This window comes from Lissotriton helveticus, chromosome 4_1, assembly GCF_964261635.1.
Source record: "Lissotriton helveticus chromosome 4_1, aLisHel1.1, whole genome shotgun sequence".
NCBI lineage: Eukaryota > Metazoa > Chordata > Amphibia > Caudata > Salamandridae > Lissotriton > Lissotriton helveticus.
In genome coordinates this window covers 764,506,313-764,578,401 of record NC_136063.1, presented here as the reverse complement: position 1 = coordinate 764,578,401, position 72,089 = coordinate 764,506,313, and positions in this window count along the sequence as shown.

Sequence of the window (72,089 nt, the reverse complement as noted above, 5' to 3'; positions counted from 1 at the left end):
ATGACATATGGTTATGTACAATTGACGTGGTTGCACAATACACCTTAATCCCTCACATGGAAGGTAATAAAGCTATAGAGTGGCCATTATTGCGCAATGAGGAACCCAGCGTAAATAAGATTTTTTTTGTTGGAACTTCTGCATTTTTGTTTATTTCACAGTTATTTTAAGTAGAAAGAGCGTTTTATCTTCAATCCAATGGCACCACTATGGGCTTTTCGGGAGCCCCCAGCTACGCAAATATCTTCATGTCCAAATTCGAAACAGAATTTATATTGTCTAACACCGAATGGCAGATCAACCTAATCATATATCGTAGTTATATTGATGATATTCTCATTATATGACACGGCAAACGTCTAGATTTGGAAGCCATGATTAGGGAATTGAATAACAAAAACTCTAGAATCCAATTCACTTCCACCATAGACTCTCAGAAAATTCCATATCTAGATGTTCTTATAGAATTGAATGGACCCTCAATCACCACTACAGTATTCAAAAAGAATACAGATAGGAATAATGCACTATTGTATCAGAGTTCCTATCCCTGGCCCCTGAAACGTCATCTTCTTTATTCACAATTTACTAGAATAAGACGAATTACCTCCAATCCTGATTCAAGCCTTCAAACTTTACAGGAATACAAGAATTTTTTTATGGCCAGGGGATACCCTCGAGACATCATAGACAAAACTGAGACTAAGGCCTTACAAAAAACTAGAAGTGATCTTCTCAAGAAGACAACTCATCAACATACAGAACCTAGAGAGGTGTTTGTTTCCACGTTCTCATCACAATCAAGCCAAATCAAAAAGATGGTGTTAAAATGCTGGGAATTACTTCAGACTGAATCTGACTTTCAAGGGTTATTTAAGAACCCACCATTGTTTGCATACACACGGTCATGCAATTTAAAAGAATTATTAACATCTTCATTATCGTCTACATTGGATTATCACAGAGGCATGACGAAATGCCAAAATTGCTCCCACTGTAACAATGTGTTAATTGGCCAATTGATAACCCACCCTAGATCGGGCAGAACCAACAAACGGCACTTTACGGCTAATTGTAATAGCACCCAAGTGATATATGCCATCAAATGCCCATGTGGCTTATACTACGTGGGTAAAACAGAGAGGACATTAAGAACCCGCATAACTGAACATAAAAGTAGGATACGCACAAAAACTCTGAACTCTTCACTGGCTAAACATTGGGTAGACTATCATCATACAATAGCCCAACTTAAATTTAGTGTACTAGAAGTCATTAACACACAGCAAGGGAGAGACCGTGGCAAATTGCTCTTACAGCGTGAGACACACTGGATCTGGTTTCTCGAGACCCTTCATCCAAAAGGTCTAAATGATAAATATGAACTGTCCTGTTTTTTGTGAATAACGCCCGCAGCACCACTCTTATTATATCTAGTCCTGCAGTTTTGTATAGGCAGTCTCGCCACTAGTTTTGTATAGGTAGGTCCTCTTGAATCCAGTACTTATTTGAGATACACCCTCGCTTAGATATTCTATTTATTATTTATATAATTGTTTTCATAGTATAAAAGTGCATCATCGTTTATGTTATTTACTTGTTCTGTATACGTAATATTGAAATAATAGTATTTATTTTTTCCTGTAACAATATACCAGAGCTTGTAGCGTAATAGACAGCACCTGATTGTTCAACACGAAACTCACGCATTTTCTGGTGCCCTTTTTCGGGTTTTCATTTCGTCTTTGTTTTTCACTTATTATCCCCACTACTAGCGCACAACGGGCACCTCTTTCACTAGTCCGGTTTCTATCTCTATTAAAAAGACATTGAGCACGCACACAGATTACTCCACGGATCTCTGACATTCAAGGAGTGCTTTCTTGTTTGATTTCATGGTTGGCAGACGGCGTAGGCGTTATCGGGTAAGCCTAACACTAACTAATACTTTTGCAAAGCCAAAACTAGTTCACGCATAGTCGTGGAACGAAGAGTTCACCTTCGTTTACTTTTTCCCCACACAGTCTTGATCCTCCATTTATACTGTCCTACGGACATCCGTCATCGACCTCGAGGTAACTACTGCATTTCATCAGAGACTGGCTCTAGCTTTTGGAACACTCTGAAGTATTTCAGAAGCCTTACATTATTATTTTTCAGCCGCCCGCAGTTTGGGTAGCCAATTCTCGGTTAGCTGTACAATGACTTAATCTCGACTGTATACGGCACGCACTCGTTTTACACACCTTGTATTTTATAATCCCACTTATTTACATTTTGAGCACGTGAGACTCCCGGTACAACACTACCACTGTTTTCTGTTTTCTTTTCTCTTTCTTTTTTCTTTTAACGGCATCTTCGCACGTGGGAAGTTGGACAAAACTTCATGTGTACACCTAAGTCTCTTGTCACCACTTTTTGGTTGCTTAAAAGTTCCTATCATTAACCTATGAGCAACATTTAAAGCACTGTTTGCTTATCAGTATGAGCACAACATTAAGCAGTATGTTGCTTATAGTTGAATTGAGTATTTTGAAGATGTTTATTGTCATTATTAATGTTGTTTTTTCCCCTAAAGAAGGGCAGTTTTTCACCCGAAATGCATTGAAAATTGGAAATACCATGGTTACCTGTTTTATAATGCTGAGAAATGCATCACATCTTGAAAGAAGAAACTCTGCTATGGATTGAATAAAAGCAGATACTGAGCATCATCTATGGTTGCAATGTTTCAGTGATGGACTGAGTACCTGTGTTCATGGAGCTGATTCTTGGATTACTGGTTTTAAGAAAGTCATTAACTACTAAAGCAATTTGGATTCTTTGTTAGTACACTTTGAATAAAGTGACACCCTAGTAGTGTACCCTGAGTTCTCGGACACGCTTCCGGGCAGACCTCATTTACTCTAACTTTCTAAAAGTGGCATTTTCAAAATGGAGACATAAAATTCGACTTTACTAATAAAGCGAGTTTTAAATTGCAATTCTTTAGACAACAAACTTGACATTCCCACCTGCTCCCAATTGAAAGTTATCACTTGTTAAATGTAATAAGTTAACCAAATGTTATCCTATGGGTAAGGTAGGCCTTGCAGTAGTGAAAAACGAATTTAAGAGTTTTCACTACCATGACATGTAAAAGTTAAAAGTGTATGTCCAACTTTTCAAATACACTGTCCCTGCCCTGTGGGCTGTTTAGGGCCTTCCCTAGGGGTGATGTATGTATTAAAAAGGAAGGTTTAGGCCTGACAAAAGGATTCCTTTGCCAGCTCGAAATGGCAGTTTAAAACTACAAACACAGGCTTCAATGGCAGGCCTGAGACAGGTTTAAAAAGGCTACTTAAGTGGATAGCACAATTAGTGCTGCAGACCCACTAGAAGCATTTCATTTACAGGCCCTGGGTACATGTAGTATCACTTTACTATGGACTTACAAGTAAATTAAATGTACCAATTGGATGTAAGCCAATGTTGCCATGTTTAAAGGAGAGAGCACATGCACTTTAGCAGTAGTAAAGTGCAAAGAGTCCTAAGGCCAACAAAAAAAGATCAGCAAAAAACAGACAATATTTTATTTTGTCTTTTTTGCACATGTTTTGAGAAAAGGTTCCTCCTCACGAGTAACAGCTAACACTCAATCAAAGCAATAAGCAACTAAAATTTGACCTGAGAGAGGCCGTCCTACTGCGCACCAACACATGCTGCTGTGTTTATAGTAACTTTTGGCCCATCTGAGTTAGAAGGAAAAGCAATGATGTATTATGTGGCAAATGCTGCAAATCCATAGTTATGCACATAATGCTGTGGCCGCAGAATTGCATAATTCCAGTAGTCCTGATAGATCAGTGGGGCAGGCCACTTCAGCCACCTGCTCTCTTCACTGCAAGGGCATTTCTCTTGTGCACATGCGCACATCCACATAAAAAGTAGTCCACTTCAGTTTGAATGCTAGTTAACCAACCTCTGCATTTCTTTCTGCTTTTTAAAATGTTTTTCCTACATGCACAGCATTTGTGTCAAAATCCAGAAGAAAGCATTTACAAGTATGGCTACAACAAAAGGATTTCTCTATGCCATAGCAGCACATAGCACACTGTCTCTCACTTGTCTTTCTTTTTTTTCTTTTACAGATTTGACATTAGTAACTTGCAGCAGCCCATGTCCTAGCAGCACCCATTGCACGGCTGACAGACAGCTCTTTTATTTTTCAGTGTAACCACTTTTATGCCAAACACCATGGACTTAGACGTAGGACTGCAACATCAGGCTTTCTCTGTACTTTAACCAGTGCTTAATTTGTAAAAGAATTTGTGCCAAGGCCCAAAGTTTTGTTTAGAAGCCCACAGCGGTGATTTTGGATGTCGTAGGGTTAAATACCAATACCAAGTAGTTGTGATTCCACTTCATGCCTCTTCAATCCAGCACCTGGCATTCCCTGCCTCTGTATCTCACTCTTGCAGATTCTTTTTCATCCCTGCTTTCTCTCTTTGTCATGTTTGTCCCTCTTATCCTCCTCTTTCTTTCCCTCTTTTGAGTTCTTCTCTTTCTTGTCCTTGGTGATAGTCTGATGAAGAAAAACAAGTGCTGATCCTCAAATACCAGTGGGACCCTTCTGCAACCACTGGCTAAAATAAAGTACTTCCTAAACCTAAGAAAGCCAGGCGGCACTAAACACAATGGGGCAATAATGCACACTCCCATAGTGAAATCAGATGTGCGTTTCATCCCTGCACCCAATGGCAGGCACAAGGTGCAGGGATCAACAGGGAGGCCCCATAGGTGCCCCCTTGGACTCCAACCAGAGGCTATGCACCAAAGGGGGCCCTGCTGGGGGCCCCCAAACACGCTTTCCAACATGGTTTCCATGTCGGACAGACCGGCATGGAAACCACAGCGGAAACTGTGATTGTAATCTGAAGGGCGAAAGACCAGCCCTTGAGATTACGGACTGGCTTCCGACTGGGAGACGGGCTCTCTGAGCACGTTGGAAGTCGGAAGCCAGCCGGAATGACTGGCTGGTTTCCTTTCTGACAGCCTCCAACTTATTGAGGAGGTCTTAAAGGAAACCGAGCAACCCATTACAATGCAGCCCTAAATGGTCGGAGCCTTTACGGGCTGTATCGTTATCGGCCACTAAGTCTCTAGCATCCTATTATTTCAAATACATTGCAACTTCCCCTTTATTGCCCTATAGTAATCTATGAGAAAATTGTCAGCCAGAGCTCCCAAATATACACCCAGGTGCCATCCACTGCGTCGGATCAACATCGTGTGATGCTGGGCATATCACTTCATCTACCCATTCCTAAAAAATTAACCTGACATAGTGTAATGTAACTAGTGCTCATATAAATCGCCCTTGCAAAAATAACATATAGTCACTGCTATTTGTTTAGGTTGGGTGTGGCTTAGTCCTTTTTTGTTTGCTTTTAATTCACTGTTACTGTACAACATGGCAGGAGAGGTATCTGAAGTAAGAGATGGTTTATGAGTGAAAACGTTTAAGTACTGAGTATAAGAATGTATCAACTATAACACACAGAGATACACTGGCTTGCTTTTAAATGCTCATCATGACATTGATTGTGGGAGAACTCTTCAGTTTTTAAAAACATTTTGTTTGGCCCATTGAATATGCTCAGTTCCACTGCCGGACTCTCTTGTTTACAATAAATTCATAACTAAGCCCTTTCAAAGCACCGTACCGATGCTACATCAGCCTCATACCTGCAGCGCAGCAGGTTAGGAGAATCCTAACCCTGGATCCGCGTGCACCTTTCCCTTCACCGTCTGCAGTGTCGTCATAAACAAAAGTGTTTGATTGCTGTCTGTGAGCCAGGCACCTTGAGAGCACCCTGATATGACCGTACAATTTATAACTAATCTGCCCAGTGTCTGGGACCAAGGATGCAACAAGTAGTGTCTAAACATTAAGTACCCTATAAGTGTACATGCAGAATGTAAAATCCCTGACCCAATGAGGCTGATGTCTCACCTCCTTGAGAGAAACAGTGAGATAAACGCAAATATTTTATGCTTGGTCATCTATTGGAGAACTTCACCAATGATCTACCCTTTCTAATGCGCCTCAGGATGCTGACACAATATTCATGCACTAGTATTTTACCATTTTCAGCACACTCCTCCTGTAGAAGTGTTGATGCATTTTGGCTCTGTTGCCTTTGTGCCTCGTCAGCACAAAGGAAAACATAGAAAGGCTTGGGCTGTAATCCAAACACAGTGGGCCTCTTTGGATGTCGGTCAGATTGCCTATGACTGACATCGCCGCAGATATGGAAACGACCAACCTCAGGTTGGCGGTTCCAACATCGCAATTTCTCAATGGGAGCTAGTGCGGCGGGCCTCAACCAAGGGCCAAGGGGGAAGGGAGCCCTTCTAGGAGCCCCCAAAGACATTTTCCGACAGCAGTTCCATGTCAGAAAGGCCGATATGGAACAACTCACAGAAAGTGCCATCATAATCCTGACGGCAGAAACGCCGTCCATTAGGGATTATGAGGTCCTTCCAACTGGCCAATTAAACTTTTTAAGCTAGTCTCAATGGTGGCGATCAAGGACGGGCCATAAGTTTATATTGTGCAAATCGCTGAAATGTCCATTTATACTATCCGAAAGAGCAAAATCTGGCATAGGCGGACTGGGCAATTTTTTTTTCTTTTGCACTGCCGATGATGATTTTAAATTGCCTAGTTAGGGTTTCACTAAACCTTTCCTTTGTTTAGCTACAGGGCCAGAGCCAGGTGAAGACATTGCAGGCGCAGCACTATTGAGCCTTCCCCTCCCATCGGACCATCTCCAATACTGGTATCATCACCAGCCCATTTAACGTGGGTTGGCACACTAGAGTGGCCATCAACCAGAGTGTCACTGAGTGAGTCAGCCGGGGGATATAGCGTGGATAGTGAGTACTTATTTCAAGATCCGTAAATGGTTTACAATGTCTTTTAGACTCCTTTTACAGTTTTGGGGTGGGGCTCAATTTATGAAGCAATGTAAAACCTCAAACGTTCCATCTGTGTGGTACGGAAATTCAAAAGGTCAAGACTTTTAATTATTTAGGCATCCCACTTGAACAAAATTTAACTTAGCGCAGTCTCTTTGCCAATAGAGACATCCAGTCCCAAAGAGTGGTGGAGGCAATTTTCACCTTTGCGCGCCGGCCAGAGCAAAAACGGATATGTGAGATGATGAGCATTTACAATAGTAAGTGAACTTCCGTAGCTTCGTATGGAGCCTGAGTGTGGGGGTATAAAGGTGCTGGTCCTCTTGAGAAGGTTGTGAACAGGCTCCTAAGAAGATTTCTTGTTGTTCTGCAAGCCATCCCCTCTTTTATCTTCCACTCCAAGGTGGGTCTGTACCCCCTCAAGGACAGGATTAAGTTGGCCCCTCTGTTACTCTGAGTTAGAATTTGGGGTAAAAAGGGGGCTTCTTTGTCAAAAGATGCTCTGGAAGATTGTCTCTCCCTAGATCATGCTTTTGTAATCCCTAGGATTAATTATCTTGAAGGGAAGTTTACGGACCTGGGTTTTGCAGAGCTTAATTCCAACCCAAGAGGTATAAAGCCAACTATGATGTCCTTAGTGAAAGAAGCATTCAGGGAAAGACAGTGTAGCCTTCACTAGGCAAACTATGACAAACTAAAACAAGCATTTGCAATGCAATAGGTCTCGCATTAGGAAAGTTAGAGGTATTAGTATTGTAAATGACAATTTTTTTATTTATGTGTTGGTTTTGAAAATAGCGAAATTAATAGCTTTGTCATTTACAATGCCAATAGTTTGAACTTTTGCAAACGTGACACCTATAGCATTTGTAATGCAATATGCGTTGTATTTACATGACTTAGATGTATTAATATTACAAATAACAATGGGTTTTATTTTTTATAATACTTAATACTTAAATAAAATGTATTGTAATTTATAATAGCAATAGATTAAACTTTTGTAAATAACATTTGGGAAGATTATGTTCAGTGTATTTTATTGTGATGAAAATCCAAGAACAGAAGTGAAATATTAACATCTTTTTGTGACATTTGTAATAAAGTTTGAAACATTGAGAGAACATATTAGAACCAGTTGTTGAATGGTTGCACAGAGTGATGCTGTGGCCTTCAGTGGTGCTGAGTGATGCTGTGGGCTTCAGTGGTGCTGAGTGATGCTGTGGCATTCAGTGGTGCTGAGGTGTTGAGTGGTGCTGTGGTGTTGAGTGGTGCTGTGGTGTTGAGTGGTGCTGTGGCATTGAGTGGTGCTGTGGCGTTGAGTGGTGCTGTGGTGTTGTGGGGTGCTGTGGCATTCAGTGGTGCTGAGTGATTCTGTGGCGCTGAGTGATTCTGCGGTGCTGAGTGGTGCTGTGGCGTTGAGTGGTGCTGTGGCGTTGAGTGGTGCTGTGGTGTTGAGGGGTGTTGTAGTATTGAGGGGTGCTGTGGTGTTGAGCAGTGCTGTGGTGTTGAGGGGTGCTGTGGTGTCGAGTGGTGCTGTGGTGTTGAGTGGTGCTGTGGCGTTGAGTGGTGCTGTGGCGTTGAGGCGTGCTGTTGTGTTGAGGGGTGCTGTGGCATTGAGTGGTGCTGTTGCGTTGAGTGGTGCTGTGGCGTTAAGTGGTGCTGTGGCATTGAGTGGTGCTGTGGCATTGAGTGGTGCTGTGGCATTGAGTGGTGCTGTGGCATTGTGGGGTGCTGTGACATTCAGTGGCGCTGAGTGATTCTGTGGCACTGAGTGGTGCTGTGGCGTTGAGTGTTGCTGTGGTGTTGAATGGTGCTGTGGTGTTGAATGGTGCTGTGGTGTTGAGTGGTGCTGTGGTGTTGAGTGGTGCTGTGGTGTTGAGTGGTGCTGTGGTGTTGAGTGGTGCTGTTTTGTTGAGCGGTGCTGTTTTGTTGAGCGGTGCTGAAGTGTTGAGGGGTGCTGTGGTGTTGAGTGGTGCTGTGGTGTTGAGTGGTGCTGTAGTGTTGAGCGGTGCTGTAGTGTTGAGTGGTGCTGTGGTGTTGAGTGGTGCTGTGGTGTTGAGTGGTGCTGTGGTGTTGAGTGGTGCTGTTTTGTTGAGCGGTGCTGTTTTGTTGAGCGGTGCTGAAGTGTTGAGGGGTGCTGTGGTGTTGAGGGGTGCTGTGGTGTTGAGTGGTGCTGTGGTGTTGAGTGGTGCTGTGGTGTTGAGTGGTGCTGTGGTGTTGAGTGGTCCTGTGGTGTTGAGTGGTGCTGTGGTGTTGAGTGGTGCTGTGGTGTTGAGTGGTGCTGTGGTATTGAGGGGTGCTGTGGTGTTGAGTGGTGCTGTGGTGTTGAGGGGTGCTGTGGTGTTGAGTGGTGCTGTGGTGTGAGGAAAGGTAATACGGGGGCAAAATGGAAGGCTTTGGGAGTAAATGGAAAGGGAGAGTGGCGAGTAGAGGAGATGTTTCAATAAAAGACACATATCCTTGCAATACACTCGAAAACGTGTTACTCAGAAAGAAGCAGCACCACTGCATGCCCTTGAAGAGTGTAGGTGATACTTGTTGCTAGATTTTCACATTTAGTTGGAGAAATCATAAGATCGTTGAGTCAATGTTGATAAGAAATGCATGCCATATTAATGTGTGTGCAATGTGCTCAACCACAAAGCCTCTCCAGTATCATAGCAATAATTGATTCCCCATTATGTGAAATCCCAAAGTAATATATAATGTAATATCTGTGCAAAGAAATCACAAACTGTTCATTGTTTGAAGGGATTCACTCTTGCAGTGGTAATGATGGTGCATTGGAAATGCCGTTGCAGTTTCATGTTAACTGGTATTTATGTCAAACTAAAACCGCATAAAACAAGAACAGAGGTGAAATATTAACATTTTTTTGTGACATTTTTAAATAAAGCTGTGGCATTAATTGCTTGTGCATATTACTAAAGCATTCGCCAGGCCCCTACAGTATGAGAGGAGAGATGGGGGATACATTTTGCTTCTGTTTAGCTCTTGGTTTTCTCGTTACTGGGTATTAGTGTGAAGTTTACGTGCTCAGATTATGCTGAAAAATGCTTGAACTGAAGAACGCGGCGATTTAATTAACACTGAATCCCGGCGCGCACGAATCAACCAAACAGTGTGATCCTCTGCAAAATGCCGTAACTCTCTGTAGGCCCCCTTGTTTGCCAAAATATTGAGTACTTAGAAACGAGCTAACCATATTGCAGCTGTGAGACACACTGGACGCTTACGTTTTTTAAAAATTTTGAGAGAAGTCCCAGTTTTAATGTTAACCACTTTTTAAAACAAACCGATATCAATTCAATATTTACCATGTAAAACCTTCTCTTTAAAAAATAAATGGATCTGTAACCTAACGTGAAAAGCAGCAGGTATCATCCGAGTGATGACATCCAAGGGGGCAAAGAACTGGTACGATAAGGTGATGAAAAGAACTAATGCGGTCATCAGTGAAAAAGAGAAAATATAAAGGCATGTAAATAGGATAAAAGCAAACCGTCAGCTCCGAGAAGGAAAGACAAGTGGGGGCATTCCAGTATAACATTTTATTAGTAAACACAGTTTGGCGTTCTTGTGATCCATTGTTATTAATGCTGAAGTGATTGTTAACTGCGGGGGAGCACGTATGGGATCGTCTCTGCAGCAGCTGATATGAGGGACACCGCCTGCGGCCAGGTGACAGTGGATGGTCCACAGCGCGAGATAGTCTGCAGTGGCCCCTCCAGCAGCAAGCAGCACAGGGAAATCTGCAGGCGACGGCCCCAATGTAAGAGAAGGAGGGGGAAGCCTGCTGCCGGCAGCTGCTTTGCCTGAAGGTGGGAAGTGCAGGGTTGGTCGAGGTCGCACAAGCATGGGATCAGTAATGAAAGAGAGGCTGCCCCCAGGGCAGAGCAGGACTTCGGCAGCGGCCCAGCTGGGAGGAGGCTATGTGTTTTACGCAACAGGTTGCAAGCAGGCTACATCTCAAATTTAAGCTACAGGGGAAGAGCCATAGTTTCAACTATGTGTGGAATTAAAATACAAGAAAAACAAGTCATGCAGTTGTGTTACCTCGTGGCTTTGCATATGACATCATTCACAAAGGAAAATAATACGCACAACAAACATGCTGTTGTTACACTACATTGTTTTCTTGTTGGTGTGCTCAGCGTTCGTGTTTGAACGACTCATATAGGTGCGAGAAAAACGCATGGGCAATTGCACGCAACTTTCATAGGGCGAAAAGCTACGTTTTTGCCACGTACAATCAACAAAACAAAAATATGTACCCATAACAAAAAACAGCGCATTATATAACCGCATGCGAATTTCAAGTGCTCATGTTTTAGATAAAAAGTATAACACGTCTCAAATATTACTTTACATCCTCGGCCTATGAAATGTGGAAAAATAACTATGTATACGTCATTTCCGTATGTAGTGTACTAGCCGAGTCTATGTCTGTCTCATGTTTCTACACGTAATTTAAGAAATGTACAGCAGCCGCAAACATTCCTGGCCGGGTTGTAAAATAAATCACACGCCAAACAAGAAACTAAGGGAAGACAATAAGGTAATAAAAGTGCCATATATAGTTTAAAGGGCACGCCTGAAACTTGAATAGCTAAGATAGTAAACAAAGGAACAATGTGGAGAGATTGTGGCCTTACGGCTAGGGCGGCTGACCTAGGAGCTGGGGAACTGGGTTCGAGTCTCGGCAGGGATGCCCAAGCTTGCGTGATTTTGGGAAAATCCCTTAATATCCCCTGTGCCTACCAAAAATGAATGCGTGTGTATGTAACGTAACTAGTGCTGGTGTAAAGCGCTCTGATACATTGGAGTCTAGTTAGCGCTATATAAAACGCCACACATAATGTGATAGTAAAGTGGAAAGGCTAACAGACGTTGATGTGGGAAGTTGCCTTTATTAGTAAAATAAACGTGAGTGCTGATTGTGTTACGTTTTAACATACATTAACTTACAGACAACAAGCTACAAGGAACTGCAGATGGCTGGGCTTTTCCAACTGTATTAAAGGAATGGATCTCATGGCCTGCCGGCCGTGAAGTGTGAAGCAGTGGGCGGGGAAGCTTTGAAGCTTTGAAGCTCTCGGAGGCCGGAGCGCACTGGGGAAGCCTGTGGGAGGGTGACTGAGGCTTTGATGTGGGCAAATGCGCGTGCTTGTGGTCACGTGATTTCACGTGAACTCTTAGAAAACCGCGAAATCCGCCCGAGGGTTTGAGCTCTTGGTTTCACCCCAATAGGGCTAGCCTATTATATCCCTGCGGGATATTAATAGGCGAGCCCTAAAAAGTAGTGGCAAATATAACTCTAGTAAATAATCGCTAAATTGGGAATTTTTTTATTTCAACCTTTGATGCAAAAGTATGTTTTTGCTCACCAGATTTCATTTTAATCTTCTTTATTTATTTGTGGCCTTTCTCAAGGATGTTAATTGACAGACAACCATGCCAAACTGGCCTTATGATGATTCATCAATACAAAGCGCCAGACACTTTACTCTATTTTGTCATTTATTTTCTCTTTTTTTAAATTTTTTATTTTTTTTATTTGGTAATGTACAGTTGCAGATACAGACAGAGAGTAGAACAATGTTTAAAAAAAAGAATTCAGTAAATATCATAAACAGTATAAAGAAGCAAAAAATACTATGGATATAACATAAAAAGACAGAAAACTATGACAGTTTGGTCCTGATAACACTCATTTATCCACATTCTCTATTGTCATTTCTCCAATTTTCAATTGGTTTCCAGATCTCAATACCACGTGCTCTAGACTTTGTCCCTTTACAGGCAAAAATCGCCTTTTCTTGATTGTACATACCTAACAGCCGGGACAGCCAAATCTGAAAGTTAGGGGGATCAGCATCCTTCCAGCGGGCTGTTAATGTTATTCTATATATTGCTGTACCCAGGAAAAGTGATACTTCTTCATTTATTTTCTCAACCCCAGATTAGATCTTATAGAGAAGCATTGCTTTATTTACAAAAGCTGTGTGAGTTGGATCTCTGTGTAGCATTGTTAAACTTTATTTGTTGTGCTATTAGGATTAGAAACCTTTATGGGGCCGTGTGATGACTGTTTCTGTGGAACATGAATTGTAATAATGATTCCCTGGTTCTAAATGGCAAGAGGATCCCCATACTCCATTTAGCTGATGACTCACTTTTTATATATAAGTTTGTAGAATTCTCAGAAGCCAGGGGTTTAGGACTGAATGCAACCAAAATGAGATATACGATTTTTTTGGAAAGGTAGAGCCAGAAATAGTACTGTGAAGCTTGCTAGTGTATCACTAGAAAGAGTTTTTAGCTTTGACTATTTGGGAATTAAATTATCGGATAAGCTAACATGGGAACCTCAACTCGAAAAAAACTCACTGTTAATAGTGCAAAGATCAAAAGATATACTTCGACTACATAAGCAAGCCCACTCCCATTCAATATCTCCAGCCTTTGAGGTTTACTGTGCCAATGCTCAAGGTTCTGCTCTCTTTGGAGCCGAAGTTTGGAATTATGTTGATAGCCAGAAGCTGATGGTAGCCAGGAATAATTTTGTTAGATCTTTCATCTCAGTACCAGCCAGCACTCCCATTACCCCGCTGTTCTTTGAGCTAGACACCAATGATATTGCAGATGTGGCACAATTAAAACCCCAGATGTACTGGATTCATAGCTGGTCTACACCAGAGTTATCCGAGTACAGGGACCCACTGGGGGATTTGATAAAGAAGAACAGTGCAATGAGAACTCCTTGGATGAAGTTCGTTCCTACCTGGTGCAGGAAGTTAGGGTTACCTAAACTATGGAATGAATCTGGGAGTAGCCACAGGGCAAAGGCTGCCATTCTGAAATCAAGGTATTGGGCATTTGTGCATGACAAGTTTACTATGAAAGAAACCCATGGGTATCTGACAAATCAATTTCTTGATTTTAAGCCAAGCCCATTTTTAGATATGATTACACCATCCCTGGCAAAATGTTTATATCTGCAGTTCTGCCAGGGCAGTTTACCCCTGAGAACATTCTGGAGGAAATGGTCAAAATATCTAGCCACTGATAAATGCCTGGCTTGTGGCTTGGCGCCCTGAGATGGAAGAGCATATTCTGTTCTTTTGCCTGGAGTACAATGGTTCCTGCAGAAAGTGGATTCGCTCAGTGTGTCTGAAACTGGGGGTTACTCATTATTTAGCAGCGCTCAGGAATCATAAAAATGGACACTTCTGGACAGTTGTATAACAAAAACACATATGCCATTACAAAGCATGTCTTAACATGGTCATTACAACAACTGCATGTTTACAACACATGCCTTCACAATGAACGTCTTTACCACACATATGCCTTTACCATGCATGCCTTAACAACAACAAAGTAAGTTTTAGCAAGTAAGTGTAAAGCCTTTATATATATTGTGAGTTGGTGTAAATCTGTTGAGTAGTTTTGAAATAATAAAAAAACACAAATTTGTATATCTAGGGATATGGATCCTCCGCAAATCCCTCATGATGCTTCGGGATCCATGCGCTAAGGGCACTGCTGTGATTGTCTGATGACAACCTGAGTAGAGAGGTGCGGCTGCCATTGTATAAATACGAGAACAGTCCCCGGCAGAAAAACTTGACATTACATTTACTGGAAGGGGGCAGGGTACCGGGGGCAATATAGGGTTTGTTGATGGACCTCTGATGTAATAGTAAATGTCCGGAAATTGTTTTTTTGCACGTGTGAGGATTCGCGAACCCAGAGTGACGTTCAGTGCAGTCCCATGTAACTTCGCAACACATTTGCAAATTCTGTCAAAGTAAAAAATACTCAGACAGTCATTCAGACACTCATGCAGTAGCTCACAGACCTACTCAGTGACTTAGGCACCCACTCACAGACCCACTCACACATTCATATACCCACTCACATCCCAGGTAAATTCTCACATACCTAGTTACAGACCCACTTAGACACTTATGCACCCACTTACAGACCCACTGAAAGATGTATGCATTCACTCATAAACCCATTCAGACACTCATGCACCTACTCACAGACCTACTCAGACACTTACCCACCCACTCAGAACCCCATTCAGACACTCACTCACCCACTCACAGTCCCTCTCACACGTATGCATCCATTCACAAACCCACTCACACATCCCTTCAGAGACCCACTCTTACATCTACTTACACACCCACTGAGACACTCTCACACCCACTCACAGCCCCAGTCAGACACTCATGCACCCACTCACAGAAATACTCAGACACTCATGCACCCACTCAGATACTTACTCATGCTACTCACTGACCTACGACCCACTCAGGGACTCATGCACTGACTCAGAGATCCAATCAGACAGTCATACACCCACTCGCAGACCAAGTCAGACACTCAGCTATCCCCTCACAGACCCACTCAGACACTTATGCACCTGCTCACAGACCCATTATGACACTAACACACCCACTCGCAGACCTACTCATACCCTTATGTACCCACTCACAGACCCATCATACACTCATTTACCCACTCACAGACTCGTTGAGATGCTGAGGCACCCACTCACACACCCACTCAGATACTCACACACCCACACACAGACCCACTCTGACAGTCATGTACCCACTCACACGGCCATTGAAATATGCAGAGAGTCAATCACATAGTCATAAATATCAAATTTGTCGTTGCGTATTAAATGTGTGTTTTTGCTTGGTGGATTTGAGATGTATTCGCGAAGGAAACACTTGTCACTGTATATTGAATATGTGTTTTTGCTTTGTGGATTCGAGAAGGATTCGCCATCTTCCATGATAACAACGTACAACCATCTCCCTCAAAGGAGAGGCAAGGGCAGGAGGTGACGGTATTCTCAGTAGGTGAACTACTGGAGGGAATAAGTAACCTCTCCGACAAAAAGGCCCCAGGCCCAGACGGTATCCCCCCAGACCTTTATAGATCAGATCCTACATTTTGGCCCCAATCCTTACAGCTGTGGGAAACGCTGCAGCAGAAGAGGCTTGTCCAGCTTCATGGGGTCTCTCAACAATAGTTCCCGTATTTAAAAAGGGAGACCGAAACAGCACACTAAATTATAGGCCTATCTCCCTGATAGACTCCATTGTAAAAGTCCTAAGGGGTGTTATCCTGAAGAGGCTGTCCACCTGGGCAGAAGAGAACAAGATCATTTCCGACATACAGTACGGGTTCCACGTAGGGCATTCCACCATGGCTCAGTGCCTCAACCTCTACCTACTCCTGGGTAAATACACCATCGCACGAGCAGGAACAGTTTACATGGCCTTCATGGACCTTTCCTCGGCCTTTGACTGTGTCAACCGGGAAAGTTGTGGCAGTCCATGGAGGCCATGGGGGTAGAGCAACATCTGGTGAATTTCTTAGTGGACCTACGTAGCGACACAAAGGCTAATGTCAGATATACCAGGGATCTCAAGGTCACACGAAGTTTTAGTACCAGGGGGGAAGGCAAGGGTGCATATTGGCCCCCTTTCTTTTTAACTTATACATTAATGACCTAGAAGAACACTTGGTTAAGACAGGGGCGAACTATCCGTATGTGGGATGCCGAGGTCTGCCAGTCCTACTGTATGTGGACGACGCTGTCCTTCTAGCCCGCACCCCCAAAGGGCTACAAACACTATTGGACGCCTTTTACGGATTTATGTTAACACGAGATCTGCACATAAACAACACTAAATCCTATGTGCTTCAGGTAGGGAAGGCAGCCAGAAAACAGCACTTATTCAGGGTCAATGGAATTAGGGTGCCCATATGTACTTCCTTTTCTTACCTAGGGGTACTCCTAGACCAACAGTTGAACTGGGTCGCATGTATGAACAGGAAAAGGGGAGAAGTAGTCAGGGCTAATGCGGCGCTCTTTGATTTTGCAGCTAGAATGGGCAATAGACCGGTGGCGGCCATGCTGAAAGTCTACCGCTCTAAGAGTATTGCGATAGCTACCTATGGGAGTGAACTCTGGGGTTACAGTAACCTTGAGTGTTTACAGATTGCTGAAAACAAATTTTTAAAACAACTCTTGTGTGTCCCACAGGGAACCCCGAATTTATCAGTGCATGAAGAAACTGGCATGCCATTTATCTGCGATACACTGTCACTGCGCCCCCTAATGTTCTGGATGCAATGTTGGCTCAACAAATACCTGGTGCTAACACATAGCTTGTTAAAAGAAATCTTGCGCCTAGACAATATGTCCAAAATACCTTGGCTGAGATATCTTAAAGACACTTTTCGCAAAGAGGGGCGACCAGATTTATTTTTAAACCCAGCAGGAATAACGAGTAATGGTCTTACATTTATAAAACAGTCATTTATCACTCGCAAAAAATTGGACAGAGAGTATAGGGAGGGATTTATTGAAGCCTAATGTGCGCCTCCACTTATTGTTAAAAACTTCACCCGCCGAGGAGCAATACTTACTCTGGCCCTTACCAGCCTATGAGCGTTTTCTTTTAATCAGGTTCAGGTTTAATTTGTTTCATCTTTTATTGGCAGTCCCTAGAGGGTGCCACAAGGGGATGGTGTTAGCACCCTGTGGCTGCGACAACCAGTCTCCACAGGACCTGCTTCACTTTATGTTTTTTTGTAAATATTATGAATTCCCCAGGATTTTTTATCTAAAACCCATTTTAAAAAGGATGAACTTTGTACAAGCCCGGCCTGCGTTATTTTATTTACAAATGCTGAACCCAGAAAGTATACCATATGTGGCGGGTTTTTTAAAATGTACCATGAAGTATAGGAAATGTCTGGATATGTAAGAACCGTTAAGAGTAAACCTTTTTACATTCTGTCTCCCCATGACTGTGCAATAGCTGAACAACCAATGTCATGAATAGCCGTTTTTTTATAAACTGTATCTTGTTATGTATAATTTTTTACTGACATCTTGGAATGCTATTTTTATTGTAATATGAACTTTTATGGTTTTGTATAAAAGAAAACCGAATAAAGTATCTTTGAAATTGATTCGCGAATCCAATTTTTTAATTAAAAAAAGGTATTTTAACAGAAAACTAAACAGTGTTTGGAAAAAAAGGGTGGCTCTGAGAAGAGCCTTTGTGTTTATGGTGCGTAAATGTTAACTACATATCAAAAAAGAAGCAGTCTTTCAAGTTATTAAGAAACAGCTGCTGCCTTTCTCTGTGAAATGAACTCTGTCACTTCTGCATACATCCTCCATGTCAAAGCGTAAATTGTTGTTGTGGATGGAGCCCATGTTGTGGTCTCTAAGGAATGCAGAAAACATTTTATCGATATGTTTCCTGGCTTTGGCTATCTGTGGACAGAATTCATTTGATCACTTCCATTTCTGACTTTGGCAAATGTTAGAGATCACCATGGCAGTGTGAATGAAAAGTGTCATTAATTGAGCAAAGCTAGCCTTCATTAAGATGTACAGTCCTACCCCAGTAAATGTGCATAGGTCATTGCCACCACAGTGCACAACATGAGGTTAGGATGTTGTCAAGTTGCAATGCTTCAAACCAAAGGCAGCAAATGATGCCACTTTAACCATCTATGACCAACACACGTAATGTTGGCATTAGGTAAACCCAATTCCCTGTCAGTGTTACTCTTTCTAGCACACTCTCTGGCCCAAAATACACTGTTATGGCCCACGATCCACACTCTAACCATTTTGAACGCAAGGAGGAGTAACACTGAGGAGAAGGCTGGAGCTGAATGAGACAGTTTTCAAAAGGATAAGGCAGTTAAAATGGAGGAAAAATCTGTTAAAAAATATTTAATTGAATGTTGCAAATATGTAGATAGCTAAAATTAGGTAAACATTTTGAGCAAAAAGTAAATTGATATGTGATTGGCTCTGATAAAGTTGGAAACATGTACTACAGTTTTCAATGTGCTTAAATTTGCAAACTGTCAACCACAACTCCTACAGTTCGAACTAGAAACTAGTATGCTACTTATATGTTTCAAAGGTTTGCTATGAAAACTGAGCTAAAACAGACTGGGGGAAGGGTTGTAGAGTTTAAAGGATAGTGGTTTAGACAGTTGGCGATGCACAAAAACATATGTATCTAAACCACTACTGCTTGTAGAAGTGGAATATAAATAGAAAGGGATAATAGAAGAATGTTAAATGGTATAAAGGACTCCCGTTGAGGTTTCCGAATCAGTCGCGAAGTTACACGGGGCCATGCTGAGTGTCGCAACAGATTCGCAAATCCGACCACAAACACCACCAGATTGGACTTCTTCACAGGAGAATAAGAATGGGTTAAAAAGAACTAACTGCTCAGCAGTGGAATAAAATAAAAAATGAAAGGAAGAATATGATTTGCTGAGTGTATCAGAATCATTGCAAAAAGAGTGGGAAAGATTGTCATTACTGGTTCTTTAGAACTGTGAGTGGTATACCATTCTTATACTTTAGATCTGACACTTTGCATCAGAAAAGATTTTACATGATACCGATTTAATGTTTGAAGAACAGCAGAGAGTTTTCACAGGTATGTCAATAATTGTGTACTTTTGAAAAGAATATTTAATGAGTGAGTTATGACTGTATGTAAAGTGAAAGACAGTGTCAAAGTTACTTACATATCCATTGACATTCCCAAGGAGGCACTGATATACTCAGTTACATATATTGTAAAGTACTGACGCAAATAGTCGTCCATTTGTATATTAACTGGTATAAGCATGTATACAGTCAGGAATACATCCATTTGGACAATGAAAAAGTAAGTAAAAAATCTAGTTAGATACCAAAACAGTCAGGAGATTGAAGAGTTTATTAGAGGGACACATGCTATGTTTGCAGTTTATACTATTATGTGAAAATGCCATTCATAACAACCTTCAAAAAGTTACGGTTTACTATAATTACAGATAAATCACTTCTAAGGTAAGCTCTAGGTGCCCAATAAGGCAGGGTGATATGTGTTTAAAAAGTAAAACCGGTAGTTTGAACCCAGTTGCACACCCAGTCAGCTACCGCTGCAGCAACTGACATGCCACATTACAAAAACCATAGAGTAAGTCACACACCAGTGAGAAAGTGACAGAGGCACTTCCACTTTTAGTCAGATGCCCACAGAACACCTACGTATCCAGCAGTTGCAGATCCAGTTACACTAAAAGTTACAATTAAGAGCCAGTATGCAATCAATAGACTCACATACATACTAATATAGATATTTATACACTTAGTTAGAAAGGTAAACATAGAGTCACAAACTAACTTAGACATTCAGTAAAACACTCTTATAGTGTGACTCATATACGGATTTACTAAAGGATAGATCCACTCACAGACCAAGTGAGACAGTATCAAAGACACTTTCACATTCAGTCTCACTATCTCACACCACTTATGTATCCTGCAGAAGTAGAGCAAGCAGCACTCAGTTTTGTATACCCCAAAACTTACTAATACAACCAGTAACTAATCCATGGAGCCACTTACATACACATTTACTGACCTATATAGTTGATGAGACAGGTAGTGATATACCACATAGTTACTAATGCATCCAGTGATACACCCATAGAGGAACTCATACACTTACACACATATGAACTCAAGTACTGACACTATTAGTCACCCATGCATATAAGTAGTCTTTTACATGGTAGTGTAGCATGTGCTTAAAAGGTAAGATATGTACTTTGAATTTTCTCTGTTACATGTACACTTACAAACCTATATGCCCAGTTATACATCTAGTCTCCTACCCATACTTTGACTCTCATACCTAAGTGCAAAAGCATAGAGCCACTCACACACAGTTAGAGAGCAACATATGGAGTTACAGATTCACTCACACAAATACACAGTAGGTATGTGTGCATCAGTAACAGAACCAGCTGCAAACACAGTTACATACCACAAAATTCACTAACACAGACAGTACGCTATCCATACAGCACTTGCATTCAATTTTACAGGCTTATAAAGTGACTAAGAGACTCAGTGAAATAGCGATATAGTTACTTAGACATACAGTCACACAGCCACACTGATACACTCACTCACGTATGTACTAAAGTGCTGACACAACCAAGTCATGCATCCAGACATGTAGCACATTAAACATGTCTTTTCACTGATACTACAGAGTCTGTGTGTGCATTTTTACTGCCAGATCGAGTTCACATTTAAAACACCTTTGCAAGCCTTAAAATCCCCTTTTTCTAAGTGTAAGTCACCTCTAAAATAGGCCGTAGATAGGTTATAGGTCCGGTTGGTATGAGCGTAAAAGGAAAGACATTTACCTTAAGGTTTCAGTGAGTTACATGTGCACTTACACACCTATACGCCAACTTAAACATCCAGTCTGCCACCCATACTATGACTCACATGCCTATTTAGAAAAGCACAGTCATTCACACAGCCAGTAGAGGTACTTAAACATTCACTCACACAGCACTTATGTATACAGCAGTAAGGGAGCCAGTTGTGCACACAGGTACATATCCCCACACTCAGTAACACAGCCTGTGATCTATGCATACAGTGACATGCATACAGATTTACATACCCGTAGAGTTAGTAAGAGAGTCACTCTTAGAAATATGTTGTTAGTTACACATACAGTAACACCCCAAAGAGGGAATGAAGCATTCAGTGAAAAATGTCCTACGTAACTTTCCATGCAGTAGTCTGAAACAAAAAATTGTCATGTTGCCAAGATTAGAACCATGCAAAGTAAAAAAGTATACTAATTTACAGCGACATTCACTGGCATGTCTATTGAAGTAGGTGGGCAAAAGCATATTTCATCACTTCAGAATGTTAGTTGTTCATTACTCTAAAATGCACAATTTAGTTAGGAGGCTTTACTATGTGAAAACTCCTGCCTTATGTTTAAGAGAAATGAATATAGCTGTATTGCATGGCACAGTAGCAGAGGTAGAAAAAGTTTGTGAAGATGTTCAGATTTGTTACCTTGGTCCTGAAGAGGAGTCTAGGGAAAATGAAGAGTTGGTTAATGGAGGTGTAGAGGAACAGGACACAGCTATTAGTGCTGATAACTTTGCATAAGAGAGTGGAAAGCTTAACACAGTATCTTCGGAGAAACCAAACTGTGTTTGTATTTGTTGTCGACGCACTCACAACAAAAGCCAAACTCATAATATAGTTGTATTCTCAAAAACTAAACAGGAGAACAGAGATAAACGGCAAGAATTTGCTGTATGTGTATTTGTAGAGGAACGCTTTGATTTGGCAACCTGACAAAATACATGTAAGTATTGCTATGATAAGTAAAGGATAACAAAATGGCAGCCAGAGTAATACATAACAAGTTAGAATTGGTATCAATTCGTAAAGAATTACGAGAATTAAATGTTCGAATCAATTCTCATACAATATATACATCGATTTCAGGTAAAATTTCGTATGGAAACAAAGACAGGGAAACTGCCACCAACTGATGTACTGATAGGCCTCAAAGGAAGAGTGGTATACTTACCTTTAGACCTAAAATGAATATTGAAACTGTTGGTGTAGTTAGGGATGTTGATGAACCACTTGTCATTCTTGGGAATGTTGTCCGTTCCAAAAACTAAAAAATAAGGCAAGAGTTAGTGGTTGCTAATAAAATGAAAATAGCTACATTATACCTCAAACTAAATAATACTTATTATAACACTGTTGACGTCATTGAAGATATTAAGGCATATAGAAAATGAAACATCACCGTCAAGTAGAAAGATTGAAAAAGTGGATAGGTCCAAATCAGAAGAAATATATGAACATTTATTATGCATTATGCATCCATTGCCTTCCAAAGAAGTTATTGGTGATGCTGTTAACCTCTTTCAAATGAAAGAGGATCTCCAATGAGTGTGTAGGAGAAACGTTTAGAGGCTTGTTGTTTTCCACAGCTATTTCTTACTAGAGCAGATGGCCGCTATGATGACCACCCTGTACAAATACCAGCACCTGATTACCAGTCAACCAGATTATACTCAGAGGATCCTAGATTTCACCAGTGTATTCCATACATATTTCATCTTCTATTTGAGAGTGACTTGTCTAGACTATCAAATGCTGTAAACCACATACTGAAGACAGAAGTAAACTTACAAAATCTCTCTGCAAAGGAATATGTTGACAAAGTTCATGGGAAGGACGAAAACTTGGAGCACAACTTGATAGATTTGATGGTGTTCCAATGCGAGACCAATGAGTATTGGTATCGTCGTCTTGGAGAAGGGAAATGTATGTTGAGAAACCGAAGTACACCTACTTGGTTTGTGACACTGTATTGTGTAGAATACGAGTGGGATGAAATGCTGGAATTTTGTATACACTCTTAAATTCATGAACCATCCTTTCTTCACTGTTTTCTAACCTGACAGTTCCAATTTCATTAAATAATTTACACACTTATCCAACCAGAGGTATTTTTTCTTATTCTTGCTGCCATCTATCTTCAACCTCTCCATTCTCCATTACACCTGATCCACATGCTGCCACCCTCCTCATATGCTATACACGCCCATCACTGAGTCTAGCGGAAGTAAGAAAATGTTATTTAACCTTTAGTGTAGCAGAAAACATAGTAACCCTTTTTTATCATTCCTGTTTTTTTACATGTACCATTTCTCCATCTAAGTAAATTCTTTTAGCTCCATGTGTTTTGTCATTAGATTGTTTTTAAATCTTTTGTGCTTTCTTAATGATAATCCTCACAGCAGTGGGTGAGCATTCTCTCAACCCTGAACCAAACAACTATCTCATGTTGTGCTTGGTAAATGGATCTCTACTCCTCATAATAGTAAAAGGGCTCTATATTGTTACAGTAGGTAGAATTTTGTACATCCAAGCTATTTCTCTCTATTTCTAATTCCCATTAGTGCCGTACTTCTTGTCATTTGTAAAATTCCTGTAAGAAGCCCGTTAATTTTCTCAACTTTACCATTACTTTCTGGGAGATACACAGAAATGAACTTGTGTTCAAAAACATTACACTGTAAACACTTCACTATTTCTTCTGCTTTAAATTGAAAGCCATTGCCTGTCTGTAAGTATTTTATGTGCAAACCCTTTTCTAGAAAAAATACTGCCAGAAATCCAACCACTGTGCAAGCTTCAACCCGTTCCGCAAATCATATTTCCAGCGACTTAGAAAAAAATCTATAAAACAAGAATATACATATATCTACTATCTTCATTCACAATTAGTCCCATAAAGTCCATACCAATTACTACCCATGCCATGCTTTGCATAGATAATAGAAATAAAGGAGATATAAGTGTAAAACATGATTTGTCATGATTAGCATATTGCATGCACTCCTTCATAACTTGCTCAATTTCAACATCAATTCCTCTCCACCAGTACAAATGTTTTACTCTTTTCTTGCTCTTGACAATGCCCAGATGACCCTCATAACACACATTTATTATCCTGTTCTTCAACCCTACAGATTTCCCTTGGCAAAGAATGCATCATACATTTCCCCGACATTATGACAGATAGCATTGAAGGAATTTTGAATGGGCCAACCACTCACCTTCACTGTCTTTAGATTCTCATCAACTCCATCATTCATCCTCAGTGATCGCTCAATGATCCAAGTGGTGGGGAAAACTGCAATGGAGGATATTATTTGAGCATTTAAGAAACGTTTGAAGAATACAACAGCATCTTGAATACATATCATGCAATTTAAATAATGTAATCACCCTTCATTGTATACTAATTAGTGTAAGCACATCTAGTAATGGCCAATCGCACTTCATCCTTCATTTGTTTCAAAAACATATGTGGTACCTACTCAAGGGCAGGGGTTCTGCAGTATTACTTCTGTACATAAAATATCTATGGAGGCATATTTTGTACTAGTCCTTGATATGTGGTATTACTTCTACATGTAAACATGTAGAAGTAATACATGTAAAATAACTTGCCAGCTGTCCTACAGCCTTTTCTTCTTTCTACGAAATTTACAAAGACATATTGTAACAGTCAGAGGCGCCGTGCGACCACTAGAACTGGTCAACGGTACTATACCATCTCGTCTTTATTTAATTTTTCAAAGATGTCTGCTGATTTTCATTTCATGAGCACGGTCGACAAATGCTATCTTACTGGACCGTGTCGAACAAGCCGGCATCCGGAGTTCAGCATATAGTTGAATCAGGTCCTTCCTTAGTGACCGCACTCAAGCGGTCCGCCTGGCTTCCTTTTCTGCTCCTAAACTCCCGACTACCTGTGGGGTTCCTCAGGGTTCTTCGTTGTCCCCTCTTTTGTTTAACCTGTACCTTGTCCCTCTGAATCAGTCCCTGGGAAAGTTCAAGGCCGTCACATTTAACTATGCAGACGACTTTCAACTCATTTTCACAATAGACAGCTCTCCCGATTCTATAAGGGAATTCAAAGGCACCATGCTACATATCCATTATTGGATGGACTCTAATCATTTAAAACTGAACCCTGGCAAGACAGAAATAATTCTTAATGGCAGAAGCCAAATATTTTGGGGTCCACACTATTGGCCCCCTGAATTAGGTCTCCCGCCCACTCCCTCCACATCGGTGAAGAGTCTGGGAGTAGTCATCGACAGGGATCTTTCACTGAAAACCCAGGTGGGCACGGTGGTATCCTCCTGCTTCTACAGCTCCGCAGGATAAAGAAAATGAGTCGGATGCTAACCCAGTCGGCTTTGATCCAGGTGGTGATAGCTTTAGTACTATCACACCTGGATTATGCCAATTCAATCTATCTGGGCCTCCCGCTTTATCTTGGCAAACGTCTCCAACTGGTCCAGAATCAAGCTGCCAGACTGATCCACCAGCAGCCCCGTTGACAGTCAGCCAGGCCCCTGCTAAAACAACTCCACTGGCTCCCTTTCCCTCAACGTGTAGAATTTAAAACAGCATGTATTGTTTTCAAATCTCTCCATGCTCGCAGTCCCCAATTTATCAATACCCTTCTGCCTAGGTACACACCTTCCCGTAATCTTCGATCTGCTAATCTTCATCTTCTGGTTACGCCGACATTCAAACTGCAACGTCAGGGCTGACGTAGGTTTGCGACCCTTGCTTCCAGACTCTGGAATTCCCTCCCACTGGGAATCCGCTCCTGCACCGACCTTTTAGTGTTTAGGAAGCAGCTTAAGACCTGGCTCTTCTCTCTGGCCTGGGCATAACCCTTTTGTCCACCTGGGTTCCTGCTAGTCAGCGCCATGAAACCCCTGGGTGTACGCACGCTATATAAAAGGCTATTAACATAACATAACGTTATGTCCATAAAAACACATATTAACTATCTGTAAGCTGCTGTCTTTCTTATCTGCTTTATATTTTGCAAAAACATTTGTTTTGAAGGGGATTATTTTAGGTCAAGAAAATAAATCTGGTAGTAAATACATTATCCCCCTCGTCCGATGTGATGTCGCTAGTGATGTTTTTAATGATGGTACTTAGGTCTTTATGTCTGAAGTAAGCCTCAAAAATGACGGTGCATGGTATCTGACTGGGCTACAGACACTGTGCTGTCAGTCAAACTGTAAGCATAATGCAGGCCTGTCATTGACATACATCAGTCTGGAGAGATGTGAGCTGCAATTTTATCTCTAGATCCCTAATAGAACTAATGCACCCAAGCTGCAAATAGCACAATCTTTATATATCTGGGATTTTTCTTGTCATTCCAAGTAAGGGTTTTGAGCTGCATAGCTACAGATTATTTGGAGTGACAGGTTCAAATGGAGGTGGGGCACCACCTGAACGCCCACGTAGGTGAGCCACCCCTGCATTCATGACAGTGTAATGTGGAAATAACCTTCCTAAGTGTTGACAGATTTTTCCAGGGAGGCCTGTTATTAAACTTCTGAATCTTGTGTATAACAATGACTACAGTTTCAAAATAAGCATTTGTAATGCAATCGGTCTCGTCTTTGGAACCTTATATGTAGTTAGCTATGCAGCACATTAGCCTGGGTGCTAAAACATCTACTGTTCTTTACCATGGAAGGACAGTAAGCACCAAACTGCGTGACATGCCAGGTATGGGAACACATGAAGAGAAATATTGCCTTTCAGCGGGAAATGGTATAGTTCAAAGCTCTGTTTCTAATATAAAATCAGGGCCTTCAGTGGTCATATCACTGAAAATACAAATTGTGAAAAAAATATTATTGTCTACAGCTGCTTGTGGAAGACAGTTTCTATGGACTGGAATCTAGAGATTGCTAAAGTGATTATGGTATATTACTGACCTCTGCTGATCATTTTCTATCAAGAAAGTTGAATAGAAGCAGTTGCCAGAAAAATTAAAAAATGAAAGTCCCTCAGTACATAGCAATTCTGGTATTTTGCTGACCTCTCTTGGTCGTTTTCTTTCAAGACAGTTAAATAGAGGCAGTTGAACAGAAAAAGTCCCTAAGCGGAAGCAGACAAGTCCTAGGGCTGTTCTCCAGAGCCCACAAAGTACATACACATATGAGTATATAGTAAAGCATTTACAAGAGGTCTTGAATGCTCGACCTAATGAATACTTTTGAATGCACATTCGGCAAATGTTTTGAAATCATTACCTCTTTGAATATGTGAGTGCTGCATCACAACTCTGCCTGATTTTGGCACGTTTTCATACCTTTTGCTGCCTTCAACAATATTACCTCCTACTGGCAAACATTTCTTGTTTCCAACAAATACTATCAGTTGATTTATCCTGTTCCATGGCAATATATTGCGAACAAATGCCTTGATAAAAGTGCACTTTGGTATGGCTTTGACGTAAAATAGGGCTGAACCCTGCAATTTTGACAGAATGGTCCAAATAATGTACACCTTAACCAGCTGGCAGCTATTACTTTTATGTCTTGTTGTTACCTTTGACAAGTTGGAATGCATGTCATTTGAGTGGCACTAAGGTGGAAAGGGTATTAATGGGCATAGAGCAAGCTTATTTTCTCTCGCAGTATGGTGGTAAATTTTGCTCCTTACAACTGACACAAGGTACCTGATTTCATTGGATTCTACTCATCCACATCTCATCTTCTCCTTTTCTCGGTTTTGCTTTTCTTGCAATTTTTTACATGGTTTGGCGCCAACTTTGTCATGAAGAATTTGGGGGCATATTATCAAGGAACGGCGTTAAAATTATCGCCGCTTTAGCAGCAGGAAACTGCAGCGAAAACGGCGATAATGGGCTTGATACTATGCCGTGGAGAATTCCAATAGAAGCCCATGTTAACACCAGTAGTATAGAAAACAAAGTGGTCCTAGACACAATTTATATAATACATTTCAAGGCAATATTCATGCCTGCATATAGGTAGTCTTTAGAGGATTCAATCCTAAAAAAATGGAAAAAACAACAGAAAGCCAAATGTGTATGCAGTCTCAGCGCAAAATTTTTCATAACTACCCAAAAGGAATTATTAACACACTGAGTTTTTGTATGACAAAATAAATTCACATTTTATTTCATATTAATATATACATATTTATAAACGACAGGAATAGGGAAGTTCTGCCAGTGAAGTAGAAAGTGCAAGAAGGTGTGCTCAGGAGAGACAGGAAAAATAAGGAAAGGAAATTCAAATGGTTTTAGAACAAAAGATAAGGTTCTACTCTCTTAGTGCTGAGACTGCCCCTCGTTCATATGGTTCCGTTATAGTATTTCACATGGCGGGGTGAAAAGGGTGCAGGTCTCAGAAGGGGTGGGGATCGTCGACGTTTCGACCCTCGCGCTGTTGGGGGAGGATCAACGCCTCAGCTACGGGTCTTCCTCAGGACGGACAGAGGGAAGGGATGGGGCGAACCTAGACTGCAGAGACAGCATCCCAAAAGGAATGGGGGTAGCTGCCTCCAACCTTAGAGCTCAATACTACAGAATTATATTTAACCTATATTACACACCATCAAAACTGTTCTCTTGGGGCTTGCGAGTTGATGACAACTGCCCGAGATGCAAACAATCCCAAGCAAATTTAATCCATATGTTCGCTGAATGCCTCAAATTAGATTTACTAAAAAAGATGCTAATGAAATTCTGGGCCCAAGTTTTTGGACGGAATATAAAAGATTCAGCTACCCTTTATGTGATGGGACATGATAACTCATTGGGGCACAGTATTGATGAGCAAAGGTCTTTGTTTTTAGCAACCGCTGTCCTACGTATTATTCTTGCTGCTCGCTGGAAAGACCTAGAGCCACCTACATTTCAGATGTGGCTTGGCCGCTTCCTGGCTACATACAAACAAGAGATCTCAATTTATGGAACTAGGGGTATAAAAACTAGACTTCGAGGAAACCAGATCTAGGCCCCAATTTCAGATTGGTACAATAATGTAAATCACTTGCCCTAATTGCCGTATTCTGATTCGATAGGATTACATTGTTTAAGTTACTGATGATTTTAAAAAAAATTGTTTGAACTCTATAACGTAAAACATAATGAATCTTGTATATTCCCTTTTTACTCTTTTTTTATTCTTTTCTTTTTTTCTGTATACACTTGATTTAGGTATTAATATGCTTAATTGTTTCTTTTCTTATCTCTATCTTCTTTTCTTTTAATTCCTAATCTTTTTTGAAATATTGTAAATATTTTTGATAATAATGTATCATTATACTTGTTGACTGAATTTTGCTTAATAAAAACAATTTTAAAAAAAAAGGAATGGGGGTAGCTACCAATTAATGGTGTGCTCCATTACTCCAATCGTTAAACTGTTGTAATTCTATCTAGGACCCTAATTTGATATTCCTGATTTATGCCCTTATGTGGTTATAATAAATAATATCCTTATAAAGGCATAAGAATCATTTCCATATTTAGTCGTAGCCCATACGGTCCACATTAAGCAAAGGCTACTTCCCCAGGCTCCTAGAAAGTACAACGAGTTCTGTAAACAAACCAAACCTCCAGCAACCTGGGAAATCCCCATTGCTTTTGTTTTGATTTCGTCCTAGAACTCCTGTGAAGCACTGTAAGAACGGCCAGTTCTTAGGGACATCTTTATTGACGTCTTATGTCCAACCTTACGTCAAACCCGGCACCTTTCAGGTATAAATATACCAACGTTGCCTTAAGCAAACACACGGTGGTGGTTTTGGAGCAGAGCGGCTATCTACTTGCCCGAGAGCCCAGCTGATGCGAGAGCCCACGGACGCCGCCCCTACCCTTTGACGCACTGAGAGAGACACTGTCTTTTCTCCTGCCGAGAAATCCAGCTCCGGTGTTTCAAGATACCCTCGTGGGGTACTGGGATATCGAGTCCTGAGAGAGAGATACCAGACCTCCTGCTTTCTATTACCCAGGTACGGAGCTGACTAAACCCTTAAAGAGAATTCTTGAGTCAGATTCTTGGCAAAACGAACTTAACTTAAACTGCTACTTACTTACTCCTTCCCATGTATTAGGCTTAGGTCAGGTACACCGGGGTAGGCGTATTTAGAAGCACCAGTTGAGTTTGTTAGTCAATGTATATTTGTATGTATATATTTTATCTATTTTAAAGTATCATATGGCTAAGAAACCATATCAATGCTTTTACAGTATTCTTTTATAATCCTCCTTTTACTGTACGCACTTTACTTTACTATGGGTATTGCAATTGTGGCAATTCATTTCTCTTGCATGAGAAAGAAGACTGCTCAATAAATAACATCTTTTATTGAAAACGCCCGTCTCTCTTTTCTCTGCACTCTGGTGAAACTAAGTATGCACACTTAACTGAGTGAAATAGCTGTCTATTGTTTTCACACGACTCTAGAGATACACTCTTATTCTGAGGGAGCAAAGTTGTCATGTTATATGGTTGTCAGAAGCTGATCCCTTCTTGTCTATCCAGGGAGGTTAAACTCCTCCTCGTTTATTCGAGAAAGTTTCTAGTGACCTCTGAGCTAGCTGGCAAAACTTAAGTCTAATATAGTCAGTAGAGACCTAGTTGACTTCAGTCCTACGTCTACACTGCTGAATATATTATTCCAATGCGCAGAGCCTATTGGGAATATAGGAACTACACTACATGGCGCCCAACGTTTGGTAAGGCGATAATCTAACGCAAGACACTAGAGTAACTCAGTTGTGCTTTTTCACACAGAACCCTTTTTTCCCGTAAATACTCCAAAAGACGTCTGGAGTGGGTAAAAGGTTAAAATCCGCTGGAACTTAGTAGGAAGAAATTCCTATGTATAGTTTTTGGTTTAGTCAACGTTGAAGGATACAGTGTTCCAAAATATTGTGCACCTAATCTTTTGTTTCCTTGAAACCTGATCTGCAACCAAAAAACCTTCTGTCAGTAAAATGCCTGACGGAGACGAAGAAAGTGATGCTACAGCGTCTCAACTGTTGTTGGAAGACACAACTCTCCAACAGAATGACCCGAATGCTATACTCATTCCGGTCAACATAAGAAGAACTATAACTATTAAACTTATAGAAAACGGACTGACATCACGAGGGGGTATAGTCATATTCGTGATAGAGGCCCATGAATATCGGCAGACAGAGGTAGTCTATTCATGGATAAACTTTCCAGCAGCAAACGCTGTCACACACGACTTCCACTATTACAAAATAGAGGAACCTCCGGAAGAGTACACCCCTTTCGAGGAGGTGGAAATCCCATTAAATTACCAAGAGCACCTGCTCTGGTTTAAAGGCGCCCTAAAACATCAAAATCACATCACCAGGCTCGGTCCACTAGGCAGACCAGGAGCAACGTGGCCGGTTCTAGCCAGCTACACACCACATCCAGACATTGAAAAAATGTCAGACCGGGAACTTTTAGCACAGCTAAAACAACTGATTAAAATACATACCCAATTAGTCCAATATGTAATGTGGACTTCAACAGTCCAACCAGCTATTAACATTCCACAGCAGACCCCTCATCAGGGGAACACAAACAAAATTACACCACAGAACATACAATCATGTCTTGGTAAAGTACCCGCAAAACGGGAACAAATTCCATTCTGGTTAGCACAAAAAATCACTCAAATAGAGGCAGTATTTCCAGATACTACACCTACTGAGAAACACAGAATTCCGACTATCCGTCTTCCAATGGGGATCGCACCACATGTGGAGGACTGTGACACTTGGGGCACAGTCTTTGCTTCCATTTACACTAAAACACATGGTGTTCTGTCCATGGCGGTAATACCAGATGTACTAAGACAGATTCAAAATGAATACGGTCCAGAACCTGCTTTAACTCTGGGTATGAAATTACTGAAAGACTTCAAGCAGGTCTCGGCTATATTATTAGCCAATATAAAAGAAGAAGCAGCATCTGTGGGATCCACCAGAAATTGAAAGAAACAGATATAGCAGAACAGCCATTTGAACTTGCCAGAATCATAGAAAAATCCTATGAAGAACTAGGAAGAGATAGTTTGGGTGGGAAACCAGTAAAACCCCAACTAACTGAAAATCCTGAAAAGATATTTAATAAAAATAATCTAAACACTCCAAAAAAGAGCTGGGATGGAAATAAACAATCCCCTCCCAAAGAAAAAAGATTCCAGTCCAGAGGAAGGTCTCCTCGGCAGAGAGAAAGATCTCCGGACCAAGAGCACAAGTCTCCCCAGAGGGAGCCCTCTGAGAAAAGATACAACCTTAGAAATAGGGATAATTTGAAAAAACCTGATAGATGTCAAGATATTGATACACGTCCCTCTCGATCTTTTCAGACTTCCTCACAGAAATCGGAAAGAAAAGGACGGTCAGAACACAGGGAAGAGCACGTCAAGTCCAAAGACAAGGAACCTGCTCATCAAAGTAAAAAAATACAATTTCCAAGAAAGAAGGTAGCCAGTATTAAAATAATTAAACATGCCGAGGATACTGAGGACACAACTGAAAAACGGAGAGTGGGCCCAGACAATGCTAGACAGCGCAGCAGAAGTGACCATAGCTTGCAAGATCCTAATGAATCTTCTGGAGACAGTGGACACGAACGAATACATTCAAGTGGAAACTGCAGATACCAGAGTTAGCAAACCTCATAAAATATACGAGATAACATTACGTATAGAGGGAGATAAGACCAAGAAAGTAAGGGGTCTCTTTTGGGATAATCTTTCGAAAGGCTATGACATCCTTTTAGCTGAGAAAGACTGGCCACCAGAGTTTGTCAGGGAGTGCCCTCATGGCAAAGAAATGATTATGCCTGCCTTCTCAAATCATATTTCAATTGATAAAAAATATACATATGCAAGAAAATGGGCAGTAGCCCAAGCTCCTGCATTATATAAAAATCATGTAGGATGGGATGAGGACTCTCCTCCTCACAAAATCCAGTTACAATGTCAACCAACTGCACAAAGGCAGTACCCAATTAAACAAGAAGCTAAAAAGCAAGTCAGGGAGATCTTAGATCAACTTGAATACCAAGGGGTGATTGAAACATGCACCTCACAAATGAATAATCCTTTGTTTCCAGTCTCCAAACCAGACGGTTCATATCGTCTAGTTTTGGATTACAGACACCTTAACTCATGTTGCAAAACATTTGCAGTACAAAACTCACACAGTGCAGCACTAATTAATAACATCGTGCGCAAATAATACAAAACGACATTAGACATCTCTAATGGATTCTTTTGTCAAAACATTGCACCTGAAAGCAGGTATTTGACGGCTTTCTCAATAATGGGGTCACAGCAAATTTCTGTCGACTCCCACAGGGATTCAAGAATAGCCCATTATTATTCTCAGCAAGGGTAACAGGGTTACTACAAATATATGATGAGGAGGCATTATCTTATGTCGATGACATCTATCTAACAGATGATGACTTTGATACTCACTTGAAAAGAGTAAACACCATAATACTTGGGTTTGCAGCTGAGGGTTACAAATTCAACTTTAAAAAGTCACGAACTGCCCATCTAACAGTCCTGTTTTTAGGATATGAATTATCAACTGAAGGCAAAAGCCTAGCGGACAATTTCTTAGAGAAATGCGCTGTCCTCCAAGCACCAAAACGCTGAAGAACTTACAATCAATACTAGGTTTCCTGAATTTCGGAAGAACATACATTCTAAATTATGCAGAGAGGGTTAAACCTCTCTATGAATTAATAAAACCTGATTTTAAACCAATCAATTGGACTCAAAAACACACAGAAATTTTGAGTTCACTGCAAACAGACATGTTAGCTAAAACAAAATTACAAACACGCGAAAACATACGCAACCTTGTAATCCGAGTCATCCCAGGAAGATGCGGATTCACGTACCTGACCTCTAATGAGGGAGAAACGGTACCAATAGCTTAAAAATTACACTTGTACCGACAAGCTGAAAAAACATTCAGTCTTATGGAAAACATTGTAAATGCGGTTAAAACTGCTGTAGCAAAAGAAAGAGCCCAAGCCCAAGGTAAAAGGATAACTGTTTTAACAGCAGAATCAGCCTTTGAGGCATTAACAAGCCCACGCAATTTAACTACCGTGGCATTAGATCCAAAATGGATACAATAGGAAAATTCTCTTGCTACAGAAAAAGTGAAATACTATTTTGACCCGAACATGAAAAAACTAAAAAATTTAACATATGAAAAAGAATATCCTCTGCCAATCGAAATTCTGCCCTTACAACTTTACGCCTGTGTAATATATACAGACGGATCAGCCCAACCCGCAGTTTGGGGTAAGCAAGCTTACAGTACTGCGTGCGCGGTTGTTAAATGCCGGTAGCACGGAGGTAAATTGAGACCACTGGTAACTATGTTTCAATCTGTAAAAGAGAGTTCAGCTCAACGAACTGAACTATTAGCTTTAAAAATGGCGCTCGATATTGCCAATCGCGAATTCCCGACACTAAGAGTGTGCGATTCGCATTACTGCGTCAAATCTTACAATAATAACTTGCAGAACTGGGTTCAAAACGACTACAAAGATGACACAGGTGCCACAATAAAGCATAAAAAGCTTTGGGAACAGGTAGTTCTTTTGCAGAAGGAACTACAAAAGACTCACGTGATACATACACTGAGTCATCAGCGTGATGGCGTTCACGTTGCAGGGAATTCATTGGCTGACACAGCCACAGCGGAAGCAACTAAACCGGCTTCCGTAGCCACAAAAAAGCGGTCAGAAAAAATACATAGACGGGGAAACCATGCTGACAGTAAAAACGTCTTCAAAAGGCGACTGCGCAGCATTGCCTCTGAGCTATCCACTCAATTATACATACATAATTGATGCAAACTCCGTTCCTTTTGCTCGAATCCCTGGAGTGGGGGATAGAGTAATTCCAAACATGAACAGGAGAATCTTTTTGATAGCGGACGCACACATGGGATTAGGTCTAAGTCACCTAAAGATCAAGGAATCTCTGAAAGAATTAAAATCAGAATACTGTTGGCCGGGAATGAGCCTGCAACATCACAAATTTGCAATAAACTGTCCAAACTGCAACAGAGATCGCAGTGGCGAACCGGCCGGAGTATTGCCATGGCTCTTCGTTTAGATAGCAAAAGGCTATCTATACGCAGAAACCCAATAGAAGAAATGCGTCCCATTTATGTTTAGGACTAGATTCACTTAAAATGTGGCCCCAGCGCTCGGCTGACGCCAGAACTGTTATAAAAGATTTGTGAGTCTTTATTGGCACATACGCAATTGGCATGCTACATTCTGACCAGGGTCCTGCTTTTAGCTCTCGAGCTTTTAAGGAGGCCATGACCAGCATGGGCATTGCATTGCGGTACTCTTGTCCCTTCCATCCTGAGGGAAATGGGATTGTGGAAAGAAAAAACCGGGACATAAAGCAATCTATAACGGCGAGGGTATTAGGTTCGGGTGATGGGTGGGTCCAACATTTAACAAGTGTCCAACGTAGTCTTAATAATCTGCCAAGAAATTCTCTAAAAGGTTTCAGTCCGTACGAACTATTGTTCGGGACTAGAATGCATATTCAGGACTTAGATAGTCAGTCTTCAGTGGTAGAAAAAAATGCTTTGATATCAAAGATCGTTTGGTGATTTTACAGGGCTTAAATGAAACAAGAAAAGACCTGAGCAACATAAAGTTAAAACAACAGCTAACAGCCACTGAAGAAAAACCACCTGTCCCAGCAAGGCCTGGCTGGATTCCAAAGATTGGGGATCTAGTCAGAGAGAAGATCGCGGTGAAGAAGAAATTTGGGCCTTCTTACAGAAAAGCAGTACCTGTCTTAGCTGTCAGCGGAACTAGATCAGTTGTACTACCACTACCGCCCCTTGCTGGTAAAAAGGAGAACCGAGTTGTATCCATCGACCTGGTAAAACCACAATCATGTGGCCAATAATAAGTAATAGGCCCAGTTGACTCCCAAGAAGTAGCAGAGTACCAAAACTTGCTACAATACAAGAGGTTCAAACTGAGAGACTAATCACATTTGATAAACCTGCAGTGAATAAAAAAGGACTATGCAACAATGCAATGGAACTTGTGCCTCTTGAAACCCAAATTGCAACAGTTCATCAAGAAACACCAGTCTACAACGATGTAGCCTCAGACTATGCTAATGAATCAAAAATTGCAAAAGCAGATGAAAATCCGGAAGCAACTCCAACTATTGACAGAACTGCATATGGCTACTTCATCAATTTCGATGACTTTTCTGAAGATCCAAGCGAACCTGAAGAACAGCCAACAACAAAAACTTTTAAAGACAAAGTAACAGAACTCTTTCATCAACTCAAAGAAACATATCTGATTTCTCCATGGATTGAATTTTGGATTGTGTTAGGTGTACTTTTCCTCCTGCTTTGGCTCATCATGGTTCTTTGTTTGGGAAAATTTATTGAGGGAAAATACAGTACTATGGACACAGCAAGTCAGAACATCAACTTGGTCCTAAAGCCACACAAGTCATCTCACATCGAGAAAAGAGAACTATCATCAGTGAATGTCACAGCCAATCCAATACCCGGAGGGGTAGCATGGGACAAAACAGATTATGAAATCTATGGCCCGGTCGAGCTCTTGAAATATCCACACCAGTTCAAGGTTTCATTAAGTGACTTTGTAAAACCAAGTACATTCTCTGATGATTGGGACTGAAAGTATTAATGATATGATGTCAGATTTAGTAATGTCAGCAAAATTTACAGAACATGATTACTTACAGGGTTCATCGAATTATGAAGAAATGTATTGTTATAATCACTTTGCACATCACTATTTGCATAAATCTGCTCAACCTAGAAATGTTTTTAATTATAATCAATGGGAACATTGTGCAACTCCACCTAAAAGCAGTTCGAAAACATTTTACGAGAAATTCCCATACTTCTCAGGGTTTAACACAAGTGATGCAGAAACGTTTTATTTCAAAATGTTAAATAAGACAGGAATGAAAACGATGCTGACAAATACTAAATTGATTTATTCAGAAACATTTTATGAAAAAATGATTACATTTGGTTTTGATTTCTGGAAAAATAACATTGAAACAAAAACCATCTGGGGTACAAAAGAATGGCAGGTCCAAGGCCTAGAAGCATTATTTAGAGCCTGCATGATCCCAGAACAAATAATTTTCTTGAATGACACAATTCAACAGACAACCTGTCTTGGCCTAGCCAAATTAAAGACTTAAACAAACCTTCTATTCCAATGCCCATGCCAGATAGTAATAGCCCTACTGATGTGGAGATAGGCGTATCCCATATTTTTAACCAAAACAGAACACATCCTGATTGGAAAAAATGGTTGATCTGGCCCACAGACACAAATAACTGTCAAGATAGATTCCTGAACAAAATACAGGGGTTCAAAATGACCAGGCCAGACCCTAGATACTCCCAGAGACAACATCCAGGGATAGTCACAACATACAGTATAGGGAAACTCTGCCTTGAATGGCTACAGAAATCCACACTGGCTGAAATTAAGCAACACTTGACTTTACTTAAAGACGGTGCTGACTTGCGTGATTTCATAATGGGACCACGCAAACAGCGTCAAAAACGTTTCATAGTGGCCGGTATATACGCTGTATACAACGAGGCTTGGAAAATAATGCAAATCTAAACAGCAGAAAAAATACAAGAAATTGATCGTATTAATTTGGAAAAATCATTTTCTGTGGTGGACAATGGGTTAACGACTCTGTCTTCCAGAATATATTCACTGGACAGTATTGTATCATCTGCTATTGACATAATAGAGCAAGACTTACTAATGTTACAACATGGTCAGTCCCAGTTACGTTCTATTGTACAGCTTGACTGGACGTTGCAAAATCTGCGTTCAGGCTACGTGCCCTGGCGTTTAATCAACACAACGTCATTATTCTCTATCTTTAACCTTACTGATACACAAATCAGTTTGGCACAAAAGGGAGCAGACTATACGATTCTGAGCATTGAAAAACTTGAGAGATTACCATTGACAATGTCAGAAAGACCTGGCATTGAATAGATAATACACGGAATAATTTCAATTCCGATAACAACTTTCCAATTTCAATACTGCCAAGAGTATATACCAGTGGGCCAGTATGAAAGGTTGGGTAAAGGGTACATCAAGTCATCATGGAAATTACCTTACACACACACATGTTACAGTGAAAAGAAACAGAATGTATTTCTTAGTGGTAACAATTGTAAACGATCACTGAGCGGTATACTTCTGTGTCAAGTTATTAACTTGCATGGGGCCTGTGAGGGGACTTCAAATAACCTTTCATGTCACCAGCACGGCACACCTGCAACACAAATAGTGCCATTCTATAGACGGCTTTCTAACGGGAGTTACATTCTAATAGTGGACCACAGCTGTTGTGGCATGGTGCCAGGGAAAGCCTATCTCATGAGTGTGAGTTCCATGGTCACTTGCTGTATGCAAGTATTGTATCCAAACAGCACTCCAGATACGGAGGCAACAATTTGGCCTTCTTTGAATATCTCTTCTATTCTAATTGATACTTTAAGTAGAATAAAGTTTGTGCTTTTACAGACAACTGTGCCCTTAACGTCATCAAAAGAAACGTATGATCTGCAAGTTGCAAGGACAACGGCAGAGATACATAGCCTTTTATCAACAAATTGCCCCGTGCATTTCGCAGAAATGCTAAACCAAATCCTAAATATGTCAGATACCAGTGGTATCCCACATGTATTTAAGACAATTTTTTCGGGACTGTTAACACCCTTCAAAACAGTTCTGGGCATTTTTCCTAATTTTGTCCATTCTGTCTTTGGTGGCCTACCACTCCTTTTGGGACTCGTAGCAGGAATTTTATTTATGATACTTCTGCTCCGATATGGCAAGCCAAGTCGCAGACAAGACTCCAGCAACGATGGAAGAAACAATCCTGGCTATACGCTATCGGGACCGCATAACTAAAGTCCTTGGATTAGCCCGGCTAAGAGATCTGAATATGACCTGGTTTCTTTCATTCAGACCCATCTGGCAGAATTGCATCTTACCTGTGCTTCGATGTATGCTATGCGGAGAAGAATGTGTGTTGGACGTCTGTCTTACACTATCATCAGCAGTACCATTGGATACAGATACTTTGCTAAGTCCTGTAACGGCTCATGCATCGTGTTGTCCCCAGCGGCTACCCATTCTGATGACGGCATTCGTTGAGACTTCACCACTACGATTAGGGGGTAGTGAAGTACGAGGTGAGAGCAGCATCACCCAGGTACGACCTTCTGTGAGCATTGCTGATCCTGACATCGATGATAGCAATCATTCTCACGACTGTACTGTTGCGGCATTTTCAAACTTGGTCGAACTTTCACCTGAAGCCGTAGACCAATTTTTTGAGAGTCTGTCTGAAATGATGTTCTCCCCTGAACAGAAAGAATAACTTTTTTTTAAGCAACGAGCACACAGCGTTCCCTGAACTCTGAATTCGGCCTTCAGCTTTGATAAACAAAAGCTACTGAACATTTTTGGAACTGTTTTTTCCCCTGAAAGCGAAAATATTTTTTTTCCACTTCCAAAATATTTACCTTTTTCTGGCACATGTACTCTGCTTAAAGTAGAACTATTCTTAGAGAACAGAGCTTCTATTTTAGGAACTCTAGAGACAATATATTACCTCAGCCTCTAGCACATGTACAGCATTTTGTATTATTATGTGATGGAATGGTCTCGACCTTCTCTTCTGTATTAAGAGCCATTTCATGTGTAATTTTCGCAATTCATTCAGCTGATATATATATGCAAATTTTAACTGAATGATAACACTGCTTGAAAAGCGTACAGTACCTATAATCATTTTTGTGTATTTACCATATACCATTTCAAATGCAAATTATGTATTTTGGGGTGGGTTGGAAAACACATGCACCATTATATGTTTACTATTGCTTCGTTTTAAGTAATGAGGGACATTAGATCGTGGAGTGGGTGTTGTAATTCTATCTAGGACCCTAATTCGATATTCCTGATTTATGCCCTTATGTGGTTATAATAAATAATATCCTTATAAAGGCATAAGAATCATTTCCATATTTAGTCGTAGCCCATGCGGTCCACATCAAGCAAAGGCTACTTCCCCAGGCTCCTAGAAAGTACAACGAGTTCTGTAAACAAACGAAACCTCCAGCAACCTGGGAAATCCCCATTCTTTTGTTTTGATTTAGTCCTAGAACTCCTGTGAAGCACTGTAAGAACGGCCAGTTCTTAGTGACATCTTTATTGACGTCTTATGTCCAACCTTACGTCAAACCCGGCACCTTTCAGGTATAAATATACCAACGTTGCCTTAAGCAAACACACAGTGGTGGTTTTGGAGCAGAGCGGCTATCTACTTGCCCGAGAGCCCAGCTGATGCGAGAGCCCACGGACGCCGCCCCTCCCCTTTGACGCACTGAGAGAGACAATGTATTTTCTCCTGCCGAGAAATCCAGCTCCGGTGTTTCCAGATACCCTCGCTGGTTACTGGGATATCGAGTCCTGAGAGAGAGATACCAGACCTCCTGCTTTCTATTACCCAGGTACGGAGCTGACTAAACGCTTAAAGAGAATTTTCGAGTCAGATTCTTGGCAAAACCAACTTAACTTAAACTGCTACTTACTTACTCCTTCCCACGTATTAGGCTTAGGTCAGGTACATCGGGGTAGGCGTATTTAGAAGCACCAGTTGAGTTTGTTAGTCAATGTATATTTGTATGTATATATTTTATCTATTTTAAAGTATCATATGGCTAAGAAACCATATCAATGCTTTTACAGTATTATTTTATAATCCTCCTTTTACTGTACGCACTTTACTTTACTATGAGTATTGCAATTGTGGCAATTCATTTATCTTGCATGAGAAAGAAGACTGCTCAATAAATAACATCTTTTATTGAAAACGCCCGTCTCTCTTTTCTCTGCACTCTGGTGAAACTAAGTATGCACACTAAACTGAGTGAAATAGCTGTCTATTGTTTTCACACGACTCTGGAGATACACTCTTATTCTGAGGGAGCAAAGTTGTCATGTTATATGGTTGTCAGAAGCTAATCCCTTCTTGTCTATCCAGGGAGGTTAAACTCCTCCTCGTTTATTCGAGAAAGTTTCTAGTGACCTCTGAGCTAGCTGGCAAAACTTAAGTCTAATATAGTCAGTAGAGACCTAGTCGACTTCAGTCCTACGTCTACACTGCTGAATATATTATTCCAATGCGCAGAGCCTATTGGAAATATAGGAACTACACTACAAAACATCTGGTGTAACAACTCAACCATGCATGGAGAGGTTACTCGAAAAGTATCCAAAAGGATTGTATCCAATTCACCAAAGGTAATGTTCAAAATGCGGCAACCCAATAGGGAGCAGACTGTACTAAATGTCTTAAGCGAGCGTAGTCAAAAAACGCCAATCTTTAGAATCCAAAGTATCGTCTTGTATTGAATACAGACGACCTCCTAAACGGGTGCCATCACCTCAGACAACCCTCATGTTAACACCAGAACATGGGCTTCTATTGGAATTCACAAGGGCATATTATCAAGCCCATTATCGCCACTTTAGCGGCAGTTTCCTGCCGCTAAAGCGGCGATAATTTTAACGCTGTTCCTTAATAATATGCCCCTTGGAGACTTCATTCCATTTTCCTTTCGTTCTCCATCTAACATACATCTTTTACTCATTATTCCTAAACTGTCTGGGCGCCCAACTAGCACAACGCCCCATTAGTGCACGAAATCTGTACAAATAATTTATATGACTTCCAGTTTCGGATGGAGGGCACCTGTTATGTCATCGGAAGCCAAAGGGAGCTTGTTCTCCTTATCTATACCCATTATATTTTTAAGAACTAGTTCCCAGTGTAAGTAGAGAGATGCCCACAATTTCTTCCATACTCCTGGTACCTAGACATTTAAAAATGTGCCTTAGGCTATACAATAATCCAGCAAAGCCCATTACATGCCTGGTAGCACTAATGTTTACAAATCCTAGACTATTTTAATGTTTGTTAATAACATGCATCTTGAACTTGTTATAGTTCTGATATCTGAGTCATGTCTGATGTTTGTTTTCTGTGTTATTGAACTGGGAATTATTACACAAATTAGATACGCTTCCCCTTGTATTCAGAATTAATTTTAAAACAAAGTAAAAGTGCTTAGATATTTTACTGCACTCGGGAGCGCGGATCAGTAATAGTCTATTTATTCGGACGCTCACAAAGGTGGAAATCCAGCGGTGTTTTGCTGGTGTGTGATCTGTGGTGTGCCTAATGCAGCTTTTGCTATTTGTTTCTCTTTGTAATCTGCATGCCATTTCCTCCTTGGCCTGAAGCCATATGTGAAATGATTGTTAATTTACTGAGTGTTCTTGTTAAATAAGAGACAGGGTAATGTGCTAATGACATTCTTACTGTCAATATGCTATATGTGCCAAGAACAAAACAGTAAAATATGCACGCGTTTGTAATCGCTAGTTTATAAAAATCTGTCACAACGCAGAATTTACAATATGCTCGGCTTTGATCTAGCAATGCATTGCTTATGCATTCCAGGCAGGGACCATGCCAAAATGTAACTTCTGTGCTGGATAGCTTCCAAACATTAGAGAACAATGTACGGAGAACAGTTCTTATTCAGGAATTCCCAGGGTATAAATGTTTAATTGCCAGACTGGTAACTGTTACAGCAGTAGAAGCAAAATACAAGTGTACGAAACATGTGTTTAGTTTTTGCTATGCAGGAGAATGCATTTTTGCAGAAAAAATGGCATAGTAAAGAGAAAATGGTAAAGACCTGGTGAACCTTCAGGGAGCATACGTTTGTGACTTGTTGGGCAAATAATGAACAAAGCTGGGGGTCTGCAATTCATACAGTCTGCTGCCCCTTTTGTGAAGTGGGAGTACTGATGGTAAAAACGCTCTACTTAATTACCCGAAAAGGCTGCAGGCTAACCTGATGCAAAGTTGTCCTTAGCAAACTAAGGGCCATATGTACAAAGAAGTGGTGGAGCATGTCGTTAGCCTCCTTGAATAACAACACGCTCAGCCACTTCTGAAACGCAGGGCTGTGCCATATTTACAAGAATATGGTGCAGCCCTGTGTTTCCCCCTGCGCTGGTGCTAAGTTTAGCAGCCTAGAGCCAACTCAGGCACCCGTACACCATAGGGAGAGGGAGCCTGCGTTCAGGGGAAGATTGTTTATGTTAAAGGATGTATGACGTTACAACGCATACTTTTACAACGCATACCTTTACAACGCATTTTTTACAACGCACCATCCATTACAACGCATTCCATTACAACGCATGCCATTACAGCACATTTTTTAAAACTACCTTTACAACGCATTCCATTACAATGCATACTACCGTTACAACGCATACCATTACAACGCATAACATTAAATTGCATGTATGGTAAGTATTGGATAGTGTAGGGGTCAAAATTACTATTCTAACTCCAGGGGCGTGCAACAGTAGGGTAAGTGTTGGATAGTGTAGGGGTAAAAATTACTATTCTAACTCCAGGGGGGTGCAAAAGTAGGGTAAGTTTTGGATAGTGTAGGGGTAAAAATTACTATTCTAACTCCAGGGGGTGCAACAGTAGGGCAAGTGTTGGATAGTGGAAGGGTACTATGCGTTGTAATGTTATGCGTTGTAATGACATGCGTTGTAGTGGTATGCGTTGTAGTGTCATGCGTTGTAATGGTTGCGTTGTAATGGCATGCGATGTAATGGATGTTGCGTTGTAAAAGTTTCGTTGTAATGGTAGTGCGTTGTAAAAGTTGCGTTGTAAAGGTTGTTTCCCGACATAAACAATCTTTAAATGCCGCTTTGTAACTTCTATGTGTGCTGCTTAATGCAGCGCACATAGAAGTTGCAAAACGGCCTTAAAAATGTTTTTGGTTTATGTGCAGTAAAGGGGACCTTCCTGTACATAAAAAATCATTGGCCTTTTACTATTTTCATGTGTGCGGCACAACGCAGCATACATGAAAACAGCAAAAACAAGGAGAAATGTAACATTGCTCCTCATTGCGCATGGGTAAGACCAGGTTTTCCCTTGTCTTAATTCTGGTGCTACCTCCTATTTATGCCTCCCTTGTAAAGGTTAAGTAGCGTCAGAATCAAAGGGTGTTGCGGTGCAACACCCTCAGCAACACCCAATGCCCTCCCCTTTCACCCTAAGTGTAGCGTGAAAGGGGGCCTTATATTCAAGGCAACGTAAAGCCACGTTAAGTGGCTTAACGCTGCCTTGTAAATAAGGCAAATTTTACAAAACAAGGGAACCCAAGGTGCAATCGCTAGGGACCTATGGGTAGTACTTTTTAACAGAGACAGTGGTCCCTAAACAGCCAAATCAATTCAATGAACATAGACTAGATAGTTCTATATTGATGTCCAGCCGGACAATTTTATTCTATTGGATGGTTATTCATATCAAAAATCTAAAAAATGTAAGTGGGACAGAATCCGGTACCGATGCAGGAAGGGTCCACAATGGGGATTCGATTTCCAAAAGGGGTCGTTGCCCAGGGCTTCCAGAGTAGCGGGTCCTCAATGGGGGTCAATTCTGCTTACGACTGAACTCGCGCGAGTTCCGGATTCTGTCCTAATCATACCGGACTTCTACTGAGGACCGTGGTAATCGGTGTTGTTGCCGCCTTTAATTTTCATCAGGCAATACGAAATTCAACAATTCAAGTTACCCTAAACCTGTCGTGGTTTCTTTATCAGTTTGACGGGCTTGCCATTGAGAATAGGCAAAGGATCAATAGTCCTGAAGATGAACTCTTAATTAATTGAAGTTCGAAACGTCGTCGACAAGATACGCAAATGTCACTAATCTATTGATAATTTTGTGTGCATATGTGAATTTTATGAATGGTCTGTATATAATTTATGCTAATCAGACTGCCCCTTGGTTTGCCTACAATTTATGTTGTGTGTCCCCCTTGGTGGAGTGTGTTTAGTCGGGCACCGGCTGGTGTCCCACTTACATTTTTTAGATTTTTGATATGAATAACCATCCAATAGAATAAAATTGTCCGGCTGGACATCAATATAGAACTATCTAGTCTATGTTCATTGAATTGATTTGGCTGTTTAGGGACCGCTGTCTCTGTTAAATTGTAAATAAGGCAAAGCCCCTATCGTCACAGGAACATGGTATAAAGTGACGTTTCCGTGGCAATAGGGGCCATTACATATACCCCTAGGTAATAGATGTGTGCAGATGATGGGCAAATGCCCCAGGTATGGGTTTGTGGTAAAAACTGGGGGGTTTATTTACAAGCCCCTTGTGCCACCGGTGTGTCACTTTTTGTGATGCACCAGCAGCGCAACCTGTGGCCCCATATTTACAGGGACACGTAAAGCCACCCAGCGCGGCTTTTCGTGTCCTTTTAAATATGGCCCCTTTACACGCAACACTTTGTATGAAAGGGGCATGCCATTGGTGTTGCTGTGGGTGTTCCCACTCAACCCCCATTGCTTCTGCTGCATTTCCAGATTTACCAGAAATCATAAGCCTGGAATTGCTTCAGAATGCTACGCCTCCCCAGGGGAGGCGTATGGAGGCGCAATGAGGAGAAATGTTTTCATTTCTCTTCGCTTTTTTCCTCTTTCTATGCGTGCTGCAATCTGCAGCATGCATAGGAAGAGGAAATCATCTCTTGTGATAGTTTTTGTGCAGGAAGATGTTCCTTCCGGCACAAAAAACAATCATCCCCTTGATGAAGGGCAAGGGTGCAAGCTTCGGCGCATGGCAGCTAATTATGCGCCAGTGTAGGGGAGAGCATAGGGATCTGTTATATCGTTGTGGATATGACACATCCCATTGCTTCGGAATTAACGCAGCGTGGCGCTGCAAATTGTTTGCGGCACCGTGCTTCATTAATTCCTTGTAAATAAGGCCCAGGGTATTGAGAAAACACAACATGTAGGTACCGTCGGACATAGCATGTGCAAGCTCTTCCTTAGTTGTTGGCTCAAATGCTTGTAAATATGTGTGTCGCCACTCTTGTGTATAAATAAGGCATTCAGACAAATATGTAAATTAAAACAGCATCTATGAACAAGGATTAACAAAACCAACAGCCATGGCCTTGGAAATAGTAAATATTTTTTCAGTCTTTCTTTCTTTTTTTGTGTGCAAATATATGCACCATGTAAAAATGGCAAACATTTTAAAAGTCTAAAAATAAAGGCAAGGCACAGCAGCCCATACACACTAGCCCTGGAACTTATGAGTGCTCTCCAGCAGGTAGCTGTATTTGCATCATCATACAACATGCTGCTACTTATAGGGCCCAAAGAACACCTGATCAATATAATGGGCAGATTTATTGGCCCAATCTGTATGCTGTGGTGTGTGTAAGCAACATATAAATGACAGCTGAACAGATCAATCGAGTAAGAAGGCTTACAGAAAGTCCTGGTATGTCAATATGTAAGTGTTTTTGTTATGATTTTTGGGGGACACACGAGACTGTCTGGAGTTGTACTTAGACATAAAAAATAGTAAAGAAAAAGTTTAGTAAGTACAAAGGAAAAAAGAACGGTTCAAAAATGATCCTAGTGGGCTCTCTTCCAGACAAAAGTACAACTGATTTATGATGAATAGTCAGGAAAAATTCTGAGCCCCTGTAACACTAGAATGCGAGCTTAGCTAGGCTGTCCACTTCAGCTCAGCAGTTCCTCCCCTCTTTCCACGGAGAGAACAAATTACTTGCTATTAGCAGCAAAATCAGGGTCTCCAACAGACCCCTGCCCGCCGGCTATTATACATTTGGTCTCGAATAAAGTTAGTACCCAACTTGCCCCACTTCTCAACAATATTATCCGCTCAGGAACCTTCCACACCTCAAAGTTAGTAACCAACTTGCCCCACTTCTCAACAATATTATCCACTCAGGAACCTTCCCCAACTCCTGGAAGAAGGCATGCATCAGGCCAATCTTAACGAAACCATCTCTGGACCCCCGTGATAGAAAACTATCAGGCCATTTCCTGTCTGCAACTAGCGGCAAAAATACAGGAAGAAACCACAAACAAAGACTTAATGGGCTATATAGAGCGTAATAACATCCTTGACTATTCTCAACACAGCTTTAGACAACACCATTCCACCAAATCAGCCCTGATTATGGCCACAGAGGAGATATGTAGGCAACTAGACAGTAGAGGTAAGGCCATCCTAATCCTCCCAGACCTCTCAGCTGCTTTCGATACTGTCAACCATCAGGTATTGATTCAAAAGCTGAGGGAAAAAGGTGTCAGCAAGATGGCACTCGGTCTTCTGGCCTCTTTCCTTACGAATAAGGAACAAAGGGTATGTTGGGGCAACCACCAATCAGAGAGGTTCTCCCTCCCCTGTGGAGTTCCCCAGGGGTCAGCACTGTCCCCAACAACACTTCAACATTTACGTGACACCTCTGGCTGAGTTAACCAGAGGACATGGCTTTTCGCTAGTGTCGTATGCCGAAGACACCCAATTGGTCATTTCCATCTCTTCTAATGCAGACAGCATTGTGGGAAAATTCCAGGAGGATCTAAAACATATTTGAACTGGATGCACCAGAACTATCTCAAACTAAATACCGGAAAGACTGAAGTGATGGAGTTTGAGTCTGGTGCACCGCTCTGGAACCAATATTGGTGTCCGACAGAGGCAGGAAACTTTCCTTTACCTGCAGGAAAGGCCAGGAACTTGGGAATCTTAATGGATGATTGTTGGACTTGGCCCTTTTGGCAGGTTCACCCTTGAACGTTTTGCCTTGAGCTCTGACATGATGGTAGTGATTTTTGGCCTCTGTGCACTTTAGCACTGTGGCCCAGTGTAAAGTGCGTGCGCTCTCTGAGTGCGTGTGGTGAGATTGGCCTGCCCTCCCATAATAATGCATGGGGGATATGTGTGTCCATGGTAATTCCTGATATGAGAGGAGTGCAGGGGTGAGTTTAGTATGTGCGAACTCGTGAGAATAAATGCTGCGCAATGGTGTGTGCAGATTTATGGTGACTAGTGGAGAAGTGCCACTATTAGAAGTTGGTATTTCTGTGTGCAGTGTGTCTGCCTGCCTGATGTGAATTGCATGTCTGGCTTGTGATTGACAGGGGCTGGCTGGTGTGGTTGGCTCCAGGAGCAAGGATGGGTCTGCCCGGTGTTGAATAGGGATGCATGTAGATGGGAGGGAGGAGTTGCACCTGGGACCTGAATAGGGTTGTGCCTTCCGTCCACAATACTGGCTGAACCTCCTGTGGTGCATCTGATGTCCCTGGCCTGTCCTGTGAATAGAAGAGGAGAGCTGAGCAAAACAAAGTGCTCCTGAACCAGTTGTATCTGGTTCTCCCCTTGCCCTACAGTTGTGGACAAAGGCAAATGCTGTATAAAAGCTGGGGCTGTGACCCCATGACATTGTTCTGTTTTTGGATCCTGGCCTTGCGGGCGTGCTGCTGGTGGGGCCCATGAGGGACCGCAATGGGGGATGCCTCCCTGCTGGAGGGCCCTGTGTGCTGGCCCCTGGGCCCTGCCTTGCCCCTGGATACCTAAAGGACTTTTTGAGACTTGGTGCTTTATTTTCCAGAACCCAGGACCTTTGCTTGTTATCTCCAGCGCCCTGTGAGCACTTTGCTTTATTTTGAAGAATGTGCGGCTGCAGCACGGGGCTCCCAGCGGCAAGGGGTAGCCGTGCGCCACGAGGGAGACACTGCCGGATCCCCCAGCAAGGCTCTCATGTGTGAGAGAGCCCCGCCACAGAGAGGAGACCCTCGCCGGTGAAGAGCCCAGGTGAGTGGGGCTTGAGTGATTGGTGCCTGGCAGAGGCACCCGGTCAGGGCAGTCCTGCCAGGGGAGTGGGCCACTCCAGCATGGCACACTTCTTTTTGTTGGTATGAGCAGACCCGCCGTTGCGGGCCGCTCCACCGTTGGCCATCATTGTTTAAAGGGCCCCCGTGGGGGCCCGAGGTCCTGTGGGCCCGTTGTCCCTCAAGAGCCAGCGTGCTCCAACGCTATGGGGGCATTAATTATCTACAGAGCCCCTTGTGGGTCCAACATTTGGGGGTACGTTTATTTCTAGAGCCTAGGTGGCTCAAACAATGGCATAACTGTTTTAAGAGGGCCCAGAAGAGTCCAGGCTGTTCCCCTGTTGTGTGGCCATTGTTCACAGCTGCCCCGCTTGCGAGAGGGCAGCGGCAACGTTCTTGGGCACAGTGAGTGACTTTGGGGTCTTGCCCAGGAATGAGATGCACTCCTTTGCCCCACACTTTCTCAGCTGCCCAGCAAGTAGTGGGCAGCTGCAACGTTTAGGTTTGCGCAGTGGCGCACCTTTGACTTTCGCTGCCTGGGCAGCTGCCCTGACTTTGTGGACATAGGGCATTTGAGCCCCCTTTTTGGTTGCCCAGTTGGCCAAGGGGGCGGTTAGATTTATAGGGCGCCTGGCCCTAATGTCATGTGGAGCTAGGAAATATAATGTATGTGGCAAGATTACGCACCCTGCTTTATACCCCCTAAACTGTGGTTTATGATTATGAGTTTGTTTTGCATATTATGGTTTATGCTAGTGAGATTATGTTTCACTCTGTGATTTGAATTTGAATTTAAAATATTTATAGAGCTCAGCGTACACCTGAGCGGTTTCTTGGCGCTATGGAGACAAGTTAGCAGAGGGAGAAGCAATGAGTACTGGTGCGACAGTTTACAAAGGGAAGGCCTGATTGAATAAGAAAGTTTTAAGATCTTTCCGGAAAAGAGAGTAATGCTTGGCTAACCTTAGATGGTCGGGGAGGGAGTTCCAGAAAGTGGGTGCCAGAGTTGAGAAATTGGCCCCTCCCCACTTTTTACGCTTATAGCGGGGTACCTGCAACAGAGATTGTGATGATGAACGAAGCTTTCTGTCAGGGACATACTCCTTTATCAGAGAGGTAATGAAAGCGGGAGCTGAACCCTGGCGCGCCTGGAAAACCATACAGCCAGTTTTGAAAAGGGATCGCTCCCTGACAGGTAGCCAGTGGAGTGCCTTGAGTAAAGGGGTAGAGTGATGAGAACGGGAGAGGCCGTACACTAGTCGGGCCGCCTGGTTTTGGACCAGTTGTAGCTTCCGTAGGCTGTACGCCGGAATGCCGTTGTATAGGGCATTGGCGTAGTCCAGCCGGGAGATCACCAAGGCGGACAGAATCAGTTTAAGTGCCAGGGGAGAAAAGAAACGGGAAACAGTGCGAATGGTGCGAAGAGTGAGACAACAAGAAGAGACAACAGAACTAATTTGTGAATGTAGAGTGAGGTGGTTATTCATTTTTATACCTAAAGTCTTGACTGTGAGAGAGGGAGTGGGAGGGGGACCAAATGAAGGGGGCCAGAATAAAGAATTCCAGGGACTGGAAGAACCACCCGTGAGAAACAGCTCAGTTTTATCCGGGTTCAACTTTAGATGATTGTGGTTCATCCAGTCCCTTATAAAAATCATAATAGTCTGAAAGTTAGAAATAGAATCGGAGGAAGAGGAAAGATTGAAAATGAGCTGGAGGTCGTCCGCATAATTATATACGGTGACCTCCAGCTGCTGGAGTGCAAAGATTAAAGGATAGATATAAAGATTGAACAAAAGAGGGGAGAGAGAGGAGCCCTGGGGAACACCACAAGTGACTTTAAGGAGAGTGGCCAGGAGATCCCCCAATCGGACCGCTTGGGTGCGGTCTCTCAGGAAGGACGATAACCAGACCAGGGCTGAGCCCCCGATTCCCGCCGCTCTGACACGTGAAAGAAAGATGGAATGGTCCACCGTGTCAAAAGCGGCGGAGAGATCGAGGAGCACCAAGGCCTGGTATTGATTTTGATCCATGCCCTCCCTGAGGTTGTCCAGGACCGACACCACGACGGACTCAGTGGAGTGCCTAGGTCGGAAGCCCGCCTGATGGGACGCCAGGCCCCCATTTGCTTCTATGTGGGCGCTGAGTACCAATGTTACATGGCGCTCAAGCACCTTGCCCAAAAAGGGCAGCAATGAAATAGGGCGATAGTTGGCTGGGGCGGAGGGATCCGCACCGGGCTTCTTCAAAATAGGCACTATTGTAGCAGATTTAAGTGCTGGGATCACAACCCCCTGAGCCAGGGAGCTGTTGAGAAAAATGATCGGGGGCTGGGTACAGACAGAATAAATCTGTTGGAGGATACGGGCTGGACAAATATCTACCGGGGAGCCTGATTTTACCTTAGGAAGTAGTGCTAAGAATGTTTCTTCAGTAAGAGGGGGAATCGAATAAAGACAACTCTGGACAGTAGGAGGAGTAGGATCAACAAAAGTAGGAGAGGGAAATGGGATATTGATCTTGATGTTAGTAATTTTGTCCACAAAATAAGAATTTAACGAATCACATAGAGCCTGGGTAGGGGAAGGTTTAAGTATAGCCCTGTCTGAAAAGGCTAGGTCGTGAACAATTGTGAAAATCTCTCTAGATTTATTCTCAGCCGCCATAATTTTTGTTGAAAAATAGGCGGTTTTGGCGCCTAGTATGGCTTTTTTATAGCCACTTAATAGTGTGAGGTAATGGGTTTTCAGTAAAGGGCAATAGTCCCTTCTCCATTGCCTCTCGGCCCTCCGAAGGGTCAACTTTTTTTCCTTCAGATCTTCACTGAACCACCTGTTTGACTCCTTAGGTCGTCTAGTAGAAATCCGGCGTTTATTCCCCTGATGTGAGTTATACTTAGGAGGTTAGGGATTAATGTGTTTAGACTTGTGAGGTTGGCGCAGAATGTAATTCGCGCCTGATGTGATACTGTGCGTAATGTAGTTTATGGCACAGGCTGGTGCTAAGTACAGTGCTTACCAGTGTTTACTGGTTGTACGTTTATGATCTGTTTTACTTTTACCAAGTACGCTTTGTGATGGTTCTGACAGTGGTCCATGTGGCCCTGTCATATGTAAATAATTCCCTTGTAAAAATTGCCCAGTGCCAGTTGGCACAGTGTATATTATGTGTTTACTATTCTAATGTGTTTTGAGAATACAAAGGCTATTTTTGATATAACCTTGTGTGGAGTTCCTTTTGTAGTGTGCCTGGGATGTTGTTGCTGTTGTGAGCGTGCGCAAATGCGTTACACATGGCCTCCGGGATAAGTCTGACTGCTCGTGTCAAGCTACCAAGGGGGTGAGCAGGGGTTATCTTTGGCATGTAACTCCCCAGCCCTGACTAGAGTGGTGGTCTCTGCCTGGCTTTGGCGCAAGCCTCTGCCAACCAGAGATGCCATTTCTAGCACCAATCAGCTGAGCTTCCTAGGCCAAATTAACCAGCTTACATCAGCATGCTTCTTCCAGCTGAAAGTCCTTCATAAAATCTTCCCTTTTATCCCTCCTGAAGTACGGATATCAGTTGTCATCGCTTTGATTCTTTCTAGGATTGACTATTGTAATGCCCTCTTCATGGGCATTAATAAGCGTCAACTGTCAAACCTAAAGTGTATTGAAAATGCTACAGCTAGAATGCTGTTGAATATTCCTAAGTGCCACCATATATCTGGCAGCATCAAAACTCTTCACTGGCTGCAGGTGCAATAGTGAATTGAGTTTAAAGCTTTGTGCTTGGTACATAAAACCGAGTTTGAGGGTGGAGCGGCGGATCTACAGAAACTATTTCTACAGTAAACTCCTTGGCGCAACCTTAGATCGGCCACCTAAGGTCTAAACCAGATTCCCAGAATACATAGAGCTAGATGGGGTGGTAGGAGCATGACATACAGTGCATCCAAACTATGGAATGAGTTACCTGCCAATATCAAACTCCAACCGTCTAGACCTCTATTCAGGAAGTTGCAGAAGATGTAGCTATTTGCTAGGCAGAAGTAATGCTACCTCTCCTGTTCTAAACCTGTGTCCTCCCTCAGCGCCCAGACGCCTAGTCATTCATGCGCTCTACAAGCATAATACTTACTTACTTACTTGCTCTAGAGAGGAATCATTGGGAAATGCTTTTTGCTTTAGAAAACAGTGGCAGCTGGCATGTACCAAGGGTGGTGGCGCGGGTTGCAAAACATAAATAAATAAATAAAACACACTTATCTTGATATGTGACACAATATTCTTCTCAACGGGTCTTCTCTTTTCCACGCAGGCTCCAACGCAGAACCCAGCCTACGACCGCAACCAATCCTGCCTCTGTTCTCAGCAGCATAAAAGCAGGGCCAGGATTGGAGGGAGCAGCCTCACTCAGCGCTCTTAAGAACACTGGAGCCTTATGCTTTCTCTGAACAGTTGTCTTGGGCAGCTGAGTTAGTGAAGTTTAAAATGCTCATGTCAGCTGTCCGTCGCAAGACGGTTGGCAAAAGGGACATGCAAATGTTTTAATTTAGCGCACAGCTCACAGCTGTCCCTCAGGAGCAATGGCCTTGCCCTGCCTTTTTCTGCATGGGCCTTTGGGGCATTCTGGACCTTTATAAGTACCTATATATCTTTTACATCTAAGCCTATCTAGTGGTTTCACTAATGCTATCTGGTGTTCCCACTAATGTTTCCCATTTTTTCCTTGCTTCTATCATCCCTTCATTTAGAACGGATGTTTTGACCTGTCTTACAAGCTATTTTGTTCCTCTGACTATATGAGCACCGAAATTTAATTTTAATCTATCCTTATTTGTATGGATTGGAAACTTGTCTCTGAAGGGATCAATGAATATATTATATGCGTTTTTGCACAGTGTATAATTGTCATTAGCCTTTTGCTATTTTAATTAATTGATGTAATTATTTGCTTTATATAAACTGTCATATTGGATTTTTTCAGTTTTATTGTAAATTTATGTATTGCTATTTTGTATTTAGGTAAAAGAGTTTGTTCCTGAAGAAGGCGCTGGTTCGCCGAAACGTGCGTCGATAATTAACTCTCCCTTTATTTACATATTTTGTTTTATTATTGAGCTGTTTTTTGTTTATGTACATCTTTTATTCTGTATTTTTGATTATTTCATGTGTTTTTAATTAATTGTGAAATAAAAAGAAGTGTTTTACTTGAATCTCTTTTGAATGTGTTGACAATTGAACACTGTGTCTTCTCACCTACATTTGGGGCCCGATGTAGGTCGGTCGGTAAGGGCCGAAAATCGGTATTTTCGGCCGTTACCGACTGGTATCAGAGAAATGGTATGTAGGGACAGTCATTTTACAGAATCGGTAAATTTACCGATCAGTAAATTTACCGATTCTGTAAAATACCGAATCGGTATTTTTACCGATTCGGTAAATTTGAAATGTAGGTGGGACTCTTCAGAGTCCCACAAGCCTTACCGAATCGGTATTTTACCACCAAATCAATTTGATGGTAAAATACCGATTCCGGTGTGCATGCACATGTGTGCATGCACACCTGTGCCATATGACAGGCAGACCTGCCCTTAGTGCAGGTATGCCTGCCACATGGCACCCGAACCTGTTTTGAGGGTGCTAGAGGGTGTCAAAGTGACACCCCCTGCACCCTTGTGGAATTCGGTATTTACCGATTCGGTAAATACCGAATCGGTAATGCCCATAGGAATGAATGGGCATTACCGGTCGGTATTTACCGAATCGGTAAATACAGATTTTTACCGATTCGGTAAAAAAAACATCTGGATGGTCCTACATGTCCCCCCTTCATATTTACCGAATCTTAATTACCGAATCGGTAAAATTCGGTAATTAAGAATCGGTAAATAATTCCTACCTACATCTGGCCCCAAGTCCCTTATCTCTCTATTATTGAATGGACAAATACTCATAAACTGCCTAGGCTGTTACTTTCTCAAACCTGCCCTGTCTTGACACTCAGTTCAGGATGGGTTGGTTGCTGAAAAATAAAATAACAATAAATAAACGTTATTACATTTCATTTTTCTGCTCCGGCCCGGGGCTTTTCTTTGTGAGGCGTTGCTCTTCCTCTCAAACAGAGGAGCTGCCCCTATTAGAAAGCCCAGAACAAAGAGAATACTTTTGGTTTTGGCAAGCCTGCAACTTTTTGTATTTCTTTTTTTCAAATCAACACAATAAGCATTACCAATGTCAAAGTAATACAATTTGGAAATTGGGTAACTGATTGAAGGTGGTGAACACATATCAAGCATGAACCATAATCTCTGTCAGAGTAAAACACAAGGGTACCCCAAATTAACTTGCACCTAACCCTCTAGTAGCTTAGCACAAAAGTAGTAAAGTAGTTAAACTTAAATTAGAGGCAATATGTAAAGTATTTATGCAGTACTTCAAACAATAATAAAGTGAAAAACACAACACAAGAACAATCTCGCACCACTAGAAAATAGAGTAAACTCTGATAATTTACTTGAGACCAAAACAACAAAAATCCAATCAGTAGAACCGGAGCAATTCAATTTGTAAGATTTAAGTGAAAGTAGTGGCTAGAAGCACAGAATTTCAACTGTGGTTATCTGGTCATACCGGACCAGGACAAAGTCATATGTTCATGCAGACCACGATGCAGTGCAAGCCTGATACAGGGACCAAGTTAGGCTCGCTGAACAAGAGTACCTTCAGTCCTGGTTGAAGAGAGTTGCAAGATTCTGCACCGAAGATGCGTCGCGCAGCAGAGGTGATGCGGGGTCCGGGAAAGAAACATTACATTGTGGATGTTACCCCGCATGCCATTACAATGCAAGAAATACCACACATTTCTTTTTACAAAGCTTGTGCTTTACCCACACATGCCTTTACAACAAATTTTGTTGTAAAGGTATGTATGGTAAAAGCACATACGTTGTAAAAAAAGTATAGGCGATCCACGTTGTTGTGAGGAAACAGGGGCTCTTCCGTTTCCTCACAATGACGTGCAGCGTCCCTCAGATGACCGCAGGAATCACAAGGAGCAAGAGGAACCACGAGGAGAGAGAGGTAAGGGGTATTGGGCCAGGGGTGGAGGTTACTAATTTAGGGAAAAAGGGGGTTGGGGGGTCATGTAGGGGTAGTGGTTTCGGGTTTAGGGTAGGGAGAGGACTGGGGGTCGGGGTCGTGCAGGGTAGTTTTCATGGTAGGTAGAGGGCTGGGGGTCAGGAGAAGGGTTGTGCAGAGATAGTGTTTTAGGGTTTAGAATAGGGAGAGGACTGGGGGTCAGGGGGTCATGCAGGGGTAGAGTTTTGGGGTTTATGGTAGGGAGAAGACTGGGAGTCAGGGGGGTCATGCAGGGCAGTGTTTTAGGGTTGGGAGAGGACTGGGGGAGGGTCGTGCAGGGGTAGTGTTTTCAGGTTTTTAGGGTAGAGGACTGGGGGTCGGGTCTTGCAGGGGTAGTTGTTTAGGGTTTAGGGTAGGGAGAGGACTGGGGGTCGGGTTGGGCAGGGGTAGTGTTTTAGGGTTTAGAATAGGGAGAGGACTGGGGATCGGGGGCTCATGCAGGGGTAGTGTTTTAGGGTTTATGGTAGGGAGAAGACTTGGAGTCAGGGGAGTCGTGCAGGGTAGTGTTTTAGGGTAGGGAGAGGACTGGGGAGGGTCATGCAGGGGTAGTGTTTTAGGATTTTTGGGGAAGAGGACTGGGGTCGGGGTCATGCAGGGGTAGTGTTTTAGGGTTTAGGGTAGGGAGAGCACTGGGGATCGGGGTCGGGCAGGGGTAGTGTTTTATGGTTTAGAATAGGGAGAGGATTCAGGGTCAGGGGGGTCATTCAGGGGTAGTGATGTAGGGTTTAGAGTTGGGGAAAGGTTGGGGGTCTGGGGTCATGCAGGGATAGTGATTTAGAGTTTAGGGTAAGGGAAGGATTGGCAGTCGGTGAGGTCATGCAGGGGTATAGGTTTAGGAAGTGCCAAGGGCTGAGGGTCAGGGGGTAGTACAGGGGTAGTAATGTTGTGTAGGACAGGGAATTGTTACTCACCTTCCACACTTTTATCAAGTGTATGCCTTTACCATGTATGTCTTTGCATTGTAATGGCATGCATGGTGAATGCAAATGCATGGTAAAATAATATGTTGTAATGGTAGGTCGTTGTCAGCATAATAGCGTAGTAATACCTGCATTGTAATGGCAAGCATGGTATTAGTATGCATAGTAAGGTCATACATTCACAGGGTCCTGGTGTAGACATACGTCACATGGCGTTGGTTCCTCAAACCTGCGAGGCTGCAAAGTGAGGTCCTGTGTTGTCATTAAGGATGCTGTTGATGTGGAGCTTGCGATGCAAAAATCCTGAGTAGAAGATGCATTGAGCACCAACTGGTTCTGAAGAAGTTGTGGGACTTCTGATGAGGAGTCTTGTGTCGTTGCCGAGGATACAGGAAAGAAGGGGCTTGCGATGTAAATCCCTGCATCAAGGGTGCATCAAACGATGACAGTTCCGATGATGCTGCAGGGTGTGATGCAAAGTCCTCCGTCGGAGATGCATTGCACAGTGGTTCCAATGCAGAGTATTGTGAGGCGATGCATCACACTGCGTTGGATCTGCTAGGGCCAATTCTGGGCTAGCAGGGCACATTCAGGCCAACTTCCAAGGGTCCGGGACTAGGGTGGCACCATTTGGAAGGTCAGGATTCACCACAGACAAGGTCCAGGTGCTGGGTACAAGGTAGTTGGAGCCTTTTGTTCCTGAGGCTCTGATCAAGAGGCCATCCAACTAGCCCTTGGCATCACTCTGGTGGTCCTGGGTTCAAGATGCAGGTCCAGTCCTTCTCTCATGCAGCAGGGTAGCAGGGTAGCAGGGCAACAGTTCTTCTGAGTCTTCCACAGGTCCAGAGGTGTGCTGAAAAGTTGGGTCTGAGGGCCTACTATTTATAGTTGTACAAAAATTGAGTATATCGGAAAAAAACTAACCTATGTTGCCAGGGACAGAAGTAGGTAACACACCAAGAGGTGTGCTTTGATGAAGGTGTGACTACAAGCCCCTCTACCCCTGTTGTTGACCATGAGGCAATAGTATTGCCTAACTAGTAAATCGGAGTATCATTAAGTAACCGTATGTATTTTGTGTATACACATTAGGTGTGCACTTCACTGTATCCACATAATAGTACTTATTAAGAGTGGTACTCATGGGGCTGGACCCGTGTAGTCCTGATGAAGTTCTTGTAGGAGATAGCTTGAAACATGGTGACACAGACGCAATACTAGGGGAACCAAACTCATTAAGGTCAGGTTTCTCTCTTGTATTAACTCCTGATTTTAACCATACGAGCTAGAGGCGGGAATAAAATAGTAGCTCACTAGTTAGGTACTTTTAAGATGTATTTTCCTTCCACTCCACATCACTGCACCTCACATAGTCCATAACTAAGTGCTCCTACATAGTTCACAAGTTGCAGCACGGCTCAATACGTAGAGGATTGAGAGGAACCCCAATGATGAAGCATCCCACCAAGGCAAAACCCTGGTGGGTGAGGGGTCTCTAGAAAGAGTCTTTTGTTGAATCCTAGTTCCCCCATAGGTTATTTCTTTTTATATACTTTTTTTGTGTAACTATATGCAGTAAGAAGGGTAAACCTAACCTTAACCTCTACCTCCCCCAGTTTTTTGGATCTAATATTTATAGCTGGTGCCCGCTTTACCTGGTGCCCACTTTGAAGTAAGAGAAGGTTCTTGAGGTTTCCACCCCCAGAGGTGTTTGGACTATCCTGCCTCACTGGCCTGGCCCCAGATTGTCTGGGGTCACACAGATTAGTATCAAACCCTGTCTGAGTGTGCTCAGGAACAGCCTTTATGTTGTACAAATGTGGTAGTTGACAGTTCCTCTGCCTCATAAGAGATTGCCCATCCTACCAAAAGCTATGGCCCTTTGTTTCACTGTCTGCGAGCAATACACAAAGACCAACTGCTAGCAATCTCGAGTCATGTGGCCCAGATTACAGGGAGCAGACATCAAATGGTTGAGACAAGAAAATGCCAACTTTCAATCAGTGCTGCTGGGCCACTCGTAACATTTAATTTAATGCCACTGGGTACAGGTATTTCCACTTTACCAGAGACTTAAAAGTAAACTAACTGTGGCAATTGGGTATAAGCCAATTCACCAAGTTTAAAGGACATAGCACTGGTTAACAGTGGTAAATTGCAGAGAGTCCTAAGGCCAACAAAAATGAAAGCAATACAAATGGAGAAGGAAAGCACATATGGGCATAGTTAGAAAGTAGTGACGGAGCGCGGCGTTGTCCTTCTTGGCTTAACGCTGCTTTCCACCACTTCTGAAATGCAGGGTTGCACCGTATTTACAACAATACAGTGCAGCCCTGCATTTCCCCTTGCACTGGCGCCATTTACAGCTGCCTAGATCCAATGCAGGCAACCTTGCACCATAGTGGAAGGGTGCCTGCATTGGGGTGAATGATTGTTTATGTGTAGGAAGGTGTCCCTTCCTGAACATTAACAATCTTAAATGGCGATTTGTAACTTCTATGTGTGCTGCTTTGTGCAGCACCCATAGAAGTTGCAACTCGCCTTTTTTAAATGATTGTTTATGTGCAGAAAGGGACACCTTCCTGCACATAAACAATCATGCATGGCATTTTGCTGTTTCTATGTGTGCTGCATTATGCAGCACATACAGAATCAGCAAAATGAGGAGAAATTAAGCATTTCTCCTTGTTGTGCCATGTTAAGACCAGGGTTTTTTTTGTTTTAATTTTGGTGCTGCTCCATATTTATGCCACCCTTTTTAAATATGGGACAGAGTAGAAATCAATGGGTGTTGCAGCGAACGCCCACCACAACAACCATTGCCTACCCCTTTCACGCTAAGTATAGGGTGAAAGGGTGCCTTATTTACAAGCAGTAGCAGCTGGTGTATGGATGGAGTGGCGGGCAGGGGGTGGGGGATGATGGGGAGTTGGGGAGGAGGGAGGGAAAACAGACAACAAAGAAACCATTTTATTTTAATGAACGTACTTTCCACCTGCTGCCCGACGCTCTTTTCCAAGTCTTTTTTGCAACGCAGGCTCAGGATGCAGTCTCCTTCTTCCTCCTGGTGCTCTCCTCGGTGCTGACCCAGGGGAACGGGAAGGACTTCCTCCCTTGTACAATGCAAAACCAACCAATTTAGGAGCTGCACATCAGCTCCAGGATTGGTTGGGGCAGGCTACCCAGTGCTAATTTTGAGGCTGTGGTCCTGCGCCTGCAATTCCTCGGCTGTTTCTCAGTCTTGGTATTGCAGGCTCTGAAGAGCGCAAGTCAGATTGGCGGCTAATATGGCATGCACACTAGCAGCCACCCCCCTGCATCGCGCTGTAACAACGCAAGCCTGGGACATATTAATAACAATTATATTTATTACCATTTTATTAATGTGTGTGCCAGCTGTACTCGCAGCAGGCGGGGTGACGCTCCTCTGCCAAAACGGAGGAGCCGCCCCTGTTTACAAGGCAGCATTAAACCTCATTATGTGGCTTAACACTGCTTTGTAAATAAGGCAAGCTTGTATCGCCACAAGAATGTAAAAAAAAAAAGGGACGTTCTTGTGGCAATAGGGGGATGTAAATATACCCCAATGTTTGGGGGAAGTCCGCCATAAGGCTGTCAGGTCTAACAGTGCATGCATATGTTTCCCAAAAAAAAAGAAAATAATTTATAGTTGCAAAACATTTTTCAAAAAGGAGCAGCTCTGCAAGCTTGGGAAATACAAAACCAGGCACATGCATAGAAACGTTAGAATGAGGCAGTGGGCACAGAAACACAGCATAAATAGTTTCTGTGCATTTGTGCATGCCAGTGTTTTCAGTCTTTAGAGCTACATAGAGTGCTACCTACTTTTAAAAGTATAATTTTTGCGTGGTCTGAAAAAAGTGGGAAAGAGGCAGATATCTCAGCAAAACGGTAACTCCACAATTGCAAAGTCCATATAAACTGACCTCTGTATTCAAATTTGAATGCTTTGCAATTCAACGGCTTCTCTTTCAAAACAATAATTATCATTTGTTGGCAGTAATATGTAGTTTTTACTTTGACTGGCGCATGTATTAAGACTTTCAAAAGTATTTTATTTCATAACAACTTGATCTGTCTGTGGCTGAGTCAATTGTGGAATGTCCATTAATAATTCCCATGTGCATTGATGTCGGACCATCCCACTTGGACACATACAATTTAAAATGTAAACTACTAGCAATTATGAAAACACATTTAGTCAAGAAGTGAATGCCAGCATTCATATTTAAGAAAGTGGTGGAAACTCAAGGACTGCTTAATGTTCCCGTTAAAGATTCTTTTGCTAATTTTCACATTTTAAGGGAAACAGGGAAAATCGGACTCTCTGCCTGGAAATGTTTTTCAGTTATGAAACTGTTCTGTACACACAGTAACATAAGACTGCCTTCTGAATGATCTAAAGTTCAAAATAACAAAATTAACTAATTTTAAATGCAGCTATGAGCTCATTATTGTGGCTGATGACCCTGATGTTTCTGGACACCAGTGAAAAGCTGATTCACAAGCCCGGGCACCTGGCAATGTTTAGGAGGATGAGCACATGTTCACGGGGAAAATGCCATCACTCATATTGAGGAGGGACAATGGTTGAAGTGGTTTGACTCATTGCCTCATGATGTATGCTGTAGTGGGTTGAAGAAAATTTGAATGACACAAAAAAGACTAGTGGATGAAAAGAGTTCACTGGATGCTTGCATAAGTAAGTTTATTATGCATGTTATTTTAATAAAATCAATTGGTCTTGCAAGCACCAGTCCTATAATGTTCAATCATGAGAATTTTCTTAATGGATATAAACTAACTATTTAACTAGTTACATCATTGTAAATGTTATGTTAGGAGAATTTTTATAGCGCGCTTGTCACCTAAGGGGTGTAGAAGCCCTGTTGTTGCTGAGTAGGCCGATCGGGCTCTTGGTAGAATTGCCAGGTCTTCAGTTTCTTGCGGAACTCAAGAAGGGATGGGGAGGTCATGATGTGGTGTGGAAGGTCGTTCCAGTTTTTGGCGCTGATGTAGGAAAAGGAGAGCCTCCTGCCTGACTGCTGCTGATCCTGGGTAAATAAGTGCTAGGTGGAGTGGGGCTGAGCGCAGTTTCCTGGTAGGCTGGTGGAAGCTGAGGCAGTGGTTAAAGTAGGAAGGACCGACACTGTGGAGGGCTTTGTTTGCTTGGGTGAGCAATTTCAATTGGCATAGCTTCTTAATTGATAGGTAGTGTAGCCTTCTGAGATTGGGCATGGTGTGTGCATTGTGGGGGATTTTGTAGATGAGTCTCGCTTAAGCATTCTGGGTGGTCTGGAGTGTTTGTAAGAGTTGATTTGTGATGCTGATGTAGAATCCATTGCCGTAGTTTAGTCTGCAGGTGATAAGGGCCAGGGTGACCCTGTGTCTTGTGGCAGTTGGGAGCCAATGGAATATTTTGGGGAGCATAGGTTGGATGAAGAAGCAGGAGGAAGTGACGGCATTCACTAAATTGACCATTGTGAGCTTGTCATACACAATGATGGTGAGGTTTTTGGCATGGTAGGTGGGGGTGGACTTGGGTCCCAGGTCTGTTGGCCACCAGGAGAAGTCCCATGGAGAGCTCTTATTCCCGAAGAGCAGGACTTCAGTTGTATCTTTGTTGAGATTGAGACAGTTCTGTTTCATCCAGCTTTCTACGTTGGACATGCAGGTGTTGAAGTCGGTCCTGGTGGTGTGGTTGTTGTCTGTGAGGGAGAGGATGAGCTGGGTGTCTTCTGCATAGGATACAATGTATCAGTGTCCTGTGTATTCATGAGTTGTGGAGTATTGCAGTGAGGGTGCTGTGGGAGACCGTGTTGAAAGCTGCAGAGAGGTTAAGTGGTATGAGTGCGTGTTAGACTTGACTTTTCTGAGTGGGTGTAGCCCCAGACATTATGCTTTTTTGCCTCCTGTTAGTTGTTTGTTTAACCATATTTTATTGGCTTTTAGATAACATCAATATACATGTACATTCTCAGGTTTGTATCTAGCGTCTAGTGCACATGACATGCCACTTACATTCTCTGGCACATTTTCTTCACCATTCCCTTTGAAACAAAACCACCCCCGCCCTCCTTGAGTTGCGATTATGTAAACAGGTGAGTGTGTCTGCTTGTTGCCTGGTTCTTGTGTGTCAGTCTCCCAGATTCTATGCGTTGTAGTACTATTCCTTCAGATGTCGTTAGGCTGAGTGTCCCTACTGTGTATCCTCTCTTTCTGGCTCTGCCACTCTGGGAGTGCTCGCTCAACTATTGCTGTCCTGCTTGTTTGCCACCAACTCACACACTATGCTTTCCCATGCTCTAGGCCTCTCCATTTTGCCTATTCCCCGGCTAGCCTCTCTGAGCAACAATCTGCCTTCCGCTCCAGCCCACCTCTCAAGCTCTCTTTTGCATGTGGTAATCCGCGGCCCTCTCGGTACTATTCAATTCCTGGCTACCTCCCTCTTGGCTAGAACATAGGCAAGGTCCTGAAACTTTTCTGTTACTTTATTTTTAGCCGTGTGGGGAAACCACCCTAATAAGAAGTGCTCTGGGGTCCCCTTTTGTACCGCTTTGGCCGCCATAAGTGTGGCAGGGTATGCTCAGACGTGAGTCCCTTTCTCACTTTGCCACTGGATTCAAGCAAGCCGGGCTGAAGACGGCTGGAATGCCAGAAACCGGTCCATGGAAGCTTGTTTCCGGTCCAGGGAAGCTTGGCTTGGCAGTTCGGGCTGGATTGTTCCCATGAGGCACAGGGTCAGACTGATTTGCATATAGCCATGTCTGAACTGGGGTGGCAGAGTGGGCTAAAGAACGGTGATGGATCAAACCCAGATCTTTTGACTGGGTGTGGGTGTTTGATTGGTTCAGATGCTCCGTCCATCACCACCCACTTTTGTACCGCTTTGGCCACCATAAGTGTGGCAGGGTATGCTCAGACGTGAGTCCCTTGCTCACTTTGCCACTGGATTCAAGCAAGCCGGGCTGAAGACGGCTGGAATGCCAGAAACCGGTCCTCGGAAGCTTCTTTCCGGTCCAGGGAAGGCATGGCTTGGCAGTTCGGGCTGGATTGTTCCCATGAGGCACAGGGTCAGACTGATTTGCATATAGCCATGTCTGAACTGGGGTGGCAGAGTGGGCTAAAGAACGGTGATGGATCAAACCCAGATCTTTTGACTGGGTGTGAGTGTTTGATTGGTTCAGATGCTCCGTCCATCACCACCCACTTTTGTACTGCTTTGGCCACCATAAGTGTGGCAGGGTATGCTCAGACGTGAGTCCCTTGCTCACTTTGCCACTGGATTCAAGCAAGCCGGGCTGAAGACGGCTGGAATGCCAGAAACCGGTCCATGGAAGCTTGTTTCCGGTCCAGGGAAGGCATGGCTTGGCAGTTCGGGCTGGACTGTTCCCATGAGGCACAGGATCAGACCGATTTGCATATAGCCATGTCTGAACTGGGGTGGCAGAGTGGGCTAAAGAACGGTGATGGATCAAACCCAGATCTTTTGACTGGGTGAGTGTTTGATTGGTTCAGATGCTCCATCCATCACCAACCCCTTTTGTACCGCTTTGGCCACCATAAGTGTGGCAGGGTATGCTCAGACGTGAGTCCCTTGCTCACTTTGCCACTGGATTCAAGCAAGCCGGGCTGAAGACGGCTGGAATGCCAGAAACCGGTCCTCGGAAGCTTGTTTCCAGTCCAGGGAAGGCATGGCTTGGCAGTTCGGGCTGGACTGTTCCCATGAGGCACAGGGTCAGACTGATTTGCATATAGCCATGTCTGAACTGGGTGGCAGAGTGGGCTAAAGAACGGTGATGGATCAAACCCAGATCTTTTGACTGGGTGAGTGTTTGATTGGTTCAGATGCTCCATCCATCACCAACCCCTTTTGTACTGGGGTCTGTGGAAGCTCTTTGTCATTAAGGTCTCCTACCACCTGCCTTATCTCCTTCCAAAAGGCTTGCAATACGGGGCAGTTCCAAAACATATGGAGTATGTGCCCCTCTCTTTCCCAGCATCTCGGACACTCTGCTGTCCCTGCGCTAAAATGTCTCCTTATTAGGGCCGAAGTTAGATATGCTCTATGTAGCACATAATAGTTAATTAATTGAAATCTTGCATTTCTAGATGCTTTCGGGGTGCACTCTAGGATTTTATCTCACTCTCCCTCAGGTATCTGTTTACCCAAGTCTTCTTCCCATTGTAATCGCAAGCGCTCTAACAGCTTTTTCATGTAATAATAATAATAATACATACACTTGTAAAGCGCGACAGCTACCTCAAACAGAGGTATCCCGGTGCTAAAGCAATTGGCAGTGCGCAGATTGAGAGCCAGAAAGCCACGCCCCAGACCCATTATTCTACCCTAATGTGTTGTACTTGTAAAGCGCACGGCTGCCCCAGCGACGGGGCGTCCAGGCGCTGCACTCATACCGCTGTGGAACCCTTCCTGGCTTTTCCCTGTGAAATGTCCACTCCTGGGCACCCCCAAGGTGAAGCCAGGCATCCAAGCGCTGCTGGGGCCATTGTGGAGATTAAGCAAGCTATTGCTCAGAGTCACAGAGTGGGACCCATGATTAGACTAGGCACCGAGGCGGGAATTATCAGGTCCGGGGAGATTGAGCCCAAGAGCCGCCGAGGCAGGAATTGAACCCTGGTCCCGGGCCAGACCTCTGCATCAGGGTCTGCCGCTCTAACCATTGAGCCACACTTCTCCACTAAAGAGCCAAGTCCTCAAAAAGAACCTGGTAGCTTAGCCTTTCAGCGCGCTACTACCTCTCACTATATCCCCCCACATTGCCTTATATAGGCAGGACACCGTCTTAATTCTTCCTGCTGACAGCGCGATGTATCTACATCCCGCCAGTGTCAGTGGTTCCGCACCCCTAAAGTTCCAGTGCTTTCTAATCCTTCGTGTGAGGGTCGCATGCTTCAGGAAGCGACCCCCGGCAGTTTGTAATTCTTCAAATGAAAGTATTGTGGAGTCTTGGTACAGGTCCCCCATCGCCCTTAGTCCTGCCTCAACCCAGTCTTCCAGCCCTGCCCAGTGCGCACCCTGTGGAAGATAGCGCAGAATTGTGATAGGTATGTCAGGGGAGCTTGTGGGTCGCAGCGCCCGCTTTCCTCAAGTATCTAGCCCAGCAGCGCACCACCACCTTAGTTTCGGTCGTGTGTTCAAATGTATTCCGACACACTGGCAGCAGGATTTATGCCAGAGTTGCAGTGTCTGGTGCAGCTGGGCATTGCTCCCTTTCCGGGTTACAATCCGCTGCCAGCATTGAATCAGCTAATATAGTTGTGCAGCTAAGTAGTAACTCTCGAAATCAGGCACCGCTAACCCGGACTCTGCTGTGGCGCGTCGCAGTGAGGCCAACACTACTCTCCTTCGTCCTGCACCCCAAAGGAATGACGTGATCATTGAGTCAAGCTCTATGAACATCGCTCTTGGGATCCACACCGGCAGAGTCCCAAAGTAGTATAGTAGGCGCGGCAAAGTTACCATCTTCAGGACACATACTCTTCCAGCTACCGACAGCGCAGCGGATATTTTCGCTGACTATATCGTTTTACCCACATTACCTTCCAGTTATTCCGTTGCTCCATGATATACTTTAACTCCGAGGTACTGTAGGAAGCTAGGTTCCCACTTCAAGTGTTCGAGATCAACCGGCGGGGGGTACCCGGTGCATTGGGTTTAAGCTGGATTTTTGCCAATTGACTTTAAGGCCAGGTGCAGTGCCAAATCAGGCCAGCATGTCACACACTCCTGGCAGTTCGTCCATTGTGTTGTGTAAGAATATCAAGAGGTCATCAGGATACAATGATATGAAGTGTTGCAAAGCTCCCATCACCAGGCATTCGTAGTCCTGCCAGCTCCTCGCCCACTTCACCAGCGGTTCCATAACTGGTGCAAACAGGAGTAGGGAGAGGAGACATCCTTGTCTCATACCTCTCTCCACCTTCTGTCTAGCCGATATAGTCCTCCCAGTGCGCACTCGGGCCATAGGAGATGCGTACAACAGCCACACTCATGTCAGAAATCCCACCCGGGCCCATCTTGGCCAGGACTTCATAGAGGTACGACCAATCCAGGCTGTCAAAGGCCTTCTCTATATCCACCGCAAACACTGCCGCTTCCCGCTTGTCGTACCCCACATAGCCCATCACAGCCAGGAGTCGTCTAATATTTATGGCAGTATTTCACCCCAGGATAAACCCCACCTGGTATGCGTGGACCAGGTTGGACATGTGGGGGAGCAAGTGTGTCACAAGAATTTTACTCAGGATTTATAATCTATGTTTAACATGGATAGTGGCCTGTAAGCCTTGTAGTCATGTGGTTCCTTCCCTGGCTTGGGTACTGGGTCAATAAGGGCTTCTCTGGCCCTTTCGAGCAACTCTCCAAGTTCTCAGGCCTCTTGTTACTTTGCAACCAAATGGGGGGCCAACTCATCCACGTATATTGCATAAAATTCGGCCGGTAGATCATCTGTGCCCGGGGTCTTGTTTTGCGCCATACCCTTATTGGCAACCCGCACCTCCCGCTGCGTGATGTCTGCTCCCAGCTCTTCCGCCTCTTCCGGGGCTCAGGCTCGTCAGTCGCAAGTCAGCCAGGTATTCCCTTATGTCCGTATGTTCACCTTCCCACGGCTTCCTGTAGAGTTTGGCATAGTAGCGGGCAAAGACTTTATTGATCTTTTCTTGTCTGTAGTGTGTAAGGGGGAGCTCTATTCACTGGTTCATCAGCCATGCCAGAATACTTACCTGACTTGCCCCTCTCAGCATGCGTACGCTCTAAGTGTTTCTTGTAATCAAAGCTTCTAAGCCTCTCTGTCTGCGTCGCCACTTCCTCCTTGGCATCTAAGAGTGCCTGATGAAGCTCTGGGTGCAATGGCCTTCTGCATTCTAACTCTCTGAGGGCTGTCTCTGCCCCCTCTACATCTCTCATGATGACGCGCCTGACTCCCGTGGCACGTGTAATGGATTGGTCCCCGGACCATTTTGAAATCGTCCCACTCCGCTTTCAGCGATGTGGCCGTTCCCGCATTAGTTTCGAAATAGAGCGCCATTTCGCCCCTAATCTCTTACCAAAAGACCTGCTCTCCCAAGGTGTCTGGGCGAAGTCTCCATGTAGGATTACCCGTTGTTGGGTGCGCCCACTTCAGGGACAGAACTAGTGGGTTATGATCCAAGATTGTTCGTTCAAGGTATTCCGCAGCAGTAACATGATGCTGAGCATCTATTCAGCAGTTTTTCAGGACTCTTCAGGCTCCTTCACTCAGACTTCCTCTCTCCCTGGGGGTCCCCATGGCCCCTCGGCTTGCAGGGCTTGTAGGGCTTTTCCTCGCTGGCTCCAGGTCTGCTGCCTCAGTCACTTTCGACGTGGCACTGCACTGGTGCATCCTGCTGTGGGAGCTCGTCTAGAACCTCAGGCCCGGGCTCATTGAATTCCACTGCGGAACTCAGGGTGGGGGGGCCCTCCCCACTTCCCACCCTCACAATATCAGTCTCTGTCTCCGCTGGCCGCTGTCTCTGCTGGTCGCTTCAATGCTGTTATGAACTTAGTTCTAACCCTTGTTATAAACTTTGCTCTCCAAAGAGCCTTAGCAACAGTCGCCCAGGGGCCCTCAATTGTCTCTGCCTCTCCTACGCATGCCCCATCCACCTGCCAGGCTCATCGCGTGGGGTCTCGCAGGGTCCAAATATTCTCACTGCCTCACTCCCCCAAAAGTACTTCAAGGGGTCTCAGGGCCCTGCACTCTGAACTTGTGCAGGGGAGCGAGTGGAAGGCACTCCGCCTCCAACAGGTGCGCGCAGGTATTCCAGCACTTGCTCCTGCAGTGCCCAATCTGCACCGCCACATCACTACTACTTTCCCGAATGCGTTCACGCTGCTCAGCTCCCCAGGGGGCATTGAGGAATCTTCACTGCTCCGGTGTCTGTCCAGCATAGTCCCCGGGTCTGCCACGTGAGGCCCCGGAGCCCTAGACTCCTCCCCACTTCCCTCCTCACAGGGCTTACTTCGAAGGGCCACCGTGCCCGGCACTCAGCCCTGCACAGGGGGCAGGGGGAAGGCACTCCAGGCCCCGAGCAGGGTCACGCCGATAGACCGGACCATGTTCTAGCATCCGCTGTATTCGATGGACGCCGCCATTTTACCGCTGCTCCCAGCCTCACTCGCTGTGTCCGGCTCCTCTGCTTTCAGCCCCAGGGGGCCTCTAGGCTGATCACTGAGCTCAGCACAGGAGACGAGGGGAGGGGTACTCCAGGCCCCCTCCGTCTCCATCAAATTCACTCAGAGGGCCGATGCTCGTCCCGGTCACTTCACTGTACGCTGAGCGCCGCCATCTTGTCTGAGTGCTCGGTCGCTCTCTCAGTTCTCGACTTTCATGCTCTTGGGCTGCTGGGCAGGCTCACCTCACCTCTGGGCCACCTCTCACCCTTCTCACAGCTGCTGGGGTGTGCTGCAGGGCTTCTTGTCCCATTTAGGGCTTCAGGATGGCAGCCAATGGCAGCCAGCCGACTGGAGCTCACAAACCTTGCTGCTCACTCCATCGGCACCAGGCCACCCCCATTGACCTCCTTTTTGTGTTGGTTTCAGAACTCTGATTACTTTACTACTGCTATTCAGTGCAAAAGTGCATATGCACTCCATGTAAATTGTGTTTATGGATTGATGTTTTCATGATTGGCCTATTTGATTTACTACTAAATCCCTAGCACAGTGTACTTTGTGTGCCCAGGACCTGTAAATCAAATGCTGCTAGTGGACCTGCAGTACTGATTGTGCCACCCACACAGGTAGCCTTTCAAAGGGGTCTTAGGCCTGCCACTGCAGTATCTTTTTTTTTTATTTTATTTTATTTTATTTTTTTTTTTTTGTTTTATTTTTCTTTTTTTTTTTTTTTTTTTTTTTTTCAGAATAAAGAGAAGCCTTGTTTCACAGAGGGAGAATCAATACTCTGAAAACCCCTGTTAAATGTCAAAAAAGTATGAGAAACAAATAAATATTCTTAAAGGTTCATTGCACATATTTTCATGTCATGGAGCAGTGTATCCAGAAAGTATATTTCACTCCAAGCTGCTGCTTTCTTTCATATCATAGCGCGCAAATGAATTTGCATTTGATAATATTTTTTGATCCTTTTTTATTTTATTTTATTTTTATTTTTTTTTCAAAGGCAGAGGCAGAACAAAATACAAGGATGGAATAAGGTACAACAGTAATAAAACATTGACACTCAATGACAAAATTCAAAACAAAACATATAACTCAAATACTGTCTCTTTAAGGATGTGAACATGATTAAATTAAATCCAATTGTCAATAGGAAGCCATAACTTCCTAGCAAATAACTTTTTTCTTCGTCCTTTCAATTTATAAACTGCATTGTCCATTCGATAGGTATCTAGCAATTTACCTAGCCATTGTTCAAATGATGGTGGATCAGCATCTAACCATCTTGAGGTTATACAAAAGCGGTAAATGGACATTCCAATGAAAAGAAAATGCTCTTGATCAACAGATAAACTCTCGGATGGAAAGTATACACCAAAGATAGTAACAGAAGGGCATAGTTTGATGTTGACATTGAGCAAATTAGTCAAAAAATGTTCTATCTTATTTTTATATACAGTGAGTTTGGGACAACTAAAGAACATATGACATGAGTCAGCTGCTAAAATTCCACACCGACTACAATTGATGCCTTTCGTAGTTTTCCATTTAGCAAGTTTAGCAGGTGTGTAATACAGATCCAAAGAGGCCATATAGTGTTGGCTTTTAAGAGAGCTGTTAATTAATACTGTGTTACTAATCTCAAATGCCCTTGCCAAATCAATCCCTTCTATAGACAGTTTCCTCTCCCACTTCTGGGCTTGTTGATCGAGGTCATCGTGCAACCAATTAATCATCAACTGATAGATGGTGCCAATACGGGCATCCTTCCTACCACTCTCCAAGACATCATTAGACTCCATTACATCACTATGAAGAAGGTTTTTTCTTTCCAGGAAACTACGGATTTGTAGATACTTAAAAAAATCGTTTCTAGAGAGACCAAATGTGTTTTGGAGTTCAGAGAAGGACATTAAGGTCCCATCTAAGTACAGTTGCCCAATTGAATGAATCGGTCCCAAACGAAATCCAGGAGTAGGGATATTTTGAGGAATCCCTGATGTTGAGATGTTACAACATATAGGTGTATAGAAATTATATTTAGGAATAATCCGCAAAGCTTTATTCATCTGTTTCCAAGCCAAAAAAGCAGAAAAAAAGATCTTAAATTTTGTTTTTTTATAATAGCTCGGCTCCATAAATATCAGTAGTAATTGACGCACATGATCACCCATAAGCATTTCAAAAATAGAAGGTGCCTTACAGATTTCGTTGGCATGGTCATGAAATAATAGAACTTTAATAGTTTTAAGAGTAATGGCCCAATAGTATACCCTAAAATTCGGAAAACCTAACCCAGCACGCCCTTGCGAGAGTGTACACCACTTAAGAGATCTTCTTGATCGACGATACCCCCATAAAAATCTAGACAACATCCTATCTATTTTATTAAAAAGAGACATAGAAAAAAATAAAGGAATAGTACGAAAAAAATAAAGAAATTTTGGGAAGATTAGCATCTTAATGACATTGGTCCGTCCGAATAGAGATAAATGTAAGTTGTTTATCCTTTCTAAAGTCCTATTAGTAGATAAAAGTAAAGGATCCAAATTTAATCCAACGATGTCGTCTATTTTGGGAGATAAAGTTACACCGAGATATGTAGCAGTAGAATTAATTGGAAGATCGGTGGGTGTACCTATTTTAGAATGTATAATTTGGGTTTTTGAAACATTCAGTTTATAGCCAGAGAATTTG